We start from the raw sequence: 60,948 nt of genomic DNA on the forward strand, positions 1-60,948 counted from the left end.
ACAAAACGAATATCAACAATTGTTCGATGTACATTTCATCTTTCATTTGGGGCTGAAAAGCATTGATGTAATTCAAATGATACTCTACCTATGTTTAAAATAATATATGTGATTTAATGTATTAACAAGTCTACGTAAATATGAATTATCTGAGGTGTTTTAATTATCTTTTTTACTTAGTATGTCGACGAGTCTATGGAATCTGAGGATGTAAATGTCACAGTTGTAAACAACATCATTGCTGAAGTTCATTCTATTATAATAGAAGTTGTGTATTACCATCAACTTGTCATCTCTAAATTGAGGCTGCCACTCCGTAAATGCTTAAACTATATCAATAGCACAGTAAGTTTCTAGAATATATTGTAGTTCGACATTTTTAATTGCTTTCATTTAAAAAATATATAATATGAATGAAAATATTTCTTTTTGCAAATGTACTTTCATAGATATTATGAATTTGAGATGAATTACTATATTAACTTTCTTTTTTTTTTTTTTTTTTTCGTTTAGATTTAGTGAGTTTAATTATAAGAATGTATTTAACTTTTCATGAAGTAGTCAAGTTGTCCTAAGAATGAAATAACAATCATTTAGCCTCAGTATTATGCATCAAAACTAGGTTAAACAAAAGTGTTAAATAACATATTTCCTACCATTATTTCCTTTCATTTTTCAGACATTTTAACCAGTGGTGTGCATTTCAGCGAGAAATTATTAACAGAATTGATTTGTTAATTTTGAACAAAATAAAAACTTCAAGTGCATTGGTATTCGGCATATTCTGCTTTCAATTCAGATTTATTTAGAGTACGGTGTGCCTACAGGCAGATGTAAGGCAAAGTAAACGGCGAGGGCGGGATGACAGCGATTTGTATCTCTTTTACTAGGAAAACCGAGTGCTCTTACTGACTTGTAATATTTCCTTGTTTAAGGATCACGTTTATATACTCATCAATATAATTTTGAAAAAAAAATCATCCTTACAGAAATTAAATGCTTGGGGAAAAAATATTTTTTTTATTTTACTGTTAATATTCTACAATCAATCAACAAATTTTAGAGGAATCAACCACATGCTTAAGAAATTTCGGAATTTATTTTTCTGAAGTATATTGATATAGAAATAAAATGAGATGCTTTTTTGAGCTACGTTATCGTCTGTCCACACCAAAATAAAAAATCTAATAAAACAAAATAAACATTCATAAAACTAGAGCAGTGCCCATAGCAAATCCACGAGTAGGTCGTCCGTTGTTGCTGCGAGTTGAAAATACATGTATATGTGAGATGGTGTCAAACGATTCTGCTTTTGTTATAAAAACGTTTAGTGATTGAAAGCCTGAATAAAAACGTGTTTCGAAAAAGAAAGAAAGAAAATGTTTCGGAAAAACTATTTGTGAAACACAGTTCGTGTAATAGTTTTAAAAATTCTTTAAACAATGAGATCTTAAATGGCGAGTTAAATTTTCAAAGGGTATCAAGAACTTTTATAGACGGTATGTACTCATGATTCATGTCAGGAATTGTATTTTTATTTTAAAACCGGACCCGCCTACAACACACGTAACCTTTTTTATAGGATAACTTCTGTATTTATTTTTTTCTAAATTTTTGAAGACTATGTGCAAGTTTGAAATTCTTGCGTGCTGTCTAAAACTTAAAAATTAATCAAAATTGATGGCATCTCTAAACTTTTCTTTTGGAAAGTGTGTGTCGTCAGATATTATTTAATGATACGAGTATATTTGGATATTCAAAATAATAATCAGCTATCAAAGATCAGCGGGAGAATTTATGCAAAAGTGAGCATCTCCATTTACACCAGATGGTGATGTTTCTTAGAGCCACTATGTAACGTGAAATTAAATAACCTTTTTTACAGAAATAAATATAACTTCTCTCAACGATGCAATAATATGCAAAATCCTTATTTAATGTCAGTGGGTTGACTAATTACATTGAATAAAACTTCAATTGCGCTTGCGTTAATTTGAATTCTGGAAAGGAATTAGAGAGTCCATGTTAGAGATATACGAAGAAGTTTTGAAACTGCTTTCTAGATCAAACTACGCATTGATGTACTAAAAGACTGTCAAAGGGTATCGGCTGTAGCCACGGTCCGGAATCCGTATGTGCAGTCATAAATTGTATAGTAAAGTGCAAAAAAATCCGGATTTCAATTTAAGTCGTTTCATTTTTCAATTTGCAACAATATCATCATTTTGAAACAAAACAATGAATATAGAACCACTGAGTTCAAAATGCATAAAGTTAATAATCAGTTAGACCCCCGTGTCGCTCTGTACACTGAGCGATGCGTCGTTGCATACTGTCTATCAAAATGTCTATATAGTTTTGATCCAAACCCATCCACATTTCCATGATTGTAACTTTCCAGTCCGTGAGTTTTTCTGGCTGAATATTTTCCACACGATATTTTATGATCTGCCAAACATTTTCTATTGGATTTTAATTTGGGGAAGCGGCAGGCCATTCTATTACGGTCACGTGATTCTGTGTGAACCAGTCACGGGTATAGGCTGCAGTGTGCGGTCTATCGTTTTCTTGTTGTAAAACATACTTTAAATCGTTTGTCACAGTATTAGACAACAGTAATTCCTCCCCTAAAATTTCACAGTACTTGATTGCGGATATATTTCCATTCAAAGAAGTGGAGTTAAACCCAACTTGATTATTCCACATCACACCGTAACAGCTGGTGAGAACTTCGGCACCATTTTTTGACAATGTCCAAATTTTGCCCACCTTTTACATCTGTAGAACTGAAATCGACTTTCGTCCGTAAAAATCACATTATCGAAATTGTATTTCTGAAGAGCGATACACCATGCCTCTCTTTTACGTTTCTTCTCCGCGGTCATTAGTGGCACCTTTCGCGGCACAGTTTTAAAATAATTACTGCGAGCCAGATGTAAGCCTTCCGTCTTACGGATCCAATTGAGGGTCAGCTCAAACTTAGTGATGACAAGTCCAGTATTTCTTTCTCAAGCGGTTTTATTAAGCGTGATCGTATAGTTACAATTACATCAGCTAATAGCAGCCCAAATCAGGAGTCTCATAATCTATCTCAATAAGCGGAATCTATCTATATGTGGGATCTATCTCTCTCCTCAACATCATTTTACATGGGTATATATAACATTTCACTTATGATGAACAGTTTTGACTAGTTCGGCCCATTTACGACGATTATGAGTGAACATTCAGTGTTCAAAATTAAGATTAATAGTTTATTCCTAAATAAAGTAACAAAACCGTCAAAACTGCCAATCAAAGAGTCTGGATGCAGGATTTGAGTTTCCGAGTCCTGGGTCTCGGAGTCCCCCACCTAGTATGAGGCATCACTTACTCACAATACGTTCATTCATACACGGCATAAAAGGTTACACAGGTTAATGTATAGAATACACAATACATGAGTCAATATAGAGTACTAGAGCTATCGTTGCAGACACAGAATCGCCAAATATGTCACTTGTTGTTAAACTCTCAATTTGGATATTATTATGCCCGTATTATGCACCTGGTTTCATAACATCATTTAGGAATACTACGCATTGCTACCAGAGTCACAGAGTTCATTCTGTTGATTATCATTAATACCATTCAGTGTGCAGTATTTAGGTACACATAAATATCATAGTGACCATTATGTAATACTAGCAATTCAAGGTCATAGCATGGCTATCTGTTTACATACGTCCCCCAAACAAAAGAAATATCCCGAAGGGAGATTTCTCATGCCTGGCGCCCGGAATAGGAGAGCGTCCTTGATCTACCCTTGATCAGACGAACTTCCTAGTGACATACCAGTCAGAACATCTTTGTTAAGAGATAGTAACAAGTGACACGTTTCCACCTCCGGCTTGGAACACCATTCATCTATAAAAACAAATATATAACCAGGATGTATACATGTTCATAAAATCATATAGCTTGATTATATTGCATTACAATCATGAAAACAATAATGAATAAAGTATGATAATAATGACCAAGATGAATTAACCATAGTTGAATATAATCGTAATTCATCATCAAAGTAATACTAAGTATGGTTAAGCTTGATGTCACATATATATACAAAGTCAGTGCATGCTTATAAGTTCACAAAAATATCTCTTCCTTCCTAGGGGCGAGGTTAGCGTCATAAGTTCGGAGTCCATCGGTTTCTTCCTGAATTTCTCCAGAGTGAATCAACAAATACAAGATTTACATTAGCACAAGATAATGCACATTTCTACTTTAACACATTTCACATTTTTTAATTTTCGCTAAATTTCACAATCCTTTCATAAGGAATACACAACTTCTTCGCGGCTGTAGCTTAATTATTCATCCATCATCGGCACCCGTGGATAGAGGGTCGGCACGGATGGCGAGGCGACTTCTCGCGGAGCGTCTCCTGCGTTCCTCTGTTGCGTAGACATCGCGGCCTTCTCTTCCAGGTATTTACGTGCCAGCTCTGGGTCCGGTCGATAGTATTTGGTCCATGGATAGTCTTCATTTTCCTCCTCTCCAAGAAATGGTTGTGCTAGTTTAGTCGAAATTGTCCCTGTGTTACTGGTCAATTTGCGAGTTGCGATTCTTCCGCCTTGTCGGGGTTTCTCTTGGATCCTAGTGACTTTTGGGATTGGTTCAAGTTCAATAATGTCGCTAGAGGTCCTTTTCTCTGGATCCTCACAACAAAATACAGTGTCTTTGGAAGAACCTTTCTTATTTCCGTCACTACCCCTTTTTCGACAACCTGTCCAGCGACCACTCCAGCATATACCACCCCACTTTTTAATAGTTTTACGTTTCCTTATACAAAGTCCTATCGTTTTTGTTACTGCCAAATTTAAACACACATAAAACCAGGGGCTTCCCACCCAAGACGAGGTTTTCATGGGTTGCAAATTAATTACTGGCAATTCCGCCATAAGTGAATTCATAGGGAAAACTTTAGTCTTAAGACATTAAACCATGAAAATCTGAGCAACCTTGTCCCATACTCAGGATGTCGATTGTAATATATGATTATTTTTACCAATAATTTTTAAATCACTTTCAAAAATCACACGTACAAAAAATAGTTTTATAGTTTCTTTACTTAGTCGCTGTCTCATGTATTTTGAGTATATGTTAAATCTCTTCAACTCCGCATATTTATATAAATAACCGAGGTGTTATGTCCGCGTTTGCTAGTCGGCGTATCTCAATACATGCTTTAATGTCACAGGGGGTCATCTTGTCATACCTTTTTAAAAGCGTGCAATATATACAAAGCTAAGCTTATTCAAGATTATTTACATCTACATTATACAATAATATAAATTATTTAGTTTATTAATTTGGTTAGTTCCTTCATAATAGCCAACACATACTTTTGTTTGCTATTTTCTCTACAGGGCTTAGGGATTGATTTACGCGGTTTGGGGATTAGTTTGAAGCATCGACCTACTTTAGGGACTTTTTCATCTATTTCCATATTTTCATCTAAGGGTACATTGGGGTTATCTAAGGGTATTTCATAGTCTTGACCACTATTTTCATCACATTGTTTTGACTCATGGGTCTCATCCGATTCTGAATCTACGGTCTGATCATTCTCGTGTTTATACTGCTGATCATCCATGATCTTCTTAGCTCGTATACGTCTTTGAAGTTCTGCTAGGGGAATATCCTCTTCGTCTGAAGATCCTTCTCTTTCCCATTGTTTGGACTGTACAGCTCTTTCCAATGGTTCTGGTTGCATGTCTTCATTTTCTGACGACGATTCATCTTCTGGTGGCACCACATAGTTAGATTTTCTTAGAGTTCTTCCACCATCTTCAGTAGTTGATGACAGGGGCCAGTGCGAAATATCTGCCAGTCATAATTGTCGTGCATGACATTTGGTGGTTACATGTAATCCAGTCAATTGATCTCTCACCACGAAACTAACTGGTCCTTTCTGCTCTGTGATTCGATAATATGGTAGCCACTTTTTATCTAATTTATTTTGTTTCCTGTTGTTCTTAAGGTAGACAGGGTCACCTACCTGAAAATTTTCGTCTTTGCTTTTCTTATCGGCCTGAGCTTTCTGTTTCTTCTTGGCTTCCTTCATATTACGATGTACTAGCAGGAAAGCTTTATGTTGTTCTTGTAGGGCGATCTTGTGTTGATCTTCTCCCGCATATCTCCTTCGAGGTTTCAATAACGTATCAACAGGTAATACGACGTCTCTGTTGCACATAAGGTAATATGGGGAACACTTTGACGAATCGTTAGGATGGAAACGAATGGCTGCCAACGTCTGATTAAGATGAATATCCCATGTTTGAGCGTTGTCTGTTGTTTTCTTAGCCATCACGTCATGTAGAGTTCTATGAACTCGTTCTACTTTACCATTACCTTGAGGGCTGTAATAAGATGTTTTGATATGGTTGATATTCAATTCTTTTAAAGTTTCTTTCACTTTCTTATTCACATTTTCTGTTCCGTTGTCTGTGAGGTTTTGAAGAGGACAGCCATATCTTGGATATATTTCTTCTAAGATAAGATGTACTATGTTTTCAGCTGACTTATCAGGAACGGGAAAAGCTTCTGGCCAACCTGAGTAAATGTCAATAAAAGCAACTATGTACTTGTTTCCCGACAAGGATGTTGGATATGGTCCTGATAGATCAAGTCCTACTTTAGCCATTGGAAAAGGTGGTATATCTGTCTCTTGAAGTGGAGATTGATTTTTCTTATTGCTCCTCGTTTGGCATACTATACATCCTTCTATATAAGAGTATAACCTTTTGTACAAATTTGGTATGTAGTACTTTTGTCTGATTACGTCATATGTTTTGTCCACTCCCATATGTCCAAGTCCGTCATTATACTGCTGCACTACTAAAAGTTCTAACTCACGTGGTACATATAGGCGAAGTCTTCGGCCTTCTGAGTCTCCATCTGAAAGATAGTACATTAAACCATCAATTTCCAAAAACTTCTTTTCTTCGGTTGCCGTTGCTGTTCCTTTATTTAACCGATTCTTCTGTTTCTTGATCTGCTCGTCGTGTTGTTGACTTTCTTTGATGTTGATATCCTCTGGTAGATCAATAAAGGGTTTGACCAATTCGTCGTGTTGATTAACTTCACATCTGGCCAATCTCTTAAGCGAAAAGGCATTGGAGTTAAGTACGTTCACTTCAAAGAAAGTGTCCTTAACATCTGGTTCATCATGCTCTGATTGTTCTTCCTCTTCACACTCGAGGTTGACTGTCGGTAATCTGGATGAGAGATCTGCACAGCAGTTAAATCTTCCTTCTATGTCCTCTACCTTACATACTCTACCTTACAGTTATATCCTGCAATACTTAATGCCCAAAGTTGAATTTTCTTATTTTGCATTGGAGATTCTAAGATATACTTGAGCGGCTTATGGTCTGTTCTAATTGTAAACTGAGCACCGTGTAAATAATGGTCTAACTTCTGAAGGGCTTAATGGATTGCAAATGCCTCCTTTTCTATGGTTGACCACTTTTCTTGAGTTTTACTCAGCTTGTGGGATAAGTAATATATTGGCTTATCTTCTCCCTCCTCTGTCTTTTGAGTAAGGCACGCTCCAATACAATTGTCGCTGGCATCGGTGTACAGGATGTACGGCTTATTAGTATCTGGATATGCTAGCAAAGGCACTACCGTTAAACTTTCTTTAATAAACGCTTTTTGGCAACATGGTGTCCATTTAAACCTTGCAAATTTTCTGGTTAAGTCAATCAATGGTTCTGCAATCTTAGAGAAGTTCGGTATAAATCTCCTGTAATAACTACACATACCTATAAAGCCACGAACTTCTCGGACTGTAGTGGGCGCTGGTAACTTTCTTATAGCGTCGACTTTCTTTGGATCAGGTGTAACGCCATGTTCATCAATGATGAAACCAAGATATTCAGTCTGTTCCTTGAAGAAACTACATTTCTTTAGCTTCATTTTAAGTCCATGCTTTCTTAAGCGGTTGAAAACGTCTTGAATATGACGAAGATGATCTTCCGGTGTCTCTGAGAATATAAGAATGTCATCCAGGTATGCGATGGCAAACTCCTCTTGTCCTTGAAGAACTATGTTCATCAGCTCTTGAAAGACTGCCGGTGCATTACTCAACCCAAATGGCATCCGGTTGAATTGGAATAGTCCTTTGTGACATGCAAAGGCCGTTTTTTCTTTACTTGAATCTTCTAATTTCACTTGCCAATATCCACTCTTTAAGTCTAGTGCAGTGAAATATTTTGCCTTACCTAGTAAACATAGGATGTCATCAATCAACGGTAGCGGGAATGATACGGGTTTCACTATCTTATTCAAGCTTCTAAAGTCAACGCACATCCGGTCTGATCCGTCCTTTTTCTTCACCACTACTAAGGGAAATGACCAAGGCGATTGTGATCTCTCAATAATCTTTGCGTCCATCATTTCCAGTATGGCCTTGTCAAGTATCTGTCTTTTATTTAAGGGTACACGGTAGGGTCTGTTCTTTATTGGGTGGTGATCTCCAGTTTCTATCTTCATTTTAACAGTATCAGTCACTCCAAGGTCACTGTCTTTCTTTGCAAATAAATCATTGTTTTTGCTCACAAGTCTTTTGATTGAGTGTTCAAATCTTTTAGGTACATCAATTTCTTCTTTTGTGTTTTGAGTAGTCTGTATTTCTGAGATTTCCTTCTGTTTTAATGCGGTAATTCGTCCTACTATGTAGCCTCTTGGAATTTTATAATTTGTGTTAGTTTGATTAACGAAGATCATTGGAACTTTCTTATCTTTCCGAACTATACAAACGGCGTCTTTTAAATATAGTCCTGGGTCTTCCATAATGCAGTTATTGTCAATGCTGTTCACTTCAACCAAGTCATTTTTTTCCAGAGGAAAATTGTTATTTATTTTTCCATAGAATACAGTCACCGTGTTTGGTCTCATAATAAGTTTCTTAGGAGTTCTTACAATAGTTGAGATGTGTAAATCTTCTTTAAGTTCCGCGTATACTTTGCCATTAATACGCATGAGTCCAAGATCAAAGTATAAACAAACATTGTTTTCCTTGAGCCAATCACGACCGAGAATCATGTTTCGGTTGAGTCCCTTTGTCACATAAAGTTTGTGGTCTAAAGTTAACCCTGAAATCTTAAAGGAAATATTTACATACCCTATCGCAATGAAAGAATTGCCATTTGCTGCTTGTAAAGAGGGGATATCATTATTAAACAACTTGGGGCGGGGAAATAGATTTTCATACATTTTTTTACTAATAAGAGATACGGCTGCACCTGTATCTACCAAAGCTCTAAATTTATTTTTACCTACTTTTAATAAACAGCTACTGGGGTTGTAAGTAAAATTAATTTCATATGTAGGTCTTTGTTTAAAGTTCTTTCTTCGGGCTTCAACGAAGGAAGAACGTCTTAGTTTTCCTGTTTTTGTTTGTCAAAATAAGAACGCGATTTGAAATTTTGAGACGATCCCCTATTTACTTGGTCGCCAGATTTATATGTTCGGCCTTGACGATTTGAAGGTCTGCCCCGATTTTGCTGCGCTCTTTGATACATATGCGAGCCCCAACAATCTGCACGCACATGACCTACTTTACCACAATTCCAACATTCCACAGGCGAACGGGGTTTCTGCTCTACATTATGGACGGCTTTGTTTTGACTGGGTCATTTATTTATTTGAGGACAGGACCTGACTTGGGGTTTATTTTGAGTACAAAATCGAGCCCTATGACCCATCTGTTTGCATTTAAAACACCTACTATTACGCGCATGGTCAATTTCCATTGGTTCTACATGCCTTGTTTCTACTGAGGTAAGATTATCTGCTCTATCCTTTAATAAGGTAAGAGAAGTATCAAAATTTGAAAGAGTTCGTCTGTTGTCATTACTTTGTACAATTTCTGTCATATTTGACCCTCTTATCGCTAGCCTCTGTCTCAGATTTTGTTCTCGCATTGCTATTTGAATTGCGGATTCTAAGTCTTTAGGGTTTTCTCGCAAAATTTTCATTCTGAGATAGTCGAATGTCAACCCGTCACAAAAGATATCTACTAACTGTTGTTGTATCAAAGGATCTTTTAGTCTGTCATTACTGTAGGCGTCTTCCGCGATTTGTAATAGTCTCTCGGCGAACAACTGAACACTTTCATTTGAATTTTGTCGAGTCTTACGCATTACTGCTAACGCGTGTTGGGGGTCTGTTATTTCTGCAAATCTATTTTAAGGGATTCCTTAAGATCGTTCCAAGATGGGATTTCTTCAGACGCATCTGTTTCATCTAAATACCTTTTAATATAATCCCCCACTGAACCCTTACTCGTTATGTATGCAAGCATGGGGATCTCATGACCTTGTTTCCCAGACATAACACTGTACTTTTCAACTTCCTTTATCCACTTTTTAAATTTTTGAGCATCTCCCTCAAAAGGAGTTATCACAGAAGATAGGGACACTGAGAGTGCGGCTGTTATAGCTTTAACTTGACCAATGAAAAAATCTTTATCATTATCCTGATCTGGGACTCGGTGTCGAGGTTCACGAGTTTCATACGGCCTAGCATCATGATATGTTTCAAAAGTATTTTGTTTAATTTGCTCTTTTTCTGGGGACTTTTGATCTGTTTCTTGCCCTTTATATTCTTTGTTCTGACCCAACCCCGCGAATTGTTTTTCTAATTGCTCCATTTGATTTTTAAATTCTTTTTTATCAAACCCATCACCTGTCGCCATATTGGTTGCTTAGACAAAGTTGTTTACTTCGAGATAGCTATAAGAGACAAATAGAAATGGTTCTTACCTTATTCGATATTGAACTTCGCTCAGTCCTGGTCACTGGCACCAAGAAAGTTCATGTAAGCCTTCCGTCTTACAGATCCAATTGAGGGACAGCTCAAACTTAGTGATGACAAGTCCAGTATTTCTTTCTCAAGCGGTTTTATTAAGCGTGATCGTATAGTTACAATTACATCAGCTAATAGCAGCCCAAATCAGGAGTCTCATAATCTATCTCAATAAGCGGAATCTATCTATATGTGGGATCTATCTCTCTCCTCAACATCATTTTACATGGGTATATATAACATTTTACTTATGATGAACAGTTTTGACTAGTTCGGCCCATTTACGACCATTCAGTGTTCAAAATTAAGATTAATAGTTTATTCCTAAATAAAGTAACAAAACCGTCAAAACTGCCAATCAAAGAGTCTGGATGCAGGATTTGAGTCTCCGAGTCCTGGGTCTCGGAGTCCCCCACCTAGTATGAGGCATCACTTACTCACAATACGTTCATTCATACACGGCATAAAAGGTTCCAAAGGTTAATGTATAGAATACACAATACATGAGTCAATATAGAATACTAGAGCTATCGTTGCAGACACAGAATCGCCAAATATGTCACTTGTTGTTAAACTCTCAATTTGGATATTATTATGCCCGTATTATGCATATTCATTCATAATAACATCATTTAGGAATACTACGCATTGCTACCAGAGTCACAGAGTTCATTCTGTTGATTATCATTAATACCATTCAGTGAGCAGTATTTAGGTACACATAAATATCATAGTGACCATTATGTAATACTAGCAATTCAAGGTCATAGCATGGCTATCTGTTTACACAGAGTCCGGCCCATACTCCATTTTGACACTAACGCTGATCCTCTTCTTGCACATTCATTTGCAATTTGCTGTGCTGACCATTGCGGATGAGAAGCAGCAATTTGTGCAGCCTGTCTGTTGTCATTCACGTCAATAATTTTCATCCTGCCAGATCCCGGGCACCGTATCTCAGACTTCCCTTCACGAAATCTTTTCAAATTGTCATACACTGTAATCCTTGGTATGTTTGTTGTTTCACACAGTTTTTGTGCTGAGGTGATTCCGCTTTTATAAGGATTAAGAAAACGTTTTCTGTTGTCAATTTCTGACACCACTGAAGCCCGGAAACTTATCGTCTAGTGTCGACAATTTTTTTATTTCTTTGAAAAACCAAGATAGTTCACTTGACTTGCATACTATAATAAAGCGACATATCTGCCTCCCAAAACTATATGCTCTTCTCAAAGTTACTCTTAAGTGAGATAGATGTGTGCTATTGGGAATTTTATTTATTGCTAATTGTATGAAAATTGATAAAAAAAACCCTTTTATTGCAGTTGTGTAGTACGAGGTTGTAATGCAACTGCATTTACTTACGAGGTTAGCTACATCCGATGGAATACTAATTTTAGTAGAACAATACCCAGTATATTAAAATACAAGATTAATAGTTTCCAGAACTATAATAACATGCATGTGTACATTAAGGTTGCACCCTCATTTGCATGGTTGTAGGTAAGGGGGTCAAGGTGTATTGCTGTACATATAGTAAAATGCAAAACAATCTGGGTGTTTCTTGTTACATCATATGCATGCATTTTATTTAAAGCATGTAATTTCTTTTGAAAAAAATCACATCGACAAATGAATAGGGTTAGTTTATTAGCTACATTCTCAGATTACGATCCCACACCTTTAATGGGAAGATCATAAGAAATCTTATTGCTTAGCAATTGACCACTGTAGTGAAAACACCCTTCCAACTGTTACTCAATTTCATAAATTTTGATGACCTGGAGCTCTGAGCTGTGTGAGCTGAAGCGACGAAAGATTTTCGGTCGCACCTGGCGACTGAATTAACAGAGACTGACAGAATAAACAAACGGGTGGGAAAGTGAAACACGATAAGGAGAAAATGCTATACATAATAAGTCATCAAAAATAATTTTCGTCAGATCTGGAAATGTTTTCGCCAATTAAAAAAAAAAATCCAGTGCGAGCACTTAGCAGCGGGCAGGAGGAGGGTGAGGGGGCGCAGCAATAAGTTCGTTTTCACAATAAAACGAACGACCATGTAGAAAAACTACAGACATGATTAATATGTGACCGATAGAATCTAATCTAAAGTTGCTAAAAACCTAATGTGGATTTTCTTTAAAATAATCGTCGAATGTCTCAATTCAGGACATTCTTTTATCGTGTCAGCACCCACTGCAAACATGTAACATGAAAATTTGATTATGATTTAATTTGATTTTTAACGCTATGTAGTGCAGCCGTGGCTGATCTCCTCGGCGAGGGATAGATTTCCTTAAGGTACACGCTACACAGCACAGAACCCAGGCAGATTTGAAAATGTTGCAGTATAATGACTAAACTCTATCAAAGAGAAATTCTTTATTTTTAACTTAAAACCCACAATTGATCTATGTTTGATATTGCTATAGACTAAGAATGACATTGCTTTTATTAATTAAGTGAACAATTTCTTAATTGACACCCTATCGTTTAATCCATTTATACTTTTATGTGAAATCAAACCTAAAACAATTCTTGAGTTCGCAGCTAAATAAACTCATATATGGGAGACGCAACTCTCGTGTATTAGATAACCGCTGACCGCCAGGTAGTCGAGCCGCGACCATAATTTTTTTCTCGGCCGCGGGTGAGGGATAGATTACGTAATGGTACACACACACAGCTCTGACTCAAGGTAGATTTAAAATGCATGCAGTTTATTACTACAATGCAAATCATTGATTTTTTTAAAACCGTATTTTGTGTTTTACTAGAAAAGAAAAATAATGTTTTGTTTTCCGATTCCCGTTTTTAAGGATTGTCCACTATAAGAACTTAACACCAGTGACTTAAACTCCTAAAACTCCAGCCCTTTTTATTGGTGTAAAATGAAAGCCCTTGATATTCTGCACAACGTTTATTCTACTTGTCTTGACAAGATATTCTTCGTTTAAAAGATACAAAGGAAAACATGTCTAATTTTTGCACTTTTTGAATCCTGTTTTTTTTTACCCATAAATTCTGCTAAAAAAACGTAATCCAAAAACAAAAACCGATGTGCACAACGACAATTTCTCTGTTATTCAATTCGTTGGATTCACATTCCTTGCAATCAAAGTCTTGGAACCTTTGTCTGGAAACCAAATCCAATTTTCTAAAAAAATTTAAAAGGGTAACTCGTTAACGGAAAAGGATTTTTAAAATTTATGAATTGATTAAGATAGTGTTGTTTAATGTCTACTAGTTGAACATTTGAGCAAAAACCGTTCAGAAATGGGCACGATATGAAGCTTCGAAGTTCACGTCTAGGAAGAAAAAAAGATAGGAATGCGTATCGTATTCTCATTTGAAAGAATAATCGTTTACTTTAAAACGGGGCATGGGTAAGCTTGACCGCTTTCATTCAGCGTGTTGCTCTTGCTAATATGATTAAAATTATGTGTCAAAACACAATAAATGCTTGATATAGGCTGATTATAAAATTATGCAAATCTAACTCGACCAACAAAGGATTGAATGAACTACGGAGATTGTTACTAAACGTAATTAACGACGAAAGAGGTAATGAATGTTTTTCTAAATAAAAAAAAGAATCAATGTTCTTCTATTAAAAAAAAGTTTGAAATTCACATAGTTTTACAAAAACTACTTGTCGTTGTTTTCAGAATAAATCATGGCATTCCGTAAGAAAGTTACAAAACGAATAAACCGCACGATCACGCACGAACACGCACGGTAAAAAACGCAAACCAATTTCCCTGATACACACACGATCCCGCACGTTACACGATAATGTATTCAAATGATCCCAACTTTTAAAAAGGCATCCAGTCATAACTGCCATTAATGGGCGACAGTAGTGTAATAAAATAAAGGAATAATGATGTATATCGGGAAATAAGTTGTTTATTCACATACGCACAAATGATATGCACTTTTGTTTGATGAGAACATAGTTTGTGAAAGATGGGTGTACTCGTAAGAGTCAAAATAAATAGACTTTGTGACACGACATCTGATAGAACTATACAGGAAACAACACTGTTTCGGTAGGATCGATTTATAGAACGAGAGTCTCCTAACAGAGCAATGGTGATGGTGTTCAACACTATTTCATTTACTTTGGTCACTCTTATGTGTGTTTACTTTAAAGTGGAAGGTTGTAAGTACATATATTGTATGTTTTGGTTCAAACCAATATGTAAATTGTATTTTTAGCAGGATGAGAAAGCAAATTAGAGATTTTTATACATTTCAGTTATATTTTAAAATTCACCGTTATCTAGAGGAAATCTATTGATTGCTTTGGAAATTTCCTTTGTGTCAAACGTTAATACACGATTAAAAAAAACGAAACAAATGTATGGATATTGAATGGGTTTGTGTTATTTGAGAAAAAAGAAATGAAGTTAAATTATCAACAAAAAAAACAAAACAGTAGGACAAGTAATATGAATGAGTTAACAATTTGAACTACCTTAAAAAGGCCAATACTAACCAGTGGGCAAATAATTGGTATTTCAGAATGTTTTTAGCGATTAAAAAGTCAATGCGGCAATAAATACTGACACTTTAACAAATCCTAAAGACTGCTTTATGATCCGATATAGACATGAATCTGGCATGTGAGAAACATACTTGGCAGACTTCAGAGAAGTACCCCTCCTCTAGAGCTGTAGACGGATTGTGTGGAAATCTATCAGAAAGCGGAGGCCAGTGTGCGGTGTCTTTGGAGTCGAACGCCGATGTCACTTGGCTAGTGGACCTCGGTAAATTTCAGAGTATTCATAAAATAGTCATACATTATAGAACCGATGAAATGCCATTTGGTGAGTGGATTAAAAATTACTCTGAAATCGTAGAAAAATCGAAAAAATAACTATTAAAATTCGTAGTAACTTTCGTGGCATTCAAAATGCTCCAATGTACCCAGATTCAGAAAATCAGCTTATGCGATCTCTACCCTGGTAGAAATTTTTTAATCATGTTTTTGTTTCTCTCTCCAATTCTTCTTCTGTTTTAGCAAACAGTGATTTGGCAGGCACCTTTCTTGGATTTTCTGTCTATGTGTCGAATACAACAGTCAAGGAGGACGGGTACCTGTGCTATCACGACACGACGTATACACCGTCAACTATTCCGTCAAGTCTGACCATAGAATGCACCATGCCAGGTCGATATGTGATCTATTTTAACACCAGAGAAGGCAATTTGTCCACAAAACCTGGCTATTCTACAAAGGCACAAATAAATCTATGCGAAGTGGAGGTGTATGGTATAAACTACTATATAGAATAATAGTTTATTACAATTCATGCTTATTCTTCTTCAAAAATGTTTAAATTACATTGGATTTTATACCTCTTATTTAAAATATCAGTAATGCAGGGCAGTACGTCATAGACTGATAGGGTGACATGTTTAACAAGCGTTTTATAATGGTTATGACTTTTACTACCAGCCTTGCTTTCCTTTTAACAAGGTTGTCCTCTAGGGTTCTTTGGTGTGCATTGCTCAAAGACTTGTCCAGTTAACTGTCACCATTGCAGCATTGTGTCTGGAGAATGTCTTGGAGACTGTCGGCTTGGTTTTTCCGGACAATTCTGTGATAATTATGAAAGAAGTATGTACAATTTAAAATGACACGGTAGAATTTCATTAAACAAATCATGAAATATTATACATGTTTCACACAAACCAAAACCACTCTTAATAAAAAAAAATGATAGTATTATCTGGTCATGATCTACATACTATCGGTGAAAAGGTAAGTCATTATTTTTTTCATTCGAAAAAAAAGGATTATTTTTTCAATAAAAAAGTTAAAAAGTGTTTATTTTTCTTTCTAAAATGACTCGAATTGATTTTGTTCACATTTAAGATAGATTAAATTTATTTATTTATTTTTTTTAATTTTTTCTTTGCGCAGTTAATATGGCATTGCATCGCCCGACTTTTCAACTGCATTCACTTTTTGACGGACAACCAAGTTCCAGACTCGTTGATGGTAAAAAAAGTGATCTTAATATACTCAGCAGTCAGTGCACTTCTACTCAAGATGGCCAGTCGTTTGTAATGTAATTTAACAAAAACGTTACGTTGCAGATATGAAATTTAAAATTTTGTGCGGACAAAACAAATTGCACCACTCGATCTGTAAGGCGAGATTGCATTTTGTTAATCTGCATATTAGTGTCATCATATCTTATTATCATCATGAAAAAAGTGTTTTTCTGACAAACAAAAGTATATGAAATGTGAAAATAAAACCATTACAGCGTAAAGTTAAAACTTTGACCATAAAATTCTTTCAAACAAAATATTTGTTTTTTCGGAATATACAGAGTCTCTAGTATTTCAGTTGTTACAACAAGCTATAAAAGATTAAATATTTTTATTTTTATTTTAATTATTATTATTATTATTATTATCATTATTATTATTATTATTTTGGTTTATTTTAGATATGGAAAATCTTAGTTACAGGAAACAAACTTGGCTGTCATCACCATTTAGCCCTTTTATGGCTGGCGATAAAGCAGTTGATGGACGATATACGTCACGCCATTACTCAAGTGGACAGTGTGCTATATCAAAACCATCAACACATATAACATGGTGGGTTAATTTGGGAAAGATACACAGGATCGAACTCGTCGTAATCTATTTCAGGACCGATAACGTACAATGGGGTATGGTAAACGGAATCTGGTAACATTAAATGATAAAGTTTTGTAAAAAGAAAGTGTAAAAAGACCAATTAGTTTCTAACAATTACAGGTATTTATGACCTGTTTTTTTTTTAGTTTAAAAAAAATTATTTCAAAAAAGAAATTATTTTGAATTATCTTCCCTGCATGAAATTAAGAAATATTGCCAGACTGATTAAGCCTTATTTTTTTTATTCAAATTGACCTTTGTCATTTATGCCCTTTTGAAATTAACCAATGTAAAACGTTTGATGTCAAGTAGTCCGATGTCTCTACAATGCTTTGTTTAAAAGTTGTGTTTTAAATTGAGAAATGTTAAGGATCAATGACTACATAATGGAGACATCAGGTGATTTTCTTAGTAATATATTGTAATATTTTTAAACTAAATTAAAAACATAGGTTTAAGTTTCAAGTCTTACCTCTAACGATTTGAGTGGAGTGGTGATAGCAAAATACATTTGGAAATTCACTAATTCAGATTTTCATATTATCTTGACCATTGGTCGTAATGTTATTTTAACTGGCTAATAAAGACACTTCAATCTAATGTCTCTACGACCTGTGGTAAAAAAAAGTTGCAAATGTTTCTTCAATAATCTACAGAACCTTTATGAAAAATAAATGCTAGAAGGAAACTTCGAGCTTTTTCAGTTTAAATAGATTTGAGAACAATCTAAGTGAACCTTACACAACAGTTAAAGTTTAAAGTCTTTGTCGCTTATGGTTTTAGAAGAGCAGCGATATCAAGCATTTCAATTACAATACCTTGGAGACAAAGGGTCAGTTGGTGCTTAAACTCTTTGTTTGCCAATTAGGTAGAGAAAAGAAATTATTAGATTCATCGAATAATGAAAACTCTTCCCCGAGAAAAATATGGAAGAAAACGAGAATAAGAAAATAAAATCAATGATTTTTCACCCTAGGATAAGAAGACGTAATTATTACAATTTCATTCTGATAATATTTTGGTCATTTGTATTTAGTATTCATCGATGTTTGTCCCTTTTTGAAAGCAGTCAAAATATATTAGCTTTTCGTCCGTTTAAGAATTCAACGAACATCAAAACCATGTTTCTGTGTTTGTTAAAGGAATAAACAATGGCTATACGGCAGTTTTCCTAGGATTTTCCTTGTACATTTCGAACTCTACTAATCGTCTTGACGGAATCCTATGTCACCACGATACAAATTACACAAGAGAAACCATTTCTGATCACGTGACTATTGATTGTCCTTATCATGGACAATATGTCATTTTTTACAATGAACGTCTGCCCGGAGTTACCTACCCTTCCGGGTATTCAAACTTGGCTTATGGTGACCTGTGTGAAGTTGAGGTCTATGGTGGCAAGTCTGTTTTTATTTTTTTTCTATTTTTTTTAAGTATTGAGCGTAGAATGTGATGTCTGTAATTTACCGTTTCTGGCAATGAACTGTTTGTCTCATGGGTGGCTGGTGTTTTTAATAATGTTGCGAAAGAAAGTTAATAGTAAAATGTCTTGGTTTATAATGCAGTTTTATTCAATGAAGGTTGTCCCAGTCCTGTGGGTAAAAATCCTCAGTGTTCGAGACCTTGTCCCTGGAATTGTGAACAATGCTACCGTGACACGGGGCTGTGTGCCAAATGTTGGCCTGGATTTCGAGGTCATGCTTGCGAATTACGTAAGTTAATATGGCATATTATATATACTACATTTAAAATATCTTGTTCTTTTTGGGCATTTTGAATCGAATAGTTGATAAGTTGTTATTCTTATTTCGTTTCTTTTTTGGATATTATAGACTCCGCCTTTAAATTCTGTACATTTTTCTTTAAGGTAAGGTGTGCGGTTACAGGGAGATAACTCACACATTTTCATTGTGACGTAACACCAACTACCCTTTATTTCAGTTATGACGTCAAAATTTTTATGACGTCATAATTGATTTCAGTTTTTTTTATTTTGCGGGCATTTTTAGTATCAATGAAAAAATAAGAGGACACAAGCATTTTATCAATTTCCACGATAACGAAATCCGCATCATATGGTTTTGAATAGTGTTTTAGAAACATCAGATTACACATATTCTAAGATCCGTCTTTCATGAAATCGGTGGACTTTGAAAGGTTTCAAATAAGATGTTTTTGCGTTTACATAATAGTAGTCCAAAATTAAGTCTGTTGTTGCATTTTATTCTATTTTTATATAGTTCATCAGAAATTAATAAAAGTGAATCATGATATTAATAGTGATATTATTTTCGAACATTTTAAGCATAAATAACCCCCATAATAGTCACATATAAAATGGACATATTTTCACGAAATTGTTTACATTTCATCAAAATGAAAATTGGAAATCATGAACTTTGACCTTTTGTAGTTATGAAACGGGACGGGCAAAATTCATTTGAATTTCATGAGAAAAAAGAGTTTAGTATAGTGAACAAAATGGTATGTAACTTTGGTACAACCTCTAAAAAATGCAAGCCGCATACCTTACCTTAACTAAGAAATTATTTTTTGAGTACCACTAGGTAATCAAATATATCGGTTGAGCTGATATCAAATAAGGTCCAAAGGGTTTTGGAGTAGATTTGCCTGTAGCTCGACTGTATTCTAAGAACTTCGCATCAGTTTAAGGTTGAATCCTTGTTAGTTTTATTAATAGTTTTTTTTAATATTCACTAAATGAGCGATAACATGCTTAAATAGTCATTTATGAAATGTACTTAACTTTAAGTTACAAAATCGACTTGTAGTGTTGTTACATACTTGAGTAATGTAACGTTATATATCAATATTTTTATCTCCAGGCCAACTAAACGGAATTAAAAATGTTTAAAACAAGGTAATAAAAATGCGTTCATAATATATTTGTCTGTATTCATTTTTCTATTATCCACATTCAGTCATAAGAGTAGGACTATTTAAGACTTTTAATGTCAAATAATATGTTATTGGCTAACGTAAAACAATATATTTTGACCATAACTTATTCCAGAGTCGGTGTTTTGATGTGCTATAGAATAGTGAGTAAATTATTCTTTTTATCAGTGAACAGGAATCATACTAAAATGTTTTCATCTGATGCAGTGAACAGAAATACAGGCTTCAGGTTTCGAAATCAAGTTTTTAAATACATACTGATTAAAATAATCAATACAAGTTTTCAATTAAGATTTGTTAAATAAAGGCTGATCAGTAAATTAGTTTAAAGTATTTAATCATGGATGCCTTATTCATTATTTTCAAAATCACCAAACTTCTCTTTGTCAATAGGGCATCGACAACGGAGGTAATCAAATGGTGCAATCATTCTTTTCCTCTCCATAGTCAGACTCAGAAACATATTAAAATGTTGATATATCTGATACACCTTAAATCAGAATATTTACATATATGCGTGGGTCATTTAGATCAACACATAGTTTTGTTTATACTAAATCGAGTCCAGCATTAATTCGATCATTGAGCAGACGAAATCACATGTCAAAGTGGTTTTTAATACAAAAAATGGGGGGGGGGTGAAATTCGCGTATATCTGAGCACTTGCGGTAAAATATTTTAGACTAGTGGATATTTAGGGGTTGTCGATAAAACAATTTGCAAGAAAAAATATAGTCTTCAATCTTGATTTATTTATGCTAAGGCTGCATCAGATGTGTGTGTTTATCACCTTTGCGGTATTAGATCTTGTCCTTTTTGTAGTTTGAATATTTGCCATAAGGATCACACTATTCCAACTAAACTATAATTTGTCAAGTATAGCTCCAATGATTTCTCCAAATTAAAAACAAAGACGTTCTTTCCTAAGATCAAATATTTAATTATTATTACAGCTTGCCAAGCTATAGGTAACGTTACAACGTCATCCAGTGTTATTTACAATGGACCTATATACCAGGCGCTGTTGTCTTCCAATGGACTTTATTATCCGGGCACTGAACGAGGGTATGCATATATAAATATGACTTTATCTGAGAAGTCGACAAACATTGTTGGTCTGTCCTTCACCCTTCATCAGGCATCCAACGTGATGGTTACCTTACTGGATAACAAACAATCTGTTATCAAGAAAGTGAGTATTGTTATAAATTAATTGTGATAACGAAAAAAAAGTGAAGTAATTGCAAATATTATTTTTTTACGTTAATTGCGTGTATCTTCTTCTGCCTCGCGCAACGTTAAAAGTATAATGAGCGGTATTGTGCATTTTTTGACCTTAAAACTAACGTTTTATAAAAAGCTTTAAAATAAGGTGGAAGATAGTCATAATCATATTGAAAAAAAGGTCTTAAAAGTTATCACCACAATGACATCGTAATGAAGAAATGACGTTGTAAAGGCTATCTTTTTTGATAAATGAATGTTTTGTAGCAAAATATAGGTGTTTTCCGATGGTTTTTTGACTGAGAAACATCGAGCGCAGGCTTGCTCAAGCACCATTTTTAGTATGATTATCTGAAGAAAAACTTCTTAAAATCGCGCTAGAGCAGATATGCGCCGTATATTTCCGAATGCAAAAGGTAAAGCAAATGAGAATATTTTCATTTGTTTGCAAATTTGAGGGAGTTAGGTCACTTGGATGACGTCATAGATACACAGCCAATGAGCAATGATGACTAAAATTAAGATTAAAGTGTTAGGCGTCCACTGTACAATGAGTTTTGAAGATTTGATTTTTATACGATACTATTCAGAAACTTGTTTAAACTGGGGCAGATATTTGGCCATTCTTTTTTGTTAGAAGATTATATATGTAAACGGAAGTTAGTACGTGTAAAACAATAATAATTGATATTGTTCAATATCCAGAAAAATGTAGTAATATATCTATTCTTGCATATATAATTCCTTATAGGAATATATAGAATTTCGAAAACGTTCAAAGCTGTGTGAACTTTTTAATGACGTCACAATGAACATACAGCAGGCTTAACGCTTTTCGCTTGGAATTATTGTAAACATAAGAACACATATTTTTTTTACAATCCTTAACAGCTGGAATCTTTCAAATTTAAGTATATGTAATCAATAGCAATGTTTTAAAAGATTACCGGGATATGAGCGTGGTTGGTATATGATCAAATCTTTTACGAATCCTTTCGGTCTTCACAAAATTAAATCAGGTGACCAAGTTCATAAAACGGTGAACTTTTTAAATTGCTGTCAATGTTTTAATTGTCCATACATATAGCAACCTTAAAATCATGATTTAGTTATTCGTGCATTTTTGCAGTATTTCGAACACTCCTCAGACAATCAGAAATGGAATGTAAAAGTAATGAACAGCGTGACCTCTCAGGTTCATTCCATCAGTGTAGCGGTGGTGTATAAGCACCAGTTTACTATCTCAAGTATGAGGCTTCCTCTGCGAAAATGCAAAAATGAAGATATATCATCTGAGGTATGATATAAATCAAAATATAATTTAATCGTGATAGTATTTTTGGGGAAAAATTATTGCATATTATTAAACTCCTTAATAAATCAAATCGATAAAGTAAAATGATAAATGTGATAGAAAAACTTTAAAAAATGAAACGTTTACAACAAAACTGTGTTCTCTTTATTTCAGGCACAGAAGAATGATGATGTATCTAAATACCTCTAAAGATTCATTTTAATGGATTTTTTTAGTGTAAAAATTATAATTAAACGTCATTCTCTTTTTCACGTGTTTGATTGGAACTCATTTTTGGGTATTTCGAAAAACAATGCTATCTTATGATTGGAAAAATATTTTCTTTTTTGTTGTTTGTGCCAAAATTAATACATAGAGTTAAAGTAAAGCACAAACTACTAGTGTTGTTTTTTTAGAGAAATATGTACAGTGTACCAATAAACATATAAATATGAATATGTATTAATTATAAAGAACATGTGTCTACAAATCATGAATTTAATTGAATAAGAAAAAACGTGTTTGTTTCTGAATGGTGATATCAGTTGATAAAACAATGAATTAGCTCTGTTTATGTCGCTATTGGTTAAATGAATTTTCATAATAAATAACATGAATTTTCATAATTAATAACATGAATTTTCATAATTAATAACATGAATTTTCATAATTAATAACATGAATTTTCTTTAAAAAAATAACATGAATTTTATTCTTTACTATTGATCTGACATGATATTTTATTTATCAATAAAATAAGAGATTTTTATGATAAGAGTCATCGGGAAAAACCCATTTGGTATGAAGATATCTTTTGAAAAGAAAGAAAATATGGATAAATAGAAATCAATTAATTTATTACTTTTAATTTTAGTAATTTCTTCAAAAAAATCAGAGAGCTAAAAGGCTATTGCTTAATGCTAGTTCTAAGCAGACATGCTATCAAATTGTTATTAATGATACTAGACTTTGACCCGTGTGTGCACGGGTTCACATTGCTTATGCTATCGGACATTAACGAAATAGATACATCGACACACCGTAATATGTTGAAATTTACATCAATCCCCACATACTGCTTAGAATAAGCTGTGTCTCGGGACAGACTTTCACCACAGTTAAAATGCATTCCATAATACCCGTTTTGTACATGTAGCAAAATATTGCAGAATCATTTCGATACGATTTTTGAGAAAATTAATAAAGCTGCATTGAAAATAATAGCGCATATTTGAGATTGTCTCGTAATATGCGCCGTTATCAAAGTTCTCCCCCGCAATAATTATCTTAATTTTATGTCTACATAATGTATCCGGGATTTTATTATCCGATCGCATAGGGTTTGACATTTAGGCACTTTATTTCCCGATTATCTCCCTTTTTTCCTACAGCAGCGGAAAGGAAAGTTTGGTAATTTAAGGAGCCCAAAACATTTTTATAATTTCTAAATACCCGCCCAACCCAACCCTTGTTTTACATGTATTGTGGTATGTATTCTTTTTTACAAATTTTAAGAAAATACTACATGTACCCTGAGTTTATTGAGTTAATGTTATGAAATAGTTTGCTGCCGTTTGGTTTTTGCTCTCTCTTTTCAGCAGATAGCTGGGTAAATGGTCCGATGATGGTGACCTGGACAGCTCCCTTTGGGTTACTGCTTACGTCACAGTGGTCGAGAGGGCGTAATTGTCACCTTCAATTTAACCATCCGACTGATTTTAGCATGTAGTGAGTTTGTTGTGGTTGATGTTGATGTATAAAGATATATTATGTGGACTAATAAGACATTTGAGTAAAAAAAATTTAAATTATGTAATACAAATCTATTATCAAATTTTGTGCTGAATTGTGTCCGTAGCACGATTGCGGTCAACCCAGCGTGCTACTTTTCCCAGCAGGGAGGGCATAAAATGTTGATGTAGGGGGTATGCCATGATGTCGGCTACCCCATTGTTATAACAATTTTTGACCACTGTGGACATTACCTGCCAACTGAATAAATCCGTTCATAAACACTTGTGTCGTTGAAAATATACTTATATAAGGTCTTTGATAACAGTCAAAATATTCATAACAAACCATGTTGAGGCTGTAAATAGCTTTCATCTAAAATTTAATTGATATAAATGAAGAATGCAACACTTCTTGACCAACTTTTTTTACTCGCTTCCAATTTACACACCAATTTGACATTCGGAACTCTCAGGACTTTTCATATTAAACGCCATGAGTTAGAGTTAGAGTTATCTCCCGTATTACTTTTGATGATCAGAATATATAACAAATTTTCAATGAAAATTGTCACGTATTTGTAATACTGTGTCTGAGTTTATCAATGCAAATCTGGAGACATAAACTAAATCGCCTCTCGTGTTTAGCGTGAATGTAATGCGCATGCACAAGATTATAAAATTTAAAAAAAACCAAAAAACAGATGACTTCCGGATTTTTAAAAGAAATTGTTGTTTATTATTAATTAGCGAAGCTTCACTGAGAAAAAATAAAATCAAATTGGTAATCTTCAAGTACCAATGATGTTTAAAATGTATAAAGATAGTACTATTCCAATTTATTGCTATTACAGCCCAAAATTTCGAGTCAATTATTTTAATATAGTAGTATAGATAACAATAGTCGGTTTTGGTTTGTTTCATCGTCAGCTTATCATTGTTATTTACTCTGTAATGACAAAACCAAATGATAACAGGTTTCAGCCAAAGACAGGCGTTGCTGGTTCAAACCCTGCATTGATCACGTCATATTGTGTCTTAAGCACTTTCACACGGCACTATTTGCATTGTCTTAGTCAACAAAGCTCAAAATGGGTTCCGACATCACATATACTGGAAGTTTACCTCCGATGGACTGTTGTCTCATGAGAGGGGTAGAGGGTAAATGCACTACGCTAATTATTTTTCAGCGCAAGGGATGTTAAGGAAGCATATGGAATCTAGAGTAACATGCAACTCCGTAAAATCACACATCTTAGTTAATATGCACATATTCAAATATCTAAGCAACAAAACGTAAACCAAAAACAAATATAATATACTGAAGACAATTTTGTGTTCGGAAATTAGTTTTAGTATTGAGTATAACGTAGATTAACACATTGATGACGTCATGACTATAGGTTGAATGTCATGTAAATTTGATTGGAAAGCATTGTAAACATACTCAAAATATAACTTATCTAAGAACTCTAATAAAGTAATGTGATGTGATTTATAGAGAATTAAACATAAGAATACTGGGAGAGATGTTAGCTTAATCAAATAAAAGGTATGTAAATTTGCTTTCATTTCTCGGCCAGGCTTTCCCCTGTCATTGTTTTCGATATAATATACTGACAGGTTCTAGTGATAAAGACACAATATCGATTTAATTCTGTTCTTTTGCCCGAAAAATTAATTTGACAACGCTTAAAGGGTATGTGTAGTGCCTGTCATTTTTTTTTATTACGGATATCTATGTGAAAAACTATCTTCCTGAATATCTGACTGCGATCGCATACGTACTTTTCGAGATATTTTGAGAAAACTCGATTTCACACTTAAAGGATTTTTTGATGAAGCCGACTTGTTTCGAGATTAACTGTGACGTCACGCGGTCAATGCCGCTAAATGAAAAACCACAAACTCGTATGTAAACAGTTCGTTGTATTGCATCATTTTATCTATTTTTATCTTTGTATTTCTTTATCATCAACCCTGGATGACATAATATATTGTTCAAAACCATATTTTTAATCCCGCGAAAACGCCAAATTTGGAAAATTGTTTGCTTTCTGAATTCAGGCAATTGTGTACCGTACTTCGCATGAAAATTTAAAGGCGATGAAGAAAAATAGCGACCAATAAAAGCAATATTGTTATAAGAGACATATTGTCGTTTATCTTGTTAATATTGTCATTCTTTCAGATAATTTTTCTATGACATTTTTACTAATATTTAAGTATTTTTTACATACTTTGTAGAATGTCACGGGGGATCTGATACTCCTAGTTTACATTCCTTGTCAAAATTTTAATTTAGAAATTACCACCAAATTAATGATCAACGCAATTTATTTCGGGAATAACAGTTTGATTACACTAAGCAAAATAAGACTTTGATAAGTGAATTGTAACTTTTGTCGTTTTCTTAGTGACTAAATAAATAACAATACAGTGCACTTATTTTTAACACTATTTACTTATTGATAGTTTCTTGATTCGTTAAAACTGCTTGACGGACTATACACATTTGTTAGCTTATGAACGCCTGATTTTGCACAGTGTTTTTTTTTTTGCTTTATCTGGTTATACAGGAGTAGTTTATTATACACAAACTCAGTCAACAGTCAAGAGGTGTGAAACCCCTCTTAGTTCACAAGACCTGTGTACCATGTGTATGCATAATCCAAATACGCACGTATCTGAAGCAGTAGCTTCGTTTATTTACCTGTTTATTTGTGTCGCACCCTAATGCACATCGTTTATCATGTTTTATCTCTGTACAACCTTCATGATCGGAGTCCTATACTTGACAGGTTTATTATGTCAGAAACGTTATAAAGTGAACAGATTTATTTTTGTCTTTTTTTAAACATTTCCTTAATCGTCAAAATTCTTGATTTCTGTAATTTCGAAAATATGTATTATTTTTATAACATTTATTAGTTTTTGGTATTTTGTAGTTTCTGAAGCATTTTTCAAATTTTCAATTTTTATATATTCAGTCCATACACTAAATTAACTGCCTTAGTTTAATCAACGCAGACAAAATTTGCATTAATTCAATGGTGATTTAAAGTTAAAAAAATTATGTTGAGACATATAACTATTAACATAAAGAAATAAAGTACATTTATATAGACGGTGTGCACTTATAATGAGATAAAAAGCCATCAAGTTGTATTCTCAAATTGAAACATATGTTGAGAAAAACACAACTAGAAAAACAAATATATTATTGGATACACAAACAGTCTCGTAGATTATATATGTTTTTTTTAAATGTTTGTTTTATTCTTTTAATTGCATCACATTTCAATTAAATAAAACAATAAATTTGGCATAAAGTTGCTGTACTTTTGACACAATAAACGGCTTCCTACAGCCAAAACGGTTATCCCTCAGCCATACAAGAGGAATAACGCAACTTATACCTTATATTAAACGCGATCATTTACAGTTTATCCACGATACTGTGAAAAAAACCAACAAACATACAAACGGGTTTTTAACAGCATAAACAACCAATAAGCATCCCTACAATTAAAAAAAAGTACAAAACTAATAAATTTGTCTATTAACTTCAAATTTATATTTTCTTAAAAATATATTCTTAATTTCAAAACAAGGTGCTATCGTAAATAAAAAACATATTTCATTTCATCAAAGGAATAATTTTCTTATTTTGCAAAATAAGATCGGTAAATGTCTGGTCAGTATGCGTACCGTTTAGTACACAGTAGCAAACAGACTATTGAATAATTCATTTTAAAAGATTAAAGACAGACATACCTTCATAAATAAAGGTAGTCATAAACATATTACGTGTTATATTGCAGTGAGAGAAAGTAAATTGTATTTATTTAGATAAGTAAACTTTTCCACATGGGGATAAGAACAATTATCTTTTATTGATTTATTTTGGCATTTTTTTAAATTGATGCAGTCTTGTTTCTTCTATACAGCACAAGGCAATGTGAAGTATTTGCACTTTATTCCCCCTTTTAACGACAGTTTATCAACATGTGGTTTTTTGGTTTTTTTTTAAGTAAGTTGAATTTTAATCAAAACAAGTTGTAAAACACTAAAACAACATAATTGCTAAGGTGATATTTAACAAATATTGACTTGTTCTGCAGAGTTGTGATCAATAAGTCTGGCATTCGGAACACTTAAAAGATAGTTTAGTTTTAGAAAAGTTCTTAAGCTTGAGAAAGACAAACACCATGCTGTACACGATATTTGTTTTGTTTCTCTGGAGTTGTATAGTTCCTCAAGGGAGGGGAAGTAAGTTTTTTCTCCTTATGTAAAGTATGAATCCTTTTTTTTAAGAATCCATGTTTGTTGCAAGTCTTTCAATGCGTTTTTTATGATATTGATAAGAAAATAATGTCCATATTTTTTTTTCTATTGTATTTTGTTTAAATTGATAATTGAAACCCAACGCATTAACAAATTGAATTGTAATGTATACTTTATGATAGTCCTCTGATATAAATTATTTTACGGTGTAAAACCTTTGTAGCCAGGTTTTTACACTACTACAACTAAAAAGGGAAGTTAAATTATGAAACTCAAAGAAAATGCATTGTATTTATTTAGATAAGTAAACTTTTCCACATGGGGATTATAAGAACAATTATGTTTTATTGATTCATTTTGGCATTTTTTTTAAATTGATACAGTCTTGTTTTTCAAAAAAATACGAAAAAATGTGTACATTTAAAATGACCTTTAACAATAGTTCATATTAGATCACAATAAGTTATGAAGATTATTTTTTTAATGTTTCAATCAAATTTAAGATTTTTTGGCCCTTTTTAGCGCCAAAAATGAACGACCAGCGCTTAAAAAAATAGTCAAAAACGTTGACCTAACTGGACACTTTGGAGCACCCGGCAATCATTAAATAAAACCAAAGGATTCTTAAATGTTGCTTTTTTATATAACAAAGGTTTACAGCTGGAAACACAATTGGAATTGAAGATTTGAAAATGAAAATACTGATATCTTGAGCTCTTGCAGTACCCCCCCCCCCCCAAAAAAAAAAAAAAACCTATGGATTTCGCTTAATTTCTCATCTTAAGTCGAAACTGTGTGAACAGAGATATTTGGACCTAAATGATCAATGATCTGACACAAAAGACATTATACAAAAATTTGACAAATAATAAAGCGAGCATGCGTTTTAAAAATGTGTTAATAGCATGAAACGTGTGTGAACTAAAAAGGTGTTTACTTTGAAAAAGAGTGCAAGTTTAATTTGCCCTCAGTAGTTTGACGTCACTTGATTTCGTGAAAATATGAAGCGTGCTCCTAAGATCCATTCAATGCAAAACAAAAATCGCTGCATTTGTGGAAAATAATTTAAAAATCATATGATTTTTTAAATACTTATTTTCAATTGGTAGTCAAATAATAAAAGATCCTACAAAGTACACAGTAATTTTGCCGTAAATCACTTTTCCGCGAAGTTTCTAACAACTCTCGTATCTATAGAATCTTAATATTTTCTAATACATTCCATGTCACGGCAGCAGTCATCATGAAATTTTAAGAAATGATATAAATTTAACAATATTATAAATTAAAGTCCATTCTTCCAGACATAACTGAATTCCTTTGTGCGTTATTTACCGCAAGCTGTTGCTCATCATATGGTTTTAAATTAAAACGTTTAAACATAAATGTTTCTTATCTTAGAATGATAGCATAATGGACTGTTGTCAAATAAATAAAGCATGGTGTTAAACGTTTACGGGAATAACTTTGGTTGATTACGTAATGAAATCCTGTTAAGGCCAAGAAGCTTTCATGCATAAGATTCGATCACGTACCACCAAAGTTATTATCTGGATATTTTTTTAAGATAACATTACTTTTTAATACTGACATTTACGTTTGAAATAGGCATATTATTTAGAAGTTAATACCCGTGAATTACAGTAAAGCGACTGTCTAACGATAGGGTATCCATTGTTACATCCTGTAACTATTTGCAAAGATTTGAACGTTTTCACTATTCTATAGCTTCATATAAGGAAAGATATTTGCAATCGTTTATATAACGAGCAAATGATTAATCTAAACCAACATACGGGTCGATTGTGTGTTTAGCCTTTAAAGTAATTCTATTCATTGTAGTGAGCCTTGCCAAGAAAAAGCCAACATGGCAGTCCTCTGAGAAATATTCCTCCGACAAGGCGGTAGATGGAAACTTATCGTTAGTTGGTGACAGTTGCACATCTGAGGCATCTCCAACTGATGTCACATGGATGGTAGACCTCGAAGACATTAAGAGTATAGCATATATATGGATAACTTATCGAACGGATAATGCACCATTTGGTAAGATACAGTGCATATTTTGATGGATGAAATGCCTTTAACAAAATTAAATCAATTTGTTTTGATTTTTAGCTCACCTGAGCTGAAAGAGTAAGTGAGCTTTTCTGATCACAGTTTGTCCGTCGTCCGTCTGTCTGTCTGTCTGTCTGTATGTCCGCCTGTAAATTTTTCGCATATTAAACTTCTTCTCTAAAACCGCTTATCCAATTTCAACCAAATTGAGCACAAAGTATTCTTATGGTAAGGCAAAAATAAATTGCAGAAATGAAAGACCTATCTTTATTCAAAGCTGAGAAAACCTTGAAACTGTAGAAAAAGGGGGTGTGCATTTTTAAAAATCTTCTTCTAAAGAACTACTGAGTCGAATTCAACGTAGTGTAGCATAAATTATCCTTATGGGAAGGATAATATAAATTGCAAAAATTAAGGGCTAATTTGATTAATTTACGGAAATGATAATAAGATAGAGAGAGAATGAGGGTCAATCAGTTAAACTTCGGGTTCGGTATTTCATATCTCAAAACCCTCCTTGAAACAAAGAAACGGCAATTTTGAACGTATATGAAATGGGTCAATCTGACAAAGATAAATTTGGTTGTTGTGGAACAGTTTGCGTGCGAAAGAAATATTTGAAACGTGCAAGATACATTAATGCCGATTTTGTGAAGTAAATTGAGAATAAATATTCAAATGCGTTGATATTTTCACCTTTGACGGTTGTTTTAGCTTGTTTTCATTTTTGTTTCTTTTTTTATGAATTACGGTTTGCAACTTAGGGGAACTATTGCCTCTATTTTGTAATTTTTACGTAACAATCAAAAATAGATATCGGAAACTAAGACAGCTGACTGTTACTTGCGGAAAATAAGATGCAATAACAGGTATGGTACTTTAACAACTAAAATACTAATTCTAATGGTAATACGGTATGGTTTTTGCGTAATAGTTGATTACTGCAATGTGTTTTAGGCTAGTTTTAAGTATTTTCTCGTCTATTCAGTCTAAACGGAGATTAATTTTGCTGATGTGTATGTACATTTAGGACAGACATAAATAATTGTTATCTCACCTGAGGTGAAATATACAGAGAAATATCTTTAAAAATATTCTTCTCAAAAATCAATCAGCCAAAACAGCTGTAACTTGTGTGGAACCATCCTCAAGGAGTGTAGATTTAAGCATGATCCCCGGGGGTACGGTAGAGCCCCAATGGGGAATTAAAGAGCTAGAGCCACGAAGCATCAAAATGTGCCTTAAAATTTTCACAAAACTCAAGTTTGAAAAAATACAAATTGTAATTACTTATAATGTAGGGCACAATATTCTGCTTCTATGCATATGAATTTTTTCACTTCAGCCCCACCGTTTAGCACACGCGCATCATCAAACATACTATGATCGTTAAAATTAGCTGAAAATTGTAGATTTTACTGCAGTATTTCCCAAATTTGAATGTGGCCACACTTGAGTACCTCTTTGAAACTTTTAAAACTGAGAGATATTGCAGAAATGCTTCTGCCTGCAAAATTTCGTAGAGGTACTCAAGTGTGGCCAATGTGTATTTTATAAATTTTGAAAATTTTAGTAGCAGAAAATAAAAAAGACCACTCTATTTGAGGGTAATTTTTTGCTTCCTTTTTATTGAAATAGCAGAATTTAATTTAATTAATAATGATAAAGAATTATTTCTGATTATTTACAAAATCATCATTTTATTAAATATTTGAGGAATAAATGCATATAAACTGAACTTTAACATGTTTTATCTAGTAATTTTATACTGTGTATTCATGCTTACATCGTGCATCATCAATGACGTCATAGTTTGACGTTTGCGACGTCAGTTGAATCTGTACATGGAATCTTGAGTTCTTTCAGTATTTTGCCAATAGAATTTACCAATAAAGTCTGCATTTTAAAAAAAACATTATTTCTATGTACCACGGTATTATTCAATTGCAGAAGAATATGAGATACGTGAACATTGCTAACAAACAGAAAAAAAATTAAATGGGCAAAGTTAACATTGTACGTACGTAAGTAAATATATATTCCTATACCTTTATATAGAATAAGCGATAGCATGTATTAGTAGCTAGTTGTGGGTTTTTTGTCAAACGGTGAAATGCATTAAACGAAAGGAAAGATGCAAGCGATATTTTTTTAACACAAGTACGTGTTCCTGAATACCGCGGGAGAAAGACAGTCGACATCACGTGTAAACATGTACATATAATTATGATAAACTTCACTTATTCCGTCAAAAAACTTGATTATCTAATTCCTAAGTAAAGCTGTAATTGAATATTAAGCCATCGTCCCTTGCATAAAACATTTTGCCAATGCATTCGTCTTTTCTTTATCAGCCACCTGTTGATCAGTGTTGATTCGTCGCGTGGTCAATGTATTTCCGGTGAACCGTTACATGCAGTTACACTCCTTTCTTAAAAGATCGATTGTATCCGTTTCGATGAAGACGGCTTTTGATATACACAGCTTAGAATACATTATCAGCATGTGCACTATATAGAAGACTAATCCTACTTGCGATGTTGATAATTTGTCCAATAAAATAAAAATTCACCCTAAATGTGTGTACATCGGTGACTTACTTATGCCTATAAAATTCTTGATTGAAATTATCTTTGATTATTTTATGCGTATTAAATCTAATTAAAGTTTTCTTGTATGGCATAAAGAAAAAATTCAGATTCCGGGCCCTTTAAAAAAAAAAAAAACAACAACGATGAGTACAGAGAGATTTAAAGCAGTATTTGTTTCCATTCACCCCCCCCTTCCCTACCCTCTGAAAAAAACGATTTACAGCCGATTTCATTACAAATCTATAAATATATGATAACACAAATTCTACATACTTGCTATGAATTCGACTTTTCAAGACAACATTATTTATGTGCTACTGCTTGATGTTTTAAATGAGCATGTTCATTTTAACCTATCTTCGCTTCAAAATAGTAAACCCACATTCTCATCCTCATTCTCTCTCTCTCTCTCTCTCTCTCTCTCTCTCTCTCTCTCTCTCTCTCTCTCTCTCTCTCTCTCTCTCTCTCTCTCTCTCTGAAATATGATTTTAGTTCTCAAGACATTTACGGATAGCTTATCACTTGTAACAATTCTCAAAAGACATGAATATCACTAGAAAAAATGAAATGTAAATGAATAGACGTTATGTCATTTATAAGAAATAATTAACTCATAAGAATATTTTTAAAGAAATCGGTATTCTTTTTTCATTTAATTAATGAACATTAAAACACTGCTGTAATGCCATTCCCTTGTTCCAGCAGTCAAACATTTTACTTGTGACAGTCCGATATATTATCTCCATTAAATTCAGTTACCGTATCTCAGTCATATTTATATATTTATTATTAATTATTTGAAATTACATTGGTAGAATTCAATGATTAATCCTCAGTTATACACTGCGCATCATCAGCATTACTTTATACAGTTTCAAATTGCAGAATAAAGAACTTTTAAGACACCGACATATTTAAATGTACCGCCGTTATATTGACCTTCAGCACTGGTCCCTGTAATATTTTTTAAACTTTATTGTAAATAAGCTTTTCATGGTATTTTCATTAATAAATTTATTTTCATAAATTAATTATAATGTCTACATGATAATTTAATTTGTTTTTTTCTTTATTTCTTTAGATTCAAGTCATACGTAGTTTTATCATTTCATGACGTTACTTAACAAAAATGACGTATGTTCTACATTTTTCATCAAAACAATGTTATATTGTAAACTCCGTTTATAAAAAAGTATGATAGATATCGAAAAAAGAAAAACATTTATGAAAAGCTACGATTCTACACTATATTTTACCAAAATATGGTAAGTTTTAATGATAGGGCAAATTTTGATGCTTCGTGGCTCTAGCTCTTTATAGATACACATGTATAGAGAAAAATCATTAAAATCTTCTTTTCAAAAACCAGTTAGGCAGAAAAGCTGGAACTGTGGAAGCATCTTCAAGTTGTGTAGATTCATTTTTTTAAATCACGATCCTCGGGGGTAAGGTGGGGCCACAATGGGGGGTCGAAATTTTTATATAGGGATACATAGAGAAAAATCTTCTCAACAAAAACCAGTTAGGGCCAGAAAATATGTTACTTGTTTGGAGGCATCCTCAGTGTAGATTCAAATTTGTTCAAACCATGATCCCGGAGGTAGGGTGCGGTCACAATGGGTGGGTCGAATTTTACATAGGAATACATAGCGAAATCTTAAAAAAAAAAAAATTCTTCTCAAAAACCAATTGGCAAGAAAAGCTGTAACTTGTGTGGAAGCATCCTCAGGTAGTGTTGATTCATTCTAGTTTTTTCAAACCATGATTTTAGGGGATAGGGTGGGGCCACCCTGGGGGTAAAATTATGGTGGTGCGTGTAATTCGGTATTATCTGTACGTAATAGTTGATTAATGCAACATGTTCTATTAAGATGTTCAGCAATTTCAATCAAAACGGATATTATTCTCGCTGCTAGAAGTATATAACTAAAGTACATATATCATGAAAAATAAATTGAGTTTTCTCTTTGTTTTAGTGCCGTTTTCTCTTGTTTTAATTGTTTACAAATTCCTATAATTTTACTAACTTGAGAGTCAAGCTTCGAGTTATAAGTAAGATACAGTGCATTGCGCACAATGCTACTATATGTTTGTACACAAAGCTGAGGTCATCCTCTAGTTTGTTTATATTTCAAATGCAGCTATGCTGAATAGGAAATACCAAGTTTAAAGTTCTTAAGTTGAATGTAGTAAACTCATGTGAACAAAAAACATGACTTAAACCAAGCTGTGTATCTTGCTTATGATTCTACGATTTACACTGAAATTTTGGTTGATCTTGCTAAAAGGACGATACATGTATGTTTTAATGACTTTCTGGTGCCCCTTCTTCAACGATGAATTGCATAAAATCTACAAAAAAATTTGATAGTTTTTCGAACACAAGTAAATGAAAACAATGCCTTTTAAACCGTTTCCATAGGCCTGACACATTATTGTTATGAGGATAAAAGCATTATCGGTGTTCTTAAAAAATTATTGCAATGGAAAATCATCATTGTTTGTACACATTTGTTGATATTCAATAAAGATGAAAATAATGGATGGGCCTTAGTACAAAAGAGCAACGTGCCTGCCAATACATTAATTTGATTTATAGCTCTTTAACATATATGACAACATTTTCAGTTCAGTTTATTTTCTTCAATCAAGTGAGTAAGGATATGAAAGGTTATATGATATGAATTCATGCCTTCTAAATCGCAATTGTCTATAACGGAGAAGGCCAATTACATTGTTCAATGTTTTAAATTTGAGGAATTGAGCGCATTCATTCTGATGCATTGAGGTACGATTTTCCTCTTTCACATATATAATGTTTTGAAATATAATAAGTAGCAAGTAGTGGAGAGAGAAAATGTACCCTTATGCTCTCATTTATTTTAATCGTTTTATGAAGTGATGGGGGGGGGGGCTAAAATAAAGAGAACTGGAAGTTAATCGTGAACACCAATTGAAAATTAAGTTATTTATATTGCATATGATGTTTTTCGGTACAAAACGGTATTCCATAAAGGTAAAAAAATGTCAAAGATTAGGTATATGCAACAATTAGTGAAAATTCGGATATTCATTTTTGGTTAATCTACCGAGAGGCCACATGGCACAATATTCTTTGAACGCCCATATAAAGCCAGTGTTGCTCAGATGAGCGATGTGGTCCATTGGGCCTCTTGTTTAAAGAATGGACTAGTTTTCAAAGATATGCTAACATTTCAACTATCTAAATTGCAACAAAAACCTGATGTTATTCTCAATATATGTAATTTACTTGTGCTGTTTTTTTTTAAACCTTACAGCTAACAGTGTTTTTGCTAGCAGATTGTTGGGGTTTTCTGTATACGTGTCCAATACAACCAACAAAGAGGATGGTCATTTATGTTTTCATGATTCAGGAAATAGCATATCTACTATATCTAATTTCAAAAGTATAACGTGTGAAGTACAAGGCCGTTTCGTGATATATTACAACACAAGAGAAGGAAATGACAACAAAAGACCAGGTTATTCTACAACAGCTCACCTTGATCTGTGTAGTAGTAGTAGTAATAATTGGTAATCAAAGTTCTGATGTACTGACGGGAGTTGATTTTAATGACTGATTTTTTATTGTATGGATCCAAGCAATATTTAACTCTAGTGTTGTTTAACCAGCTGACTCGGCTGTCTCCGATAATCTCCGACAATCAAAGAGAGACTCTCTGCTGGTCGGAGATTTACGGAGACAGCCGAGTGTCTGATTGAAGAAGACTATATTGGACTCAGCGTAGGAATACATAACTCTACAAAAAAATTATTCGTACATTTAAAATCTGACTATTTTCAAGGTATCTATAAATAGGTTTCCTCGAAAAACAATGCTTCATCGCACATTACATCAAATTTATCGATTATTTTCAAGAACTAAACTTTGTCAGCGGTGATGATTTGTGCTTAAGTCCAAACACTGTTTCACTTTCGGTTTGCCAAAGTAACTGCATAGTAGAGTTGATTAAAATCAACTCCCAAAAACATAGATCAATTCAAAATAAATATGCTTCAATGTTGTTACTCAAGAACAATTTTGAGACTTTTACTTTCCATTTGTAATAGAGCATTGTTTCAATCAATAGACCCTAAGTTTTTAGCTGATGCTCTTTTTGTCAGTCAAAACTAGACTTTGACTTGTGCGTGCACGGGTTGACATTACATATGATATCGGACATTTACGAAATAGATACATCGACACAACGTATATATTTTTTTTTACATTTACTTAACCAAGCGTAGGCCTACAATAAAGCTGTCAATTTCACTACACTCTGCTTAGTTAGAAAATCAAATTGTGTCTTGGGACAGATACATCGACTCAACGTTTATACTTTTTTTTTTACATTTACTTAGCCAAGCTTTAGGCCTACAATAAAGCTATCAATTTCACTACACTCTGCTTAGTTAGAAAATATAATTGTGTCTTGGGACAGACCTTCACCACATTTAAAAAGCCTCCGATCAGAGACATAACAAGTTATGTATGTCTCTGCTCCCATATACCCGTTATGTAGCGACAATTTGAAGAATTGCTCCAAAACGAATTTTGAGAAAAATTAATGAAGCTGCATTGAAAATAACAGTTAAATTATTCATAACAAACCATTATGAGGCTGCATGTAAATACATTTTATCTTCATTCAATTATTTGTTATTTCGTTTTTGAGTTTATCAATGCAAATATGATATTGTGGAAACATAAACTAAAGAGCCTCCCATGATTTAGCGTGAATGTAATGCGCATGCGCAAGACTGTAAAAAAAAAAACTCAGATGATTTCCGGTTTTGTAAAGAAATTTTCATAGATTGTTAATTAGCGAAGCGTGATTTAGAAAAAAAAACAGTGATGTTAATAATGCAAAAAACATAAGACAGTACTTCTTCCGGTTTCTCGGTGTTAAAGCCCAAATTTTAGGTCCATTATTTGAATAAAGTATTAGAGATAGTCTCAAAGAATTCACAGATTTTCAATTCACAAAAGAAACCGGCTTATAAAAGTAACAAGGTAGGAAGAAATAAGTAAATCAACGGCCTTTCTGTTAACAATAAATTTTAAATTCATTTGCTTAAATCAAAACTTGTTTATTGTCAAAGCATTATTCATCATAACTTTAAATCCTTCTTCATTAAGGATGTCCTCTCGGATTCTTTGGGGTCAAATGTTCCATACCTTGCCCGCCTTCTTGTCGACATTGTAACTATAACACAGGGAAATGTCTTGGAGCATGTGCACCCGGATACCACGGTGAAGCTTGTGCAAAATATAGCCGAAGTAAGTACAACATGAGAAGAATACTAAAGACTACATGTCAGATATTGGAATGATGTTGAGCATCGTCATTAACAAATTTTAAACAAATTTCAACATAAAAACAAAGCAAATAAAATGCAATCATTCAGCATTTTTAAACCCCGACTTTTAACATATTGCAGCGCCCATCCAATATATCTACCGATGGTATTCATGAGTACCCCTTTTTAGTGCAACTGACACAAAATCACTTTTTTAATTCTACATACCTTGTCGGAATATTAAGTATAACCTTTTACTTAACAGGTGGCACTATTTGTTTACCTATACTAAACTATATATACTATATTTATACTATACTACCATCTACTATTATTATATGCGGTTTTTTTTCAAACTTTGTAAATATTAATCTAGCGTTTTTCTTAAGCGTTAAATTCGATCTGTTTTTCATTTCTTAATCATTTCAACAATGCCTTTTTTAAAAAAACAAAAAACTGTTACATGTATTATGATGATGATGAGTGTGCTAATTGGAAGCAATGATTGATCAATCTTTTTAGCCATCGATTCCGTTTCTCAATGACATCTTGTAATGACGAACAGTGTTCAAAATCAAATGTCCAAAGGAATGATACAAAAACACAGGTCTCTAAAGAGTAGACGTAGAATCAGGTACCTTCGAAGAGTGAGCATTAGATGAAAAGTTATAGTTTAACAATTAGTATGAAAAATGTTAGTCAGCTTGCGAGTCAGTGAACGATTGATTTCCTGACAAGGTCGTTGTGTCGACCAAAGAACTCTCAAAATGGAATGATTTAACTATTTAGTTTTCGATTGACAGGGAAAATATGTGTATAATGTTTTCTTTCTGACAATTAGTTTTTCTCAAAACAAATTGGAATCTTCACTTTAAATTGCATTTTAACCTTAAATATCAAAGCATGTTATGTAAATTTAAATCTTATGATTTCGTTCCGTAGCCGGTTTTTTTTTGTTTTGTCTTATGTATCTGTCATAGTAAACCTAGCACTTAACCGCCCGACCTATCAACTTAACACACTGAATCCTGCATATCCCAGTTCTAATGTGGTCGATGGGAAAAGGAATGACCTAAGGTTATATCAATGTACTTCAACTGGCAGTGGTCATGAATTAGCATTGTGGCAAGTTGATCTAGAACAGCTTCAATGGATTGAACGCATCATTGTTTACGCTAGAACGGAAAATAAGGAATGGGGTATTATCACGTTACCAATTCGATTGTTTCCTAATGATCAAATTTAATAATAAACCCATTTCTTATAAAAAGCTCTTGTTGACTTTGTAGATGGAAACTATTTAAGCAAACGATTTCTTGGATTTTCAATCATTGTTTCGAATACCACCGATCACAAAAAAGGTGTTTTGTGTTTTCATGATAAAAAATACAACATAACAACCATACCTCCAGTGGTGGATATACTTTGTTCTGTGGTTGGTCGATATGTAACTTATTACAATGAGAGGTTGCCTCTACAGACCTACCCGAAGAACTACAGTAGATACGCTTATGTTGATCTATGTGAAATAGAAGTTTACGGTGAGTTTTTTCTTTAAATATCACATTAACAGATAGTACTGAACTGAGCAGGAATCAATCACCTGTTTGCTCTGCGATCTGTTCAAAGTCTGTGATTCATTTGTTTAGGATGTCCTCTATCGGAGTTTGGATATGATGATCCCGGGTGCAAAGTTCCATGCCACGAAATGTGCAAAACAAGTGAGTAAATTAGTTTTAGGATCTATTTTCGATTTTATAAAAGATGATCAAACCCCTGTAAAACTTAACAATGTCTGTTCACGCATTGTTGAATTAAAAGATGACACACAATAGAAATTATAGTTTCTGAAATCGTCACAGTAAATGTGCATTTTCGTGTTTAGATTAATGTATATGTGTGTGTGTGGATAGAACCGTCATGTTTTCAGGTGTTATATAACTTCCTTGATAGTAAACAATATGGCATACTAATAGAATAAGCAGATTTCAATGAAAAAAAAAACTATACTTATTATAAAAACGAAAAGGAAAGATGTGCCATATTACAAAGATTCAGAAAGAAACAATGCTTATTTAAGAAAATACTAGATTTTGACTCCTGCGAGCACGTGTTGACAAAGCATATGATATCGGACGTTTACGAAATAGATACATCGACACACCGTATATTGTTGACATTTGCATAACCAAGCTTTAAGCCTACAATAATGCCATTAATTTCACACCACTCTGCTGGGTTAATAATGTAAACTGTGCTTGTGGTTAGGCCTTTACCACAGTTTATTAAAATACCTCCCATATACCCGTAATGTAGCAGAAAATTACAGAATCGCTCCTAAACGGTTTTGGAGAAAATTAATAAAGTTGCATTAAAAATAACAGTTAAATTGTTCAAAACAAACCATTTGAAACTGTAAATAACTTACTTCTATAATTGCAGAATTCAACATTTCTTCAACAACGTTTGTTACACAACATTTTGACATTCGAAATTCTCGGGATTTTTTTAATAGTAAATGCACTGTGTTCGAGTTATATTCCGTATTTGTTTTTGATGAACAGAAAAAAAATCAATAAATATTTACATGCATTTGTTTTTATCGTCTCTGAGTTTATCCATGCAAATGTGATATTGTGGAAACATAAAATGAAGAGCCTTCGTGATTTTGTGTGTGTGCATGTGCAAGATTGTTAAATCCAGAAAATTCAGATGATTTCCGAAATTTATTGAGGAATTTTCGATAATCATTAATAAGCAAAGCTTGATTGAAAAAACAATAAAAACAAATTAGTTATCTTCAAGTAAAAATGATGTTTAAAATATATAAAACAAACAACAGCACTCTTCCGATTAATCGGTATTAAACTCAAAAATTCGAGTCTATTATTTTCATACAGTAGTATAGATCAAGCATATCAGTGGCCCTTTATTTATTTTTACACAGGTATTACGCTCAATTATAGTATCAATGCCAAAGCTAACTTGAGTTAGTACTTACAGATGGGCAGTGAGCTCATTTTTTAGATTAGAAAAATAATGATAGAGTTTTCAAGAGGTACGTATTTTTATTAATAATTTGGACAAAATCATGTTTATCAATCTTTCCAATACTTTTGATATTTACACTAAACAATAGAGGAAACACATGGTCCAAAGATCACGGACGTTATATAGGCCAGGAACGGAAAGGTTGATGCTTCAAACCAAAAGGAGTCACTCGACCTTGTTAAGTCAAGGTGTAAAGATGTATACTTCTAATAAAATCCGTCTAATTAATTATTACTTTCATTATTTTAACCGGATTTTCAACGGAAAAATTCGGTTAATGAAATGGTGAAAATGGTGATCGGGCGGCTCCCAAAAAGGAACATTTATTTTACGGATAACTTCTCCTACAGTTTTCAAGCTAGGAAGTGCAGATTATTTGTACATATATTAAGGTGTGCATTTTGCTAGGCATTTGATTTCTGATAATTTATGACAAAAATACCAGCTTTTGAACTTAGTTATTTTGGGGGAAATATAGCCTATAGGGTACCCTTATTGTACGAGTAACCCCTTCTATAATTTTCAAAATAAGTTCTTCTTTGCAGATTAATTGTACATAAATCAGAGGCGTGTATATTGCGAGGATTTTGATTTCTTATTCTGTATGAAAAAAATAACAGCTTTTGAATATTGAAAAGTATTGCATATAGGGTACTCCATTTCACTTGATACAGTAAGTAATGTTTATCAATTAAGTGTTGACATGGATTATGAATACAGTTCATTTAAAAGAAATCCCAGTTTGCTGTCACATTGACAGCTTTAAACTTGTTGATATTGTTGATAGAGTTAAGGTTTAATAAAGAGTCGTTTGTAATAACTTACACTGTTCTTAAATTCCAGGGTTGAATGTAAAAGGTCATATATATTAAATTCATTGAAATATTTCTATGGTATAACATTTTCATTAAAGTAAATATAAATACATTGCATTGGGATTTCATGCTTGTTTTAAAATGTATATTAAATACATATTTAATAAACTATGTATTTTTTTAAAAAAGTAGAAGTCAATACTAAACAATTTTAAACGCATGCTGAAACGCTAACATTCTTTCAGAGGAGACTTATAACGTTGTGTAGAAGTCTTTGATGTGACACGATACAGATTATGTTTTATGTCAATAAAGTTTCAGGCTGTCCATCTGATGTGGATGAATTGCCACAATGTTCAAAACCTTGCCCTTCTAACTGTGAGCAATGTTACCCCAAAACAGGGATATGTGCAAATTGCCAACACGGTTATAAAGGATATGCCTGTGAATTAAGTGAGTATTTCTAATTAAATATTGAGATGATTACATTTAAAAAGCATTTTGAAATTAAAAAAAAATATGCATTTTCCTGATTTTACGTAGCGTGCATTGTTCTCGTTAGCTGTGATTTGAAATACACTCCCTTTATAAAAATTACCAATAAAACACATGCTAATGGTAGTCTTTCGCTGATCTTTAACACGCAGAGATAATAAGAAGTAATAAAGCAAGCAATTAACAAAAGAGTACAACTATTGTACGAATTAAGTTATAAATATGCAGGTCCCCAGACTCTTAAATTCCTTTTTATCAAATGTTAATCAACATTTAGTACCACATACATATGTTCAAAATCAACACATACAGAGATGTTCATTTCTTTTGATGTAATATTTGAGGAAAATCAATGTTTACTATTTTTGATTAATGTTTTAAGAATATACATAGTTGATCTGCTAGTTTTTCCTAATAATGCCAATTACTCACAATTTTGGCTGCAGTATATATAGTAATATCTTTTTTGCAGTCTGTATTGCTGTTGCAGATGTCATCGTAACCCCAGCAAGCGCTATAAATAGTTCTTACGATGCGATGTTTTCATCCAGTGGTCTGACATTTCCGTCATTTGGAGATGTTGAAGTTGTGAATATCTACATGACCTTATCCGACCAGTTTAATGATATTTCAAATATGTCTGTCAGAGTTGACAATGCAATGAATTTCGATGTTGTTCTGTTGGGAAATGATATACAATCAACAAAGGTATTTTACCTTTTAACAGTCATTTTTTAATCGTTAGGCTGGAAAACATTATTAACCCCTTCACGGTAACTGCGGAACTGCTCTTTTGCAGGGCAAAATGACATAGTTTGGTGAAAAAATGACGTAACGTCAATTGTTTCATTTACGTCATTTAATTATCTACCTACTAAAACTTCGGCAAAGTATATCATTTTGCCCTGTAAGAGAGCAGTGCAACAATGATCGTCAAGGGGTCTATTATTCTTGGGTAAAAAGAAGTGAGAGGTTTATTTTCACTTTCATTATTAGTTTTGTTCTAATTATTCCACTTCTGTTGTTTACAACAGCCCCCCCCCCCTTGAAATTACTTATTTGATCCTGTTATTCAGCTTGCAAGGTTATTTTCGCTTATTCTTTAGGCTTCACTGTAGCTGCTATTTAGTTTAATTATTTTGGTGAATCATGTAATAAACTGTTGCAATGTTGACTCCAGTGTATCATAGAATGCACAACGATAAATAAGATAAAAATAAAAAGAGATAAGACCGTGTAAATTTATGTTAAGCTTATTCTGACTGTCTTTACAAGTTCGACGTTCCGAACTATGGTCCACCACAAGGGATATTGACTGTTCAGAATAGTATGAACACCAAAGTGTATGCCATACAGATAACTGTATTGTTCCAAAAACCATTCACAATCTCAAATGTTAAAATGCCTTTGAGGAAGTGCGTAAAGAGAATTGTAAGTATTTTAACAATTTAGAAGCTCATAATTTATATGTTAAAAAAGCGCATGAAAAAAATAATACCGAAAAAATTATATAAATTAATACAATATATGTACTGCTATGTTAAAGTCAAACATGTATATACCTACTTTTTTTCAATTAACGCATATTTATAAAAAGGGGAAAACATTTTTCAAGTCTTATGTTTGTTTTCATTTTCAGACAAAAGCTTGAAAACCCTATAAATGGAAAAGAAGAATTTGGAAACATCATTATGATAACCATGAACACGATTTGATTGCAAAAGAATAAAAATATACATTGGATTTGTACTTATTATTATTGGACAAGTCTACACTAACATCGTTTAACTACAAATAAAAATGAATTTTCCGTTGTTTATCGGATGTGTCTACATTTGATTTAATATTCAAAACAGTGAGTAGTTGTATTCTTGAAAATATGGGATAAAAACTCAAACAGCTAAGTTATAAAGAGACAAATATGGAATGTTTATTCAAAGTTATATTGCTATTTTAGCATTGAATGCTTATTTTTGGATGTCGTCGCCTATGACACACAACGCGTTGCAGACATAATGAATACCGCGCGATAGATAATTTGTCTGCACTGCTTGGGGTGTTACAGGATATCCAAATAAGCATTCAATGCTTCATTCTAATGTTTATTGGTATAAATTATTTTTATCGCCGCTATACAGCTATTAATTACGGATATTCCAGGATATGAAAGAAACATGAAACACCCATATCAACATCTTTTTTAGTTTTCTTCTACGACAAAAAAAAAACACTTTGTGCAGAAAACCCTTTTTTAAGGAGTTGATATATAATAATGATTGTATTTCAAAAATACAATTCAAATTAGTTAGGTAGGATTGAAAATTTCATAAAATCTTGCAAAAATAAGCATACTCAAAACACATGAGGGCGTTTATATTTGTGCTCAGAGTGCATAAATTAGCAAAGTGTATTCACAAAAAAATGAGCGTCGCAGATCTCCAATGCAAACATAAGGGGAAATATACACTGAATGTAAATAAAAAACTATATTTGCATATGCATTGTTCTTTCCCACTGTGAGCCCATACGGAGGAACTGCAATTATTTGTATATAATCGCAATTGCTCTGTCTGTATACTATGACGTCATAAAGGCATACTTTTCCATGACGTTATTGATTTAAACCATTATACGATACATCATGTGTTTTTCTCTTACTCCATGAAATTGATGTATTTAATTAAAACATGTCTTATAATAACATTTTTAAAGGAATTACTGTTATAACATATCATTGACTCTGTTAACAAAAATAAATGTGAATTAAAAGCATGCATTACAGTTTGAATGTTTATTTTTGATACATTAGCTAAATGGTAAGGTCTAGGCTAATACAAGGTATTTGCGAGTGGTAAAATGCAAATATAAATAATAAACAACGATTATTTAGTGAACATGGCGTTATGAATAGCAAATGCTCTGCTAGCGCGCATCATAGAATATGCCAACAGAGCAAATGCTATTCATAACACCATGTTCATTATATTAACGTTGTTTATTTCTTAAATGATTAACTGATTAAGCAAATTGAAGTTCAAGTAAGGTTGTTCTATGCTAGTTTATACAATAAAAGGTCACATATCTTTATTTGGATAAGCATTGATAATCCTTTCAATTTGTAAAGGTACACAGGTTTGGTATATATGAACAATTATACATTTAAATGTCTCCTTAACGCACATTGAAATTTTTTTTATTTCAAGCATTTATCCTTCACAAAACATTTAGTACAGATTTGAAAAGCTAAACACTTTTTATCAATGGTTGATTCATTAAAAGGAGATAATTGAAATCTGTCTATTAACGAACAATTGGTTTTTCTGTTGAATAATATGAAACTATTATCACTTAATAAGTTTTGTTTTATGAAATTACTGTCTACAAAAATATATTAAAGTGTTAAAGTTAATAAAAGGCCAGGAATGGCCAACTTTAATCACTTTATATGTTTCGTATTGCTTGCTCACACTTGGACACTGATTTTCAATTTGGTCTTCGTCTGTTTGCTAATGTTACACCACATGACATAGCTAATGTATCTAAGTAACTGCAAGACCATATAAAAAGACCCGGGTTGCTTTATATTCTTGTGATTCATTTTTAAAAGGAAAATATTAGTTTGTTAAATTTTCATGGAATGCACATAAAAAATGCGTGTCAAAAGCCATTGTCATCCACAAGTGTACAAGAGGATTGTTTTCGCTACATTAAAAAAAACTAGTTAAACTTAACTAACGTTTAACCTTGAACAGTTAAAAGAGGTGGATCGGCAGCAGAATGTAATTATCAGAATTCAAGCCATTGTCATCAGCAATTATACGAAAAAGGATTGTTTTTGCTACATTAAAAAAAAAACTAGTTAAACTTAATTAACGTTTAACCTTATACAGTTTAAAGAGGTGGACCGGCGGCAGAATGTAATCATCAGAATTCAAGCCATTTTCATCAACATTTATACAAAAGATATCGTTTTCCGCTATTTAAAAAAAAACAACTTGACAAACGTTTAACCTTAAACAGTTAAACTTGTTGTGAGAAGTAGATCGGCAGCCGAATGTTATTGTCAGATTTCAAGGCACGGGGCGTGACCAATAGTTAACGAGTTTATTATTGCATAATTTAAGCTCCCAATAAGTAACGGGTTTCAAGGGGCATAACTTAAGCTCCCAAAAGGTAATGGGTGCATTAGTGCAAAACTCAAGCTCTCACCAATAAGTAACCTGTTTATCAGTGTATAACTTATGCTCCAACCGATAGGTAACAGATTTATTAGAGCATAGCTCAAGTTCCCAAGGCACTGGGCGTGAGCAATACCTATTGGGTGTATCAGTTTTTAACTCAAGCTAAAGTTTTGTTTTTTCCTATAAATTGAACACGTTATGAAAAGTACAAAGGGCAATTTAATTTTCAAGTATAATGGTAGAAATACATTAACTTTGGCAAAATTACATGTCATCTTCTAATCAATTAACCACCTGTCATCTCAAGATAGCATTGTTGCGAGAAATTTCAATCATAATTTTCATTTCAATTTTCGCCTGTACAACTGTACGTCCTCTCTTGTAATTACCTCAAAATAAGCACTGTCGTTCGGATTTTTTACGAATTGTCAGTACTAAAGAAAATGAATAAATGTTCAGGTTTTTTTTCAGACATGCTTATAATCCATACTCCTTATGAATTATATTATTTTTGGAGTTTTTAATTCAATTCCGTAACTGTATTATTTCTTTCATTGTTCATATTTACACTTGGAACTTCTCTGTTTATGAGCATAAAATTAAACAATCATTGTTGTCTTGTTGATCAGCGTTTGTATTTGTTAAAGGATTAAATAGTCATTTTGCATGACTGAAGTTGTTCGCCATATTGATGCCAAATGAAGTGACAGTACATGATATGTACACTGTCGCAAACTGCATTTAGAAATTGTTTCCCAATCGGGTTTATATGATAAAACTCAAATAGCGTAATATCTGTTTAGCAATGAAGTTTTGTTATGATCTATGATGATATGGTAATGATTTGTCAAAGTTCTTTTCCAAACAATATTAACGAGGCTGGGTCTAATTTGTTCTGGCCTGGATTTTTTAAAGACATTTTTTGCATTAATTTGTTCTGATATAATTCTTATTTTAATATGAACAAAATAAGACATTTCTACACCGTTTGTTTAAAGTAATTTTTAAAATAGGACCCTGTGGGATTTTGCTTCAAATGTATCAATTTTGAACATTTTTTATTTATTTTTTTTTTATTTTTTCAAACTTCTGCCCTAGGGATTTCTCTTTTTTGTTTTACATATTAAAGTTATTGCTAAATGGCATTGAATGGTCAAATAAAAATAAAAAAAATTGTACCTCCTATTTGTTCCAGGGGTCTTATCAAAGTTGTTTTTGTATGCCTAATTTCCAAGATTTGTCAGATAATGGCTTTTTTTTATTTGACAAAAGCGGAGATTATGATTTTTTTTTAGTATTATTAAAATATTTAGACATATTTAAGTAAAAAAAATATATCACATCACAAATTAAGGGTCATTAATATAAAATACATGGTTACTGTTTTGAAATATATGAATTAAGCTATTTTTAGCCGGATTAAGAAAACGTGACAGAAGTCTAGGTTTGCTGAACCCTCTTCACGTTAATAGCAAAGGGGTAGACACATTTGTTTGTTATCATTTTGAACTGAGCATTAATTCTTAAAGTAATTGAATACTTAGTAACGAAAATTAAAATCATAATTTATTGCGCAATTCAGAGCAAGTGTATTTACTAAAAGTCGATTTAACTCGTGCTTTATCTTTTATTGCAAGATTGTGTTGTTTTCACAAGTTTATATAAACTAACGTAATTTTGTAAATAACAAGTCTTAGTTATTTTGTACATATTTCTCTATAAAATCAACAAAACGTCTACAGATGATAAGCAAAACCCATAGATATTTTTGTTTTTATACATGTGTTTCTTTATATAGGATTGCAAATTGATATTGTCATGACCGAAACTGGATTTCTGGATTTCGTGTAAATTTGGCCGGGACGCACTGTTGACAGATTTGAAACATCAGTATTTCATTACCTTTTTATTTTGAATTCTTGAGAAACAAATGGATGCTGCAAGAACTATTAAAGGACTTACATGTATAGGCTTCTTGGTGAAAGTTCTGCAATAAATCAAACTATTCTATATTACTTCAAGAAATTGATTTACAGAATGAGTGTTACTCAAAAATTAAAAAAAAGAAACTATTTGGGGTAAATCGATTAAAATTGTGAAAATTTGACGAATATTCCTGGACAAAATGTTCACTGCAGAATTCAAACCCAGTACCTACTTTTGGGCTAGAGATAGACACCAAACGTTGATGAAAGGTAGATTAACATCGCCTTGCTGTAGCATACTGCTATGGAGAGTAGATGACAGAGGGTTTCGAAGATCCTTACAGTGGAACTTTGTCAAACATCTGCTAATGGAGATTCTAGTAACTGGCTACTAGGAGTAAGGAAACTTAGCTACTAGTAACTGGCTACTAGGAGTAAGGAAACCTAGCTACTAGTAACTAGCTAGGAGAAGAAACAAAAGATAGCTACTAGTAACTGGTTACAGAATGTAATCAAAGCTAGTAACTATCAATTAATGACTACGAGATGATAAAAAACTTGGCTACTAGGAACTGGCTATTAATACCCGGCTACTAGTAGTAAGAAAAGCTAGCTTCTAGTTATTGGATAGAAGATAAAAGAAAACTCGGCTATATACCAGTTACTGTCCAATTGACAAACCATACTTGCAATTTCTACTTGTGTTGTTAATATGTACATTGCACTATAGCATCTACATTACTTATCAACTTTTGTGATATAGTACGCTACAGAATGTCCTTAGGCTATAAATATCTCATTTTTAACTTCCTGTCAAAACATTTTCAAATAGTTGCATTATAAATAGCGCCATATACATATTAACAACACAGGTAGAAATCGCAGGTATGGTTTGTCAATTGGACAGTAACTAGTAACTAGTACCCAAGTTTTCTTTCATCTTGTAGCCAGTTACAAGTAGTTAGCTTTCTTTACACCTCGTAACTAGTTACTAGTAGACAAGTTTTCTTTCATTCCATAGCCAGTTACTAGTAGTTAGCTGTTCTCACTTCTCGTAGCCAATAACTAGTACCCATTTACTAGTAGCTACAATGTAACTTTATCTATCTGCTAAAAGGTATGTAATAATGATTAAATATCTTGTGAAGGCTTTTCTCTCTCTTGTTATCAATGAAAAACGCCCAGTAAGAACAGCACTACCTAGTTTATTTTGAACTTTATACATTATAATGGATCAATATTTTAAACGCTTAACTTAAATGATTCTGGACTTTTTTCTCGGTTGATTTTTTGCAATATACAGTTATCCTTGCAAGCTATAAATTTGGTTATGTTTTTTTTTTTATAATTGGCGATTCAATTATTAGCTAATGTAAATGTGTGGTTTTATTTTCTTTAGAACTGATATGCTTTGCCCTTATCTGATTTCAAGAATACTCTTTGGAAACCGTTTGTTGGTGTTGTTCTGTCACATCGTTTACTAAGGAATATATGTATGCGATTTAAAGATTCCATGTGACAATTTACCGATATAGTAATGTTGCTCTAATTTTTTTTAGCATTGATATCTATTCAGATTTATATAGTAGCATAATAATAAACAATTGTGTATATTGTAGTCAAAATAAAGCGCTGATTTACCAATGTGGGGTTTTAACCTATCCTAGCAGATGTAATTTATTTAACAATTGTTTTAACGATTACAAAATTCACGCAAAGTTGACGAATGTTATTTTTATTCAGTGTATTTTCTCAATTCAGTATTTCTAAATCACTAATTCTCTCCAAGCCATGTAAATGGCAGTAGAGGTATATTTTGTATATATCATATTTACAATCGGTCTGTTAGAAGAGATCTGGCTTGTTTTGCTTATGGAGAACGAATCTCATTAATTTTGTTTTCATTTCATTTGTTTTAGATAATTAGTTTGAATTCGTCAATAGATTAGAAAACTTTATAATATTTGGTTGGACATCGTATTTTTTAAATGTCGGTTACACATTAACGCATGCAAAATCTAATAATTTCCATTACAAAGACGTTTATGTCCTCTTTGTACTTTAGATAAAGAAGATGAATATCATTTTATATTGAAATGTCCCTATTACTGTAACTTAAGAGAAAAATTCCTTAAGAAGTTTTATTATATAAAACCCTCTGTCTTTAAATTAATTCTATTAGTGTCAACACAAAATGTAATGGATTTGTGCAATTTAGGTAAATATATTAAGAATGCTTTTGTAATCAGAAAACTTCATGTATAAACTTGATTTTTTTCAAGTGACCAGTATATGTATTGTAACATGTGTATATTAATTGTATATGTATATGAGCTGTACAGCTGTTGACCAATAAACAATACAATTTGAGATATTAAAATGAAGGGCTTTTTGACTTGATTAACGGCATTTCTTGAATCATCAAGCAAAACCATTGATATGAAACAAACACGTAAGCATGTTACATGAAATAAAATACTCTATGTACCTATAAAATTGCGTCACAAATTATTTTTTTTGGATAATTTGTGTTTATTTGTTTGAACGAAATACGGAACTGATAGATAAAGTGTTTTTGAACTTGTTTATATTTTCTTGCTGTTTTATTATGTCTGTACTTCATCTGTAAATTGAAATACACTCAGCATATGTTGACATCCAATGTTGACATCCAATAATAGATTGAATATATTCATGAGTAAACAAAAAAAAAACCCCAGCGAGTACCTAACCATTCAATACCTACTTATGTGCCACAACAAACAAATATTCGAAAGTGTACTTTTGGATATATTTTAAAAAGCAGTAGTAAAAGTATTAAAAAACACTCGGTATCTTCATGTTGATCAATTTCTTTCCATAAAGTACTGAACAACAACTTTGATCATTATTTATGACGGCTCCGAAAATGGGCTTCTGTATAATTTGTTTTCAGCAGTTAAAAACAACATAAACACTCGGAATTTTCCTATCGCCTATCTCCTTTCAATAAAGTACTGAACAAATTGGATAACTAGCTATGACAGCTTTATAGAAAAATAGTTAGAGCTGAAGAATTTTTAAGTGAGGGAAGAAGGACATGGCACGACTTCTTACAATGGCCCTGCTGTTAAGTTTTTGTTTTGGTCAAGTCGAGGGTTGTGAGTATATGTATAATCTATGTTTTGATTGATTCATATAAATCAGCGTGATTATAGTTTTATAAGTTAATAAATGTACCTAAAAAAAATGGAGTGATCATATTTGTATTCTTTTAATTTTGCTTGATAATCAAAAGATAATTAATAAATTGCTAATTTAAATTTATCATGAATGCGACAATCGTTCATTTCAAGTTGTTATTTACATGACCAAACTACTAGTGTATTTTTGTGATAAAATTTACATATACGATTTATAACATATTTTCTCTGTTTACTCTCTGAAATACTTCAAAATCATCATAAGACTAGCAAAACATGACACTAGACTTATAATACAATTACATTCCTATCTTTCCAAAAATAAATGTAGTTCATTATTGTCACACAAATGCTGTGCTAACAGTCGTTGAATTTGGCCAGAGAACAATACTTAAAAACCTAGGATAAGAAAAAAGATAAAACAATCCGCAATATGTTAATTGGATGAAGGAAACGTGACGTTATAGTATAAACATATGACCAAGGACCACTTCGCCCGTGTATCTCTGTCAAAGAATTAAATTATAGACCCTTCTGGAATATTGTAAAACTCTTAAGTTTCGATATGTCACAATGCATTGAAACAATATGTAAAAAGACGGTAATCGAAGCATATATTTGGTTCAAGGTTACATCAACTAAACAATATTGTTTTTATTATTATTTTTCGGCTCAACATACAAATCATAAAAACATAAGAAAACAAAACTGGATCAGAACAGAAGAGTAGATAATTGTGTCGTATCTCTTAAGAATTGTGTAGTAAGGACGTTAGGTATATTATAGTAAAAATTATGATAATTAGTTTTATACAATGTGGTTTTATTTTCAAATTTTATTAGAATTTATTTTAAATACCAAAACGTAGGCAGCTATATTTCAACAACTTAAAATGCCATTTGTAAAAGGCTGTTCGATACCACGTTTTGCCAATTTCACCAATTAGAGAGGATCTATATGGTAATTTAAAGTCTACAGAAAACTGACAGACAGACCAACAGACGAATTGACACAGGAACAGACGATATATGTAATGTCCTAGAAAAACAAGCGATGAAAGGGGAATTGCTTTTAATCTTTTAAACTTTCTTTTTTAGTAAACCTTGCGTATAAAAAACCAACCTGGCAATCTTCTGAAAAGTATTCCTCTGACAACGCCGTTGATGGCTTTATAAATCGCACAGCAGTGAGCAACCAGTGCGCTATATCTGAAGCCTCACCTATTGATATCACGTGGATGGTTGACCTTGAGGCCATACAAAGTATAATTTATATAATTATACATTACAGAACTGAAGACGAACCATTTGGTAAGACACATTCTTGATTTGTATTAACGATTTAGAACAAAAACCAATTGGTTTAACGTTTTCTCGATACAACATCTTAACGTGTGGGTGTTCTTAAATATGCAAATGCACTAAAAAAAAACCTGCCATATATCAAATTTGAATTGGTTGTTTTTAATGACCTTCTGAATTTCAATAAGTATTGTTTACATAGATATATATTAGTATACTATTTTTTTTTTATTCTTATAAAAAGCCAATAGTATCTATGCAAGCAGATTCCTTGGGTTCTCTGTCTATGTCTATGTGTCAAATACAACGAACAAAGACGATGGGCAATTATGCTACCATGAATCAAACCAAACAAATATATTTGAGATTATGAAGCTTACGTGTGAAGTACAGGGCCGTTACGTGATATACTACAACACACGAAGAGGGAATGAACACAAAAAACCAGGCTTTTCATCGATGGCTTACGTTGAATTGTGTGAAGTACAAGTAATAGGTAAAAATCAGAATAAAAAAAAATCATCTTAAAAATATTTGCAATTTCGTTCTGCAAGGCTATTTACACAGCAAAATGTGCCACATACGTTTCACATACGTTAAACATGTGTGATACGTATGTGACCTAACGTACGTTTAACATGATTTAAGTACCACGTGTGTTTAACGTACGTTAATGAACATATGTGAAACGTATGTTACACGTGTGTTAGACATACGTGATACATTTCATACGTTTTACGTATCTGGATCCAACGTACGTTTTTTACATAAATTACATACGTATCACATGTAAATTGCTTAAAATTGAATTACTTGAACATTTTTAATTTTTCAGTTCATTCTTGATATACTTCATCTTGCTGCTTGAATCACTTCAATTGATTACTCAGTTACTTCAATGGATCTTTGGAAACATTCATTTTGCATTTCCAGCTTCTTGTTAATCTAAAACTAGAGTTACAGAAAAAAAACAGTTTCGAGATTAAAAATGAATTTAATTCCTTGAATGATTACATTTAGATTTATATTGTTGTCATTCTTCTGTGCTTTAATAGTTTCTGGAAAAAAAAACAAAGAATTTTACATTAAATTTCATTTTATGATAAAGTAAAATTTGCAAATGCCTCGGTTGGTTTTTTATTCAACAATATTGTTAAAGAATAACAGGATCCATTTAGATTTTATTGCAAATACATTACAACATGAAGAAAGTTTACAATTGTTAATAATATTTTCTTTTATTTGCAAGCTCTCAGAGAAAGAGAGAGAGAGAGAGAGAGAGAGAGAGAGAGAGAGAGAGAGAGAGAGAGAGAGGGGGGGCAAATAGAAGGTCAATCACAAGACAAAATAATTTTTTACCTCTAGTATATTCATCCTGATTTTTGTCCACCTCCAACTTCTTCCTTTTTAATGTTTTGCCATGACAATGCTTGTTTGAACTTCTTTCTAAAATATTACTATAAACTTAAGTACATACAATCATTTAAATACATGTAAAGGGGGGGGGGGGTGACTGGATACATGCCTGCATTAATCCTTATCTAAATTGAATTACCTTAATCTGTCACTAAATTAGCAACCACGTTGCATGCCTATAAAAATGTTTCAATTACCATGCAATAAGAATACAACTTAATAGAGGCAATTCAATAACCATTTCACTTAGTTGCAATGGAAGACCTACTCGTTACTTTGCATAGGCTTTGCTCTAGTTTTTCTCTACTTTCAATATTTCAGTTTTCAAATGCGTCTTATCCAAGATCGACATATATTTTATGGGTTTTAATAAGTATTGATTCTTCTAAATTAACTAAACCAAATAGCTGCTTAGTTGTAGCTCTCTGGGGAAACATCATTTTTATCGTCATTAATTCAACCCGAATTTTCCCGGAGAACACAGTTACAGCTCCGTTCTACATGTTTACTCTTTTGCCATCGGTAATTGTACGATATAATTTTCAAATGCAAGTAAATAAAAACGAATGCTTGACAATTATTACCTCTGCTAAATTCATCCTGCAGTTCGATCTGCTGCCTCCGTGACGTAAAAATGTGACGTATGTTTTGTCATCGACAAAACTAAAACCGATTTCGTATTAATTCCGGATTCCTTATCGAATTAATTTTAAGAAGACACGTGGATTCTGTTAATGAAACAATTTTATTCATGCATAACTACATAAAAAATTTAAACCAATAAACATGCACAGTAGCAAGGCTTTTCTTCACACATGTTCACATGCATTCATTTCAGAGACAAGAGTGATAAAGCAACATCAGACATGTACATGTACATGCAGATCATGCGCGGATCCAGAAATGTTTCCGGGGGGGGGGGGGTCCGAAGGATAAATGTGTTTTCCCGAGGGGAAGGATCCGAGGTATATTTGCGATAATTTTACTGTGTAAATTTCATTAACTTTCATTTTCCGGGGGGGGGGACCCTCTGACCCCCGCCGCCCCCCCCCCCCTTAGATCCACGCATGCAGATAATTTGTCAAGTTATTCAAATGCATGCCTTCACAAATATGTAAAACATATATTATTAACGCACGTGTAACATATGGTTTTTAGAACTCATGTTAACCATGTGTTTATTAACATATGTGTAACATGTGGTTGAGATCTACATATGTAAAACATATGGTTCACATATGTTTAACATATGTAAAATCTAACGTATGTTAAACATATGTGATGTTGAACGTATGTTATCACACGTATGTTAACCATGCGTTTCTCAACATATGTGTAACATACGGTTTGACTTCACATGAGTGTCACATATGTTTAACGTTTGTTGTACATGTGTTAAGTTCAAACATATGTGAAACGTATGTGGCACAATTAGCTGTGTACTTTACATGTATAATTTTAATGTCGTCTACATCATTTTATTACAAACAGGTTCATACAAAAAATAGGTATTTTTCCTAGCCATTTGAAGAAAATAAAAACTTGTTCTTTACATTTCTTTGGAACAGGTTGTCCCCTAGGATTTTACTCAATGGATTGTGCTAAACCGTGTCCTCATGGTTGCCGCCACTGTAGCTTTCTTTACGGGACATGTCTTGGAGGATGCAACCCGGGATTTGAGGGTCATCACTGTGATATTTATAGACGAAGTGAGAAGTGGTTTCCATTTATTGCAGATAACTTCATCTAACTATCTGTCTGTCTGTATATCTGTCTGTCTGTCTGTCTGTCCGTCTGTATGTCTGTCTGTCTGTCTCTCCGTCCGTCTGTCTGTCTGTCTGTCTGTCTGTCTGTCTGTCTGTCTGTCTGTCTGCCTTCATGTCTGTCTGGGTTTTTTTTGTCTGTTTCTCTGTCTTGCTATTAGCTCTCATCTATGTTTTTTTATAAATATTATAATGAATTAAATGAGGCATGTTTAGTTTTTAATGAATGATATCATTTTCATTGATGATGAAATGATGTTCCAATCCTGTTTTCCCATTTTTATCCTCATTTTAGTTAATTTAGCCCTGCATCGTCCGACTTATCAAATCTACACAGGACTCGCTAGTCACCCTAGTTCTCAACTTGTCGATGGTAGAAAAAGTTCCTTAGCAATAAGGGACGGTCAATGTTCAGTCACCACGCCTGGTCAGACATTTGCCTTGTGGAGGGTAGATCTCCAATCTGTTCGACGGATTGAACGTGTCACTATTTACTCGTTAACGGAAAACAAACCATGGGGTAAAATATCATCAATTTCTTGAGAGTTGGCGCTCGAAAAGCAAACAGGTAACTTGACTGTATAAACCTTAATGCTGATATAATTTGCGGGTTTTTTTCAGATTTAAACAACCCTTACATTGCAAGATTACTCGGGTTTTCAATTATTGTTTCGAACACAACGGATCTAATAGATGGCGTTGTTTGTTTTCATGATGAGATGTACACCAAATACACAGTTCCATCTGTTTTGGATGTATTCTGTTCTGCGATTGGTCGATATGTCATATATTACAATGAGAGACTCCCGGGAATCAGCTATCCAAAGGATTACAGTCAATACGCTCACATTGATCTATGTGAAATAGAAGTTTACGGTAACTCATTTTAAGGAGGCCGATTTGGGTTTTTATGCGGAAAAACTACAATAGCTTAACTCTTTATCTTTTAACTATATGTAATTTAAACCAACTCTAGTTTATTTGTGAAGGTTCATGAAAATCGACCATCTGGTTCTTTTTTGGGACCATCTCAAAATAGAGGTACATTTACTATAAGATAAATAGGAAACTGCATTTTCCGCACGCAAAAGCAGTTTGAAAAAATACTACAATAGCTTTTCTTCTGAAATTGTTATATATGATAAGTAATAGCTTTTCCTACCTTATATGTAAATAACACAACATTCTACCGTCTGGTTTTTAGTGGGGGCCATCTCAAAATATTAAAATGCACCAAATTTTGCTATATATTTGGATCATCACGAATGATGATTGGTGTAATGGATTCATTCCAAAAATGAGGAAAATGTCCTCGAGGATAGTATCATTCTGTATATAAAATTTCAAGAGCGTACAATTTTTACTTTTTCTTTTATGTTATTTCTTATAACGTACTCCTACAACGCTTCATTTTATCTTAACGTCATAAAAGCGCAATGGCAATGCTCCCCTACCGCACAACGTAAAAATCGTGTTAAAAATAAAAAATTTCTTGAATAATCTAAATATTTTTATCTGTATTTTGTTTATTGTGTTTAATTTTATAAATGATATAGAAAAAAAATCATAAGAAGTATAAATCAACTGTATTATATTAGAATGCGCAAAAACATCCGCAATGCAAACTAAAGTCGGCCTCCTTAAATATTAAATAAAAATTAAACTTGAAATTTTGTACAGATTACAACGTATAACGTAGTACCTGGAATAGAAGAACATAACTGGTTGGCATAACAAATGTTGTCGTAAGGCTAGATTTTGCTGTTTAAAAGGTCTTTTTTAGGTTGCCCATTTCCAGAATTTGGATACGATGATCCAAAATGCACGGTTCCATGCGACGAAATGTGCAAACCATGTGAGTATTTTGTATGACATTGGTCCAGTTCCCTTTTTTTAACTTATCAAGCCGTTCATTCATGATAAAGTCCAACCGAATTATTTTTCAACAAATTTCTGAAAATTGCATCCCACTTACTTTACTAGGACTGATTTCATCAGTTGCTTCACAAGCAAATATTGAAGAACTTTCACATCATAATACATCTTTATTCTTTTGAGTATAAGCATCCGTTGTTTCGTCTAAAAACAATCCATGGACTTTTAAATATTTATTGTTAATATCATATTTTTAAAGTCAAAACTTCAATTTAAACTTAGATGATTTGGGGTTTTTAAATAGTTAATATTACAAACACTCACACACAAACATTACGATAATAGATGTTTCAGGATGCCCTTACCCTGTGGCGGGGTTGCCACAATGTACCAAACCCTGTCCGCCTAACTGCGAGCAATGTTACCCAGGCACCGGGATGTGTAAGACGTGTAAGATTGGTTACAAAGGATATGCCTGTGAATTAAGTGAGTAATAAGTGTCATTCAATCAAATTTACACTAAAACTAATTGCTATTCACGCCATGCAATTTCTTGTAAAATTGTGTTTATTATCATAGTATATTATTACTAGTTTTTCCACTTTTATAGGTTTTGTTTATGCAGTATGTTTCATCGTTTGTAGTTTGTCATGCAGTTGTTAATATAACAGTGAATCCTAAAAGTGCGACCAATTCCTCCAACTACACGACAATGTTTACTCCTGATGGACTCACATTTCCGTCGTTCGGAGATGTACAAACTCTGTACATCTACATGTCTTTGTCAGATCAGTCTGCGGATCTATTAAATATGTCAATTAAAATTGACAATGCAATCAACTTCAATGTCGTATTAATAGCGAACAATATGCAGTCGAAAAAGGTATTTAAACTTATCTGGATCTGAATTTACTTTTCACTTCAAAGTCATTAAACATAAAAAAATTATAATAATAAAGTTATTCACTTGAGAAAACACTTAATTTTACCAGGAAAATATAACTTGTTGAGTTAAATATTTTCAATATGTACTATAACTGCTCATTTATCATTTTTTGTTTAATGTGTATATCTCATATAGTTTTGTACAGTAAGTGTGCAGTAAGTGTGCGATAATGTTAAGAACACACAAAAAATAATAATGATGAGGAAATACTAAGAGATGAATTGATTTAAAGTTCCTAAGTTATATTGTCTTTATAGTACGATGGTCCTAAATATGGACCGCCGCAAAAAGAGTTTACAATTCAAAACGGATTAAACACAAAAGTGTTTGCCATACGTGTAACTGTGGTCTATATGAAGCCAATCAGGATCTCGAATTTGAAACTTCCCCTGAGGAATTGTTTCAATGATACTGTAAGTAGTAGATAATACACATCTAAGTTGTATAGTTTGAATGTGTCTAAAAGGACACCAACGTGAATGAATTGTTTATTCAATGTAAAAAAGAAGAATGTGTTGTTTTTCTTTTTAATCTAAAAAGAACAATAATGATTATTTGGAGTTATTATATACCATTCTTCCCATTTCAGACAAATGCCTCAACACGATCAAATTGAACCGATGGAAATCATTAAAACCAGAGATCTTGTTTGTATTTTGATTTGGAATAAACAGCTTGTGTTTTGATCTTTCAAATTATCTTTTTGAAACAGAAAGTGATACACTTTGATGCTTGAATCATTTCAGGAAGAACGTTATTACGGACGAAACCGTAGTTATATTATTATTAAAAAAAAATAATGCATTATCTGCCCACAAATTGCTCATAAGGAATTTAAAATACATCACACAGTATAAACATTGTCTTTAGGGTTTCTTTAAACACATTTTAGCTTTCAATAAAGAACAAATGTCCGTGTTTATGTGACAAGCGACTTATCAATGTTATGAACAGTATCAATTGTTATTTTAGAGTCATATATTGGAGGGAAATGTTTAATGTTTTAATAAAAAAAAACAAGAACAAACTATCAATCAACACAAA

At 32.9% G+C, this 60,948-nt stretch overlaps 7 protein-coding genes across 7 annotated transcripts in view; all 7 read left to right on the plus strand.

The window, feature by feature from the left end:
- The window catches only part of LOC128169301 (uncharacterized), a gene marked incomplete at its 5' end in the record, with an annotated part of 7,531 nt that extends 7,012 nt beyond the window's left edge, over positions 1–519 (plus strand). The window contains 2 exons of the mRNA XM_052835454.1: positions 181–345; positions 514–519. Of these exons, the coding sequence (XP_052691414.1) occupies positions 181–345; positions 514–519 (171 nt within the window). The remainder of the gene's footprint in view (positions 1–180; positions 346–513) is intronic.
- Positions 520–15,419: 14,900 nt separating this feature from the next.
- Positions 15,420–16,947, plus strand: LOC128169295 (uncharacterized). Its single transcript, XM_052835448.1, has 4 exons — positions 15,420–15,695; positions 15,890–16,141; positions 16,349–16,489; positions 16,796–16,947. The coding sequence occupies exons 1-4, from the start codon at positions 15,479–15,481 to the stop codon at positions 16,945–16,947; spliced, it is 762 nt and encodes a 253-aa protein (XP_052691408.1). The 5' UTR covers positions 15,420–15,478.
- A 379-nt stretch (positions 16,948–17,326) lies between these two features.
- LOC128169285 (uncharacterized) lies at positions 17,327–23,254 on the plus strand (the record flags this gene model as incomplete). Its single annotated transcript, XM_052835443.1, has 6 exons — positions 17,327–17,558; positions 18,669–18,926; positions 19,110–19,241; positions 21,402–21,640; positions 22,802–22,969; positions 23,141–23,254. Coding segments are annotated over 6 exons (1,065 nt in total), but the record flags the coding sequence as incomplete, so codon positions are not given.
- A 2,533-nt stretch (positions 23,255–25,787) lies between these two features.
- On the plus strand, positions 25,788–38,987 carry LOC128169296 (uncharacterized). Its single transcript, XM_052835450.1, has 4 exons — positions 25,788–25,857; positions 30,826–31,029; positions 36,932–37,177; positions 38,794–38,987. Exons 1-4 carry the CDS (start codon positions 25,788–25,790, stop codon positions 38,985–38,987), a joined length of 714 nt encoding a protein of 237 aa, XP_052691410.1.
- Positions 38,988–40,662: 1,675 nt separating this feature from the next.
- Positions 40,663–44,966, plus strand: LOC128169297 (uncharacterized). The gene is made up of 5 exons (XM_052835451.1): positions 40,663–40,675; positions 43,136–43,273; positions 43,788–44,023; positions 44,591–44,746; positions 44,955–44,966. Exons 1-5 carry the CDS (start codon positions 40,663–40,665, stop codon positions 44,964–44,966), a joined length of 555 nt encoding a protein of 184 aa, XP_052691411.1.
- Positions 44,967–52,500: 7,534 nt separating this feature from the next.
- LOC128169298 (uncharacterized) lies at positions 52,501–57,973 on the plus strand. Its single transcript, XM_052835452.1, has 6 exons — positions 52,501–52,561; positions 53,701–53,913; positions 54,149–54,400; positions 56,889–57,029; positions 57,379–57,603; positions 57,705–57,973. Exons 1-6 carry the CDS (start codon positions 52,501–52,503, stop codon positions 57,971–57,973), a joined length of 1,161 nt encoding a protein of 386 aa, XP_052691412.1.
- A 1,338-nt stretch (positions 57,974–59,311) lies between these two features.
- On the plus strand, positions 59,312–60,520 carry LOC128169288 (uncharacterized). Its single transcript, XM_052835444.1, has 4 exons — positions 59,312–59,444; positions 59,603–59,841; positions 60,162–60,317; positions 60,494–60,520. Exons 1-4 carry the CDS (start codon positions 59,396–59,398, stop codon positions 60,518–60,520), a joined length of 471 nt encoding a protein of 156 aa, XP_052691404.1. The 5' UTR covers positions 59,312–59,395.
- Positions 60,521–60,948: the final 428 nt, after the last annotated feature.

This window comes from Crassostrea angulata, unplaced genomic scaffold, assembly GCF_025612915.1.
Source record: "Crassostrea angulata isolate pt1a10 unplaced genomic scaffold, ASM2561291v2 HiC_scaffold_114, whole genome shotgun sequence".
Classification (NCBI taxonomy): Eukaryota; Metazoa; Mollusca; class Bivalvia; order Ostreida; family Ostreidae; genus Magallana; species Magallana angulata.

Excerpts from the sequence above, each read along its gene's own strand:
- LOC128169295 (XM_052835448.1), top strand. The coding sequence starts at position 15,479 with ATGAATCTGGCATGTGAGAAACATACTTGGCAGACTTCAGAGAAGTAC. Across the intron at positions 16,142-16,348 it reads ATGCGAAGTGGAGGTGTATG|GTTGTCCTCTAGGGTTCTTT; the intron begins GTATAAACTACT and ends CCTTTTAACAAG. Across the intron at positions 16,490-16,795 it reads CTGTGATAATTATGAAAGAA|TTAATATGGCATTGCATCGC; the intron begins GTATGTACAATT and ends TTCTTTGCGCAG.
- LOC128169296 (XM_052835450.1), top strand. The coding sequence starts at position 25,788 with ATGGGTTCCGACATCACATATACTGGAAGTTTACCTCCGATGGACTGT. Across the intron at positions 31,030-36,931 it reads AACGGATAATGCACCATTTG|CTAACAGTGTTTTTGCTAGC; the intron begins GTAAGATACAGT and ends TAAACCTTACAG. Across the intron at positions 37,178-38,793 it reads TGATCTGTGTAGTAGTAGTA|GATGTCCTCTCGGATTCTTT; the intron begins GTAATAATTGGT and ends TTCTTCATTAAG.
- LOC128169297 (XM_052835451.1), top strand. Across the intron at positions 43,274-43,787 it reads AGGATATGCCTGTGAATTAA|TCTGTATTGCTGTTGCAGAT; the intron begins GTGAGTATTTCT and ends TCTTTTTTGCAG. Across the intron at positions 44,024-44,590 it reads ATGATATACAATCAACAAAG|TTCGACGTTCCGAACTATGG; the intron begins GTATTTTACCTT and ends TGTCTTTACAAG.
- LOC128169298 (XM_052835452.1), top strand. The coding sequence starts at position 52,501 with ATGGCACGACTTCTTACAATGGCCCTGCTGTTAAGTTTTTGTTTTGGT. Across the intron at positions 54,401-56,888 it reads GTGTGAAGTACAAGTAATAG|GTTGTCCCCTAGGATTTTAC; the intron begins GTAAAAATCAGA and ends TCTTTGGAACAG. Across the intron at positions 57,030-57,378 it reads CTGTGATATTTATAGACGAA|TTAATTTAGCCCTGCATCGT; the intron begins GTGAGAAGTGGT and ends TCCTCATTTTAG.
- LOC128169288 (XM_052835444.1), top strand. The coding sequence starts at position 59,396 with ATGTGTAAGACGTGTAAGATTGGTTACAAAGGATATGCCTGTGAATTA. Across the intron at positions 59,842-60,161 it reads ACAATATGCAGTCGAAAAAG|TACGATGGTCCTAAATATGG; the intron begins GTATTTAAACTT and ends TTGTCTTTATAG. Across the intron at positions 60,318-60,493 it reads GGAATTGTTTCAATGATACT|ACAAATGCCTCAACACGATC; the intron begins GTAAGTAGTAGA and ends TTCCCATTTCAG.